Raw genomic sequence first — 55016 nt, forward strand, 5'->3', positions numbered from 1 at the left:
TTCAGATTTTTCAAATATCAAATCAAACCAAACCAATAAAAGTCAGGTTTTTCAACTTCGGGTTTTCTCGATTTTTTCGGGTTGCTCGGGTTTTTCGGGTTTTTTTCCGGTAAAGTCTTCATACAAAATATATTACTTGTATTTCAATATATCTAATTAACATATTTTTAAGAAAATAACACAAAATGTGCATGAGAGATGATGTTGTACTAAAATATTGAACAAAAAATGTAATGAAATCGCATAAAATAAAATGATCATAATTTAAAAGTACTAAGTCATGCTATAATAAATACGGCTAATTTATAAGGCACATAGAAAATTATCATAATTTAAAAGTACTAAGTCATGCTAAAAATAAGTACGGCTAATAAATACTCCATTAATTACATGGCTTCATATTAAAGAAAAATAAAATTAAGTTATTTATTTTCATTGTATTTACAATATAAAACTAAAGAATAGATATCCAACATTATTGTCATTTCTAATGTTAGAATCGAATTTCTTTTGTTAGCATTAGTTGATTTGATTTTTGTTAGGTTTTATTTGAGTTACTAATATCTATGGGCTATAAAACCTATTGGACCATTCAAATTCTAATCCCAAGCTTGAAATAATATGTTAAAAGACAAAAAACTATCAAAAAGTTTAAGAAATATTTATAAATTACATTATAAATAAATATTTTTATGTATAAAATATTTTTGAAATTTTATACATGTAATATCCGGGTTGGTTTGATTCGGTTTGATTTTTTTAGTTAAAACCAAACCAACCCAAGAGTAGTCGGGTTTTCTTTTTAAAACCAAACCAAGTCAAGCCAAACCACTAGTCGGGTTTTTTTTATCGGTTTGGTTCAGATTATTGGTTTGGTGCGGTTTGTCGGTTTCCTTTGTACACCCTACTTGGAAGAATGTCCAAAGATGTGGGAAATTTCCCCTAAGTCTTTCTATTATAATTTCCCGATTTTCCAAAGTCAAAATATGACAAATAAATCCCTAATTTTTAGATTTCAGATTTACAAATCTGGCCATTTTTGCGCTTTTAGCAACTTTTCTCATTTCTTCAATTTGACATCTTTGTACTTAACAATTAGTACCTAATAGAAACTAAAATGTAAACTCAAAACTCAGAAATATCTAATCTTGGCCTAATGCCAAATGGGCAGTCATGTATATGCACACTTATGATATGCAAATTGAGAATCACCAGATACAGATCCATTAATTTTTTTGTGTAGTTATGTTGCATTTGACAAACACACACAGGGGCGGATGGAGCATTATAATTTGGGGTTCAATTGAACCCCAAACTTTCGATGCGGTGTACAAATTTATATGTAAAAATTTACTAAATTTAAAATAAATAGTAGATATGAACCCATAACTTTAGAAATATAATTGTTCAATGCTAAAAATATAAAAGGTTGAACCCCAAGAGTTTAAATCCTAGATCCGCTTCTGAACACACAAGTATTGTTTTTAGCAAGACTTTGTAAAAGTTGTGGCTGCCTATATGACACAATTCGTTTTGTAAATGTGGAATTCGATAATGCTTCGTTGGAAAGTTTTACTAAATAGATATATAAATATATACAAAAATTAAACCACTTTATAAATCATTTTAGATGGCATTGCTTGATAGCCTTGCATTTCGGAGCCTACGGGCCAAGCGCTACATTTTCGAAAGTTTGATCTGGGCTTGAGGCCCAACCTCGATAACTATTTTTATGATTTTTGAGCTTCATAGTATTTGAAACAGTGTTCTAAAAGGCAGTTTTGGGACTCGCCTCGGGGTTCGCCCTGGGGCGGGGCACTTTCAAAATTCCTTGAGGCTTAGTTCTGTGAGGCTTACGCCCTAAGCACCCGACTGTACGCTTAACACCCAACGCTCATGACTCGCCTAATAGTTCATACGTAAATTATGTGTCAAATTTCTTAGTTAACATTGTTGACCCTCATAATATTTTAGCAAATGAATGATGCTTAATAGTTTTGTTCATCTATGAAAATAAGAAGATTGAAAGGAACACAACTAACAAGTCATAATATTGCATATTTAGTATTTGAGAACACCGTGAGGGTGAATATCACTTAACATTTCTTTTAAAAATACACAGTCGAATTTTACATATTTACTTGTCATTAGTCTTCATGTTTTTGTCATGTGCCTCAAAATTATCATATTTTATTATTTTCAATTTGAAAATAATTTTATTTTTATTCATGGAGTGTTATTCTAATTATAAGACTGATAATTTATTAATTTTTTTCTTTTGGGGAGGTAAATTGCATAGTATAATAGTAATAGATTTTAAGAAATTGTGGTTTTTTTATTGTTTGAAAGCTAAAATGTTAGAGTTGATTTGCTTCTCATAATAGCTTTTATATCATCGCATTATTTATACTTATAAAACCATGTTAGAAGTTTTGTTTTCTATTAGTTTTTTTAATCATGTTTTAAATTTTTTAAAACTAATAATGTATTTTCTCATAATTTTTGAATTATTATACTATTTTACTACATTATAAATTATAAATTAAAAGATCCATGAGGCTTACGCCCCGTGCCCCGGGACTAAAACCTCGCCCTGTGCTAAGTAAAACACCCCGCCTCACGCCCCTGCCTTTTAAAACACTAATTTGAAATGTTGTTATGACCAAATGTTTAAAAAATAGAACTCGTCAAGATGAGTTGTAGTAATGCAGTTGATATATGTTATGTTAATACAATTTGAATTGTAGATTTTTAGTGTGATATCATTACAGTGATCTGTTCACTTATATCGACACCGGTTACAAAGGGTCTTACGCTATTTTCAGAGATATTTAGTTTATGTTCCAAATTGATGTTTACTTTATACGGTTTTCTAGCAGTGTCGATATGTGATATATAAACACAGTAATTTTTTCAAAAAGAATATTTACACACACCCATAATAAAGAGTATCTCTGTCACTAAAGTTAGGGGAAGATCTACTGTTAAAGTTATGGATTCGACATAATTCAGTAGCTTAATTTGAACCCAAGACTTGTAGTTGAATTAAAAATTATTCTTAATTATATAAATAATTAATTTAAAATGCAATACGCAAAAATAATTATAAATTTAGAATTCATAAACTTAAAATTCTTAATCCGTCTTTTACTTAAACTCAATAGGGATGTCCATGGAAGGAAAGGGACTTTTTAGTGCTTGCTTTAAAGGAGGTGGTGTGAACAAGAATGAGGTGGAGCATCTTAATCTTTTCCTAGTGAAACAGAATTGATGGTCCAAAAATTTATAAGTTGGAAATTTGTCTTGTCTTTTGGATGGCTGAATCATTGTCCAGGGCCTCTTATGCTTCTGGATAAAGAGTCCAGAATTGGATGGACTTAAATTAAGATCCAAATAAAAGATTTTTAGTGGTCTGAGTAGTACCATAACAATATTACTCCTTGTGAGACACTTTGGATAATAGTTATAACTACTATAAGAAGATAGTGACTTCATCAACACCAGCTGTCCAACAAGCCAAAGTGCACACATATCCGATTTTCAAATCATCATTTAAGCTATACTCGTGGTGCATATAACTTTATAAGTCTATTTAAATCGAAACAACTTTAGATATACGGTGTCTGAAGTTTTCATACATTTCGTATAGTTGAAGTTCAAACACATAAGGCTTAAATTTTGTTATTTTTGCCCGAACATCAATCATTTTTCCTAAGCTTGAGGCAATTCATGAACTTTAGCCATATGTTACTTTAGATACCGCATGCCTGAAGTTGTTCCGAAGTAGATTGACGTGTAAAAAGTTTTAAGAGTTAGGTACTCCCCCGTCTTAATTTAAGTGTTTCAATTTGACTAGGCACAGAGGTTAAGAAAATTAGGGAAACTTTTGAATCATGTGGTCTGGGTCGATTCCCTTTAAATCTGAGACTGAGGAATACAAGTTAAATCGCGATATCCAAATAGGGTAAACAGTTTGCAGTGGAAGAATCCTCAAAAGTCAAGAAATTTGTAAGATTAATCCCCCCTGTTCAGAAAGCAATTGATGAAAATGACTAGCCAAACGTGCAGATATTGAGGTTGTTAATTAAGCTTAAGGAGGTGTCTTATCAACTTTGCACTTATTGCAGGGAGGATATCCAACAGTGAAGGCCCTCACTGTTCCAACTATGCAAGCCTCTAATATTTGTTGCCGCTTTGAGATGAACAAAGTGAACAACATCATCCAGATATTCTGCTATTGGTGGGTCAATATCATCCACACTGTGCCTGTAATTGCTCTTCACTTCCTTTTTTGTCTCTCTGGGGAAGAAAAAGTTGTGCCCCTTTGGTGTTCTCAGAGGCAATTAATGTGCAATTTGAGAGCAATACGTCTATCAGTCTATGTAATACACAAACACTCCCCCCTCCCAAAATATAGCTCATTTCACACCCATTAATATATATATATATATATATATATATATATATATATATATATATATATATATATATAAAAGGTATAGTTTATTAAGTTACAAGGTATAGGTTATTAAGTTACTCCTATTTAGTAGATGCAGTTTCTTGATAACTAAGCAATATTAAAAAGAAATAGTTCTTTAATATAAAGGTATAGTTCAAAACAATTACTAATTTTTTTGTCATGAATTCCTAAAACGACACCCTGGGACAAAAAAAAATTCCTAAAGCGACACTTATTTTGGGACGGAGGGAGTAACTATAATGACGGTTTCAAGATTTGAATGTTGTGAGTTCAAATCTCGAATTATACCACAGCTCATTTTGATTAATTGAGTTTGATATATAGTAATCCCTGTGACTCAATTTATGTGGTACCTTTCAGTTTTCAAGGTTAAACTATGCAAAGTCTGATCAATATTTTAAAATGTATTTTTTCATTGCATTGACATGAGAAAAAATTACAATTTGTAGTGCTTTTCATGTTGTTTTTTAATACATAAATTTTAAGTTTAGACTATCGAGTTGGTCTAATCCAATTTAGCTTAAAAATTAATTAAATTGATTCTGAAAAATCAAAATGTGTTGTGTAAATTGAGACAAATGTAGTATTGTACTTATTTAGTGGACCATTTGAATATATATACATGCATGGTTCAAGTCAAAATTACTAAGTTCAAATGAACCCACGAGCTCTTGTTACTTGAAAAAACTTATATATGTTGAGACCATAGTCCATTTGTTCTCAGATATCTTCTTGATGGAAATTGACAGGAAATGTACAATTCCATAGACAGCAAATTTCAAATAAGTCCTTCAATATTTTGCAAAATAAAAAAAGAGGATAGGCGAATACTTGAATATGAATAGAAAGAATAAGTTGAATGAACATTTTTTGATTCATCTATCACTAGTATCTAATCATCCCAATTTCAATCAACCAACTCATGAGTAATTATTGAATAAACTATAAGATTGATAAATAAGAGTTTTAATACGTTATATAACTTCATTGAAACATGAGACTTAACAATAATTAAAAAATCACTTCTCTTTTGATCATTTCTTAATAAAAATATTCTCAAAGATTTTATGATTCTTCATCCTGCCAAGCAATCAAACGAATCAGAGAATAACTGTATGTAGTAGACACTAGTTGGTAAGACATACTTCTTCAGTTGCAGGTAGCGATATTTTTTTAAACCGTTAATGATATTTTTTAAAAAATTAATAATAATTTAATTTAAACTTCTCATTTACTCTCAATGAGCAATGACAAACTTTATAAAAAACACAAATTTTATATTTTAAATGTGAATCCCCTATAAAGTGGGATTTAATGTCAATCCCTTAAAAAGTGGGATTTTTAAGGTGATATATAGTGATATTTGAAAATTTAAAAATAGATTAAATAAATAAATTAAAAGTGATTACATGATGAAAAATAAATATTCCAATGCTATATTGAGTTAACTGATGATGTTTCCATAGGACATGCCATGCATATTTTTCAAAAACTTACTCGAATATAATTTTTAAATGGAAGTATAAATATTGCAAATTCCTGCTGTTTATTGAAAATAGAGTACATGTTGAGACCATAGTCACTTTGTCCTTAGATTTTGTTTCATATATAGATGGAAGTTGTCAGCAATTGTACAAATCCCCAAAGACCGTACAGCCTTTTAAAAAGATCCAATTCACACGTATAAAATACTAGCCTAAGTTCCATTTTGCAAGATAAAATAAAAGGATGGACAGACAATTTCAATATCAATAGAAAGAATAAATCAAATGAAAAGTTTTTTATTCATCTATCATTATAGGCAGATAATATCAACAAAAACAAAGTGACAAACACAAAACAAATTGACTCATCATCTGTAATATCTACATTATTTCCCAATTGTGATTAACCAATTTCTTGAGTAACTTTTAGATAAACTATAAACTAATAAGAGATGCATCGCCTAACTTCGATCATGACATGAAATTTAAAAAAACCAAATTCAGATCCAAAAATCATTGCTATGATCGTTTTTCTAAATTATATTGAATTGTATGGAATTCATTTCATTTTAAAGCAAATGAATACCTTATAAAACTTTTTCTCAGAGATTATAGGATCCTTCATCCTGCAAAGCAATCAAGACGAGCCAGAGAATAACCGTCTGTAGGAAATATGAGTTGTTGAAACATATTTCAGCATATGTAGCAATATTTCTATTTTAGCTTATTCTAAAATGAATAACAACTATCTAGTTTCAAAAGTTTTATAACCACACAAATGTTATGACATGTTATAAGACAAATATAAACTTTAATGTCTACGCTTCTTTCTCGAACGGGTAAAATCCATGAACAAACACTTTTTGCCCTGGATTTGAAAAATAACCATTACCATGGAGTTTCACTTGAGTCATAAAGAAAGAGTCATAAAATGCCACGCGGAGCGTGTCGCGAGATATATCGCTCTCAAACTTTTTCTAGTAAGGCTAATGCAACAGCCAGCGAGTGTGATGATGAACACGCGAGAAAAGGACAAAAATGGCCCCTTAACTATGATAGTAGGTTCAAAATAGTCCCTTAACTATGCACTTAACGATTTTAGTCCTTTAAGTTTGTTACAAGTTAATAAAAATGGTCCCTTAACTATGAGAGTAGGTTCAAAATAGTCCCTTAACTATGAACTTAACGGTTTTGGTCCTTTAAGTTTGTCATAAGTTGACAAAATGGTCCCTTAACTATGAGGGTTGGTTAAAAATAGTCCCTTAAGTATGCTTAACGGTTTGATAATGTCAGAAAATGGTGTCTCGAAACACAAAGACCGACGGACTCTATCGATTAAAACTGAGGGACTCCATCGACTAAATAAAATACACTAGACTTTAGAAATAAATTAGAAATAGCAGAAACTAAAAAAGTTGTCACTACAAAAAACAAGCAAAAAAAACGATGGACGGAAACCGATGGATAAAATCGAGGGACACTATTTTTTTTTTTAATTTTTATTGTTTTTTACGAAAACCAACGGAAGTCCATCGGTTATTTTTGAGGAAAAATGCGCGGAAACTATTTTTTTTTTAAAAAAGAACCACTACACTGGATTTTACTTAGCGAATGGACTCCCTCGATTTTAATCGACAGAATCCGTCGGTCTTTGTGCTCCTAGACACTATTTTTTGACATTATCAAGTCTGTAGGTTTTTCCTCAGTTTTTTCCTATAACCGACTAACGTCCGTCGGTTTTGTCCCGAGTTATTTGACCGATCTAGAGTTCTCACTAATTTTTCTCTTTTTTTCATAGTTCTCGTCAAATCTAACAAATAGAGTTCGATGAATATTTTATCGAGACTAAAACTGTCAACTTATGGCAAACTTAAAGGACCAAAAACCGTTAAGTGCATAGTTAAGGGACTATTTTGAACCTACTCTCATAGTTAAGGGACCATTTTTGTTAACTTGTAACAAACTTAAAGGACTAAAACCGTTAAGTGCATAGTAAAGGGACTATTTTGAACCTACTATCATAGTTAAGGGACCATTTTTGTCCTTTTCTCATGAACACGCTATGCTCTAAGATAGCTAAGTTATTTACTTTGTAGAAAGAGATGATGTAGAAATTGTGTTGTGCTTAATTTATAAAATTCTATAATCAATAGCACCGGTCTACTATTTAACTTAGCCTGCCTCTCCCATGACTTCTCGTACCAACCAACCCAAAATCAGGTGTTATTTCTACTTTTAAAACTTCGAATACAATCAAACTATACCACATAAATTGAAATGTAGGACAACACCACCACCACCAATCAGAGGCGGATTTAGGATTTGAAGGTGGCGGGTGCCACAATTTCCTTCAATGTACATCTTGTTAGGAACGTGTATTTGGGTCAGGTCCATCTCTTTTGAGTTTTCGGGTCAACTTAATAGGACATTTTTTATTTGTAAATATGAAAATTACATCTCTAAAATCAAGAAACGAACATAATTAGCATCTTAAACAAGGAATCACACCCATTAACAACAAAAGTAAAATCAACATTTTTACCAAGGAACTTACATCTTTTATGTATATTAAAAATGAACTTGCACAAGTAAAATAACATCTTCAATAAGAGAATTACACCAATCAAAATAAGAAAAATTATAGAAAAACTCTTCAATAAGTAAATTACACCCCATACGTAAATGTAGAATTAGATAAACTATAAGTTCTAAAAAATAAATCATAAATTTCATGTTTTTTCTATGCCATGCTTACGAAATTTCCATCACAATTTAAGTAGTAAATTGATTTATATTGAATTTAACAATTATAAAAAAGCATAAATCTTTTATAATACACTCCATCTGTCCATTCTTATTTATCCATTATACTAAAATAGATGTCCACTTTTAATTGTAAGTTGTATAGTTTGAAAACCCAAGGCATAAGTACCATTTTATACCTATTTTACCCCTATTATTAAGTACTCCAATTCATTTCTCATTTTATTTATTGCTTATTAAGAGTATGTCTAGTCAAATATAGACAAGTAAACATGAACGAAGGGAGTAACCAACAAAAGGAATTATAAAAAAATTGAATTTTGATCTCAATCCAAAATTCTTATCCAGACTCACAGATTTGAGATTAAGAGAAATGCTTAATTTAAGGGATTTTGAAGTTTCTATTTTGTGTGTTCTCACTAGAGATCACAGATAAAATAATAGAATAGAGGAAAGAAAATATAAATAAAAAAAAAAGATAAATAGAAAATTGAGAGAGCCGAAAAGGAAAATGACCGGTACAAAGGAATTAAAAAGCACAAAGAAAAAGGGGAATCGGAAAATGTTTAAGATAGATTCAAACTTGTGTCTACTAGCCATGACACCTTTGATTAATTTGCGACTGGGCGTTGCAGAATCAAATATTTAATCTAATTTAAACAAATTGCAACATAGGTATATAAAAAATGCATCAATTTAGGGGGTGCCATGCCCCCCCCACCCCCCACCCTAAAGGGTGGATTCCGCCCTGTAATAACATACTAAGTGTAATTCTGTGAGTGGAGTTTGAAAAAGATAGAGTGTACGGAAACCTTAACCCTACTTCAAGGAGGTAGAGAGGCTGTCTCCGGGAGACCTTCGGCTAGAACACAGCAAAGCAAAGAATAAATTGAAATTTACCGAACAATAAAATAATATTTTACAGTAACTAAACTAGAATGACGAAGTAAATTTCACTATCACTATACATATATAATATTTGAACTCTTTTGTTTTTTTCAAAAAAGTAGAGTACGTGGGGAAGTTTCAACTTGAAAAGAACTGAAGAAAGAGTCTCGAGTTCCAGCCTTTCTCTCCTCCACCATCAACTGTCGGATCGTGTGTTTTCTTGTTTCTTTGTTTTGTTTATTAGTTCAATGTCAACAATCTTATTCATTGTCTTTTTTAATATCATTTTCTTAATTTTTGTGTCATTTGATATGCGTGCATATCGCATAAATAATTAGGTATATTGGAAAAGACGCAGACAAGTGAACAAATTTAGGTGAAAGGACAACATATACTATGGAGTATGGAGAAGTGACATTGTTTTTTTCTTGAAAAAGACAGTAAGATAAAGTTAAAAATAAAGCTCCTGGAATCCAGTAAAAAAAGCAGGAAACTAGGCAAGGCAAAGCAAAGTGGTTCGTGAGCTCCAAGTATTATTATATTTATCTTTAGTAAGTTTAGTGTGCTTTCTCTAAAGTAAATGGAAGTAACTGTTTTCACTAAAGTGCCATGCAGACATAATCGCACATTCTCGTTTACAGGAAGGAAAAAATAGTTGAAAATTGTAGTTTTGAGAAAAGAAACGGTTAAAATGTCAAAATTGATTCAAGTGTATGGTAGAGAAAGAGACAGCCCGGTGCACAAAACCGGCGCTATACGAGTGCTTCAGAGAGAAGGAATGAACCACATCCGGTTTATCGTATATCATCTTACATTGCAATTTTTCAAGTGACTGTTTCATGACTTCTTTGAATAAGCCATCTTCCTATCAAGGTTAAGGAGTCAACTGAGCATCTCAGCGGCGGGATTGAATATCCGGATCGAATCAGAGTTTACGCCGCCCGCCCTAATCTCCAAGTCACACTGCGACACTTTTACTATTGAAAATGTTACAGAAGTTTAGATCCGAGAGCTTTGTTCAAGTGGTAAATATTTGAGGGACTTCGTGACTTAGGTTATGGGTTAGAATCCAGCGCTATGCGAATTAAGGTCGGTATTTAAATGAAGAAGAAACTGGAATGAACCCATTATTCCCGAGTTTTGAAGGATGCAGCTGATCCTAAAGATTGGCCCCAAATAAATTTCTCGATCATAATTCAAACTCGTTTTTGATAGACTCACTAAGGAGATAATATGAAGATATCGGAAAAAGATTAAGATTGGACTTGGTTTCATAAAAGAAAGAACAAAGGAGGATAATGATGGACTAACATGCTTTAAATTAATTTGACAACTTGATAGAGAGCAGAGAAAAAATTCCAAATTTGCAGACATGTTCACGAAGTACATGACTTAATATTCAAATGATATAAGCAATAATTCTAGTGAGGAGCCTTAACACAAATAGGAGAAATCATCATTTGAGCTACCAATAATTTGATAATTACTCCAAAATTATCAATGAATCATCACTTACTACTCTTTTGAAATAATAAATGTGTACTTATTATAAATATCTATATCCTTTAAACGTATTCGACTATATGTCTAGCTCAAGTTATGTGCAAGTTATGTGCATGTTATGTGTACTTATTATAAATATCTATATCCTTTAAACGTATTCGACTATATGTCTAGCTCAAGTTATGTGCAAGGGGAATAAATAGCCACTTTTCAGTCGTTGCAATTGAAAAATGAAGTTTCAAAAGTGAAACTCCCGGATATCGTTATGAGTTTCACTTGTAGAATTTGAAACTTCTAGTTAATTTTTAAAGACAGGACCGAAAAGTAGTCAATCTATAGGCGCTATTTTTATGCACATAAGTCACTATCCGCGATAGAAAGTATAAATCCAATAGGGGGTGGAAAATAGTAGATACCGGCTGAAGTAGTCGAGATGCGTCAAAACTGGCCCGAGCACCACCGTTATCCCAAAAAAACAAAAGAAAGGGGAGTGGAAAATGAGACTAAAAGAAGTATTATAAGAATGTATAACAACATAAACAATTTTCCCCTTTATGATTTGGGATCATTTAAAATATGCCTAATATCATCAAACATTTGTAGCCATTTTTTAAAAGAAAAAGTGACACCACCATCCTCTTTAAAATGGCCCTCTTCACCAGCATTTGCTCTCAAAACTCAAACTTACACTTCCAAAGACTCACAAAAACATAGTAGTAAAAATCACCATGGAAAATGCAGAAATTCTTTGTTCGTGTGACACTGTAGAAGAAGATTACATAGACATGGAAGTTAGTCCAAATTCAAACTTATTTTCTCAATTCAAAAACTCCCCTTCTCAAGCTAGAGAATTTGAATTCCAAATGTTTCCTAATTGTATTGATAAAGATACAACAACTTCACCAGCTGATGAACTATTCCATAATGGTAAACTCCTCCCACTCCACCTCCCTTTTGGTACAACACAAATGGTAGAGAAATTACTTCAAAATCCTAATAAACCTGTTTATGGAACCCGAAAAAACGATGTTTTTGATGAGTCTTTTAGTACCCCTTTATTCACAACAACTACTAATACTCCTACGAGTAACACTCCGTTTGAATCCTGCAATATCTCTCCCGTTGAGTCCTGTCAAATTAGCAGGGAACTCAATCCGGAAGAATACATGTTCGAATATTCAGCAGAAGAAACTAACGTATTTCCAGCAGACGACGAACATGCAAAAAAGTCATGGATGAGAAAACTCAAGCAAATAAAGACTTCCTCTTTTGGCTCGAAAATTAAGTCTTCCCGGGCTTATCTTAAGTCTTTCTTTTCTAAATCTGGTTGCTCGAACGAGTTTGCTTCAAAAAACATCGACAAAGGGCCTTTCCCAATAGCTAAAGAAGCTAGGAAAGAGCCATTTGGGCAAATTCAGAGATGTGGTGCAAATTCAAAAGGGATCAAAAAAGAAAATGATCGCGATCAAGATATGAGAGGTCGACATAGAAGGTCATTCTCAGGAGCTATTAAGAGATTTTCAACAGCTAAATCATGTTCGGCTTCATTTTCATCGTCTACTTCTGGCTCCTCATCAGCTTCAAGCTCGAATAATTCGAATGAATTTCAAGAGATGCACTTCTTCAAGAGAAGCAGCAGTGCATATTCAGAGATAGAGAACTCAATTCAAGCAGCAATTGCTCATTGCAAAAATTCTCAGCAGCAGTTCAATTCAAGAAAGACAATAAGTGATATTGGAGTTTGTTCATTGTCAGCTTCTGAAGAGATCAATGAAGAACAAGAAAGACCTGGACTCTGCAGGGGATAAATTATTTCCTTTTTTTCCTGTCACTGTTTCTTCTTTTACTATAAGGTCTGGTGGAAGAAGTAGAAATGGACAAACTTTTAAATTATCTTGTTATATGATACTTCTTTCTTTCACAGTTTTTGTGTAATAAGCCTCCATATAGATTAGCAATTCTCACAATGTGACCATAAAAATTGCTAGTACTTCCAAAGCTCAACTTTGTTAGAAAATTTTTGACAAATGCCAAATTCTAGTACATTATTCTACCAGTTACTTGCTACTTCCATCAGTACAGGTACCGGTAACTTTGTCTATTAAGATTTAGACAATTGGAAGAAATCACATAATTCTTTTTGTCTTTGCTAAAATTTGAACCCTAAATGAACTACTTCATGCAAAGAGTCAATTTGAACCCTGAATGAACTACTTCATGCAAAGAGTCATTATCTTGATCATTTACATATGAAATAAAAAAATATTTTGTCATTACGAAGCTATGTTGCTCGAACTCTTCGAAAATACCATCATATGTGTCGGATCCTCCAAAAGCTGTCCATTTTTGGGGAATCCGACATGAGTGTGGCAGCATTTTTAGAGAGTTTGAGCAGCCTAACCAAGAAGTGCAGGGATATGGATGAGATTATGAGATTCCTTCATATTTAATCAAAGGTCTTGATTTGAGTTCAAGAAATGGAGAAGATCGGAGCAAGAAGCTTCCCCTTTTAAAAGGCCCTACTGGCGCCAATTCGAATTAGTTAGTCCAATAAATTTTGAATACTTTGAATACTGAATGATTGAAAAAAAAAAGTACTCTTAATAAGAACTATCTTGCCTTTTTTTTTTTTTTTTTTTTGGTTCCATTAATGGAGGGGGAACTTGAACCCCCAATATGAAGGTAAAGAATCTGACTAATAAAGAGCTATTTTGAGCATAATGCAAAAATAAAATACAGTGTCGTGGTTGTATTTGTCTTTTGACTGCTACAGATTTTTTTTTAATATTAGAAAACTTCAACCTTAAGTTTTAACTAATAAATTGCTAGTGCTATTAGTTTAATGTGTAAATTAATGAAGCTAATGATGATTTTATTTAGAAAAAGAATCTATGCAGGCAGAAGAAAGATAGTGGCTTAATGGTCCTCAAAGTACATCAATAATTATTTGAAATATAATACTCCCTCCGTTTTAATTTATATGAACTCATTTGACTGGCACGACATTTAAGAAAGAGGGAAGACTTTTGAAACTTGTGGTTCAAAATAAGCCTTGAAAATTTGTGTGGTTGCAAATAATTCATAAAGTGAATTTGTTTTTAAATTAAAAAAGAGATCATTCATTTTGACATGGACTAAAAAAGAAATATGTTCAAACAAATTGAAACTGAGGGAGTACGTGATTCCCTTTATACTGGGTCACTTTACTTAATTGCTTTCTGTTTTAACCCAAACTCAAAGATCCAAACCATTAGTAAGTGACTTTTTTGGTTAAAAAAAATGTTTGGTGACATTTTTCTGATACTGAGGAATAGTTCTGATTCTTTGTTATGAAAACAAATTGTTTAGTGACACTCTATGATATTCACACAAAGTTGAATAATTTATTTATTACCAAAAATAATTTAATAATTTTCGTGCAATAAATAAAAATTGAATGATCATCTATGGATTATGAGTATAACAACATTTTGTTTAATACATATTATTTCATACTATCACAGACTCATGATAGCAAATCTTTTTGCTTAGTGAAGGGAAATGTCCGACTCATGATAGAATAATAAAATATTACATTGTGAGGTCATTCTAATCAAATCAAGGAAATTAAATACCGAAAAGAATCATCAAATTTGATTGCAAAGTCCACTTGTGTGTCACTCAAGAATAGCTTAGTCATCTCACTTTAAAGCTAAATAAATTGTTCCAATAGAAAAAAGCTTGAGGAGGACTTCTTTTTAATTACATAATGAAGGAATAGGGAAGGGCGGAAGGCAGCAGAAAGAGAAAAGGGAATGACGGTAGTAAAAAAATTATTGATACCGGTGTTTACATTAAATCATACTACTTTATCTACTTTATCATGGTTAAATCAAAAACTAAAGTTAAAAATGTATTAATTGACTATAATTTAACAATAAGAATATGTGAACACATGTATCATGTATTCATTGAGTAGATATAACTACGAGTGCAATGAGTTTTTACTATGGGGGAGAAGGGTACAGTGATAGTTGAATCCGTATATATTGTGCAGGAAACTTGTCGAATCCTATAGATTCCCGTAGTTCTAGTTGAGTTTCCTCATTGTTTTCCAAGACATTTCCTTCTAAGTCATTCGGAATTATTCCATATAAATTTGGAGTGCAATGTTGTTCTTGTTCACTCTTCTCATAGTCGAGTCAGTTCGTAACTATCCTTACTGAGAAAAACTAGTTCCAGAGGCATCTTCGATTCGTATAATTTGAATTTTGTCCACCATATTTTGATCTGCCTATTCTCCGATTCGTAATTCCTAGCAAATCCTTATAGCAATTTGCTTTAAACATAGAAAGTAAGGAAGACTATATTTTTTTGTTTTTAGATAACCGAGAAACGCAGGGAACCTGTAACGCACTATTCAAAACTAGGTGAGATAATGGGTTTGCCTTTTACCCTCATCCATTTAAATACCGAGCTTGTGTTTGCAGCAGAATTCAAACCTGTGACATGCACCTAATCCACACATCATGCTTTGCGCGCTTACCACTGGACCAAATCCTTGGGAGCAAGGAAGGCCAGATTTTCATAAACAACTTTCCTTGCACTATTAGGATAAAACAAAGGAAAAAACATAACCTTTTCATTTATTTCTGTCTGGCAGAAAAGAAATGTTGCTTTTTGGAGAAAAAGAAAAATCATCTTTTGAATTTCAAGTGGGTGTATCGAACCCTTAAACTAAGTGAGCCAGACAAAAAATAGACCCAAAACAAAACATTATTGAAAAGATTCATTGATGATGTTCAGCACTTAGGGATAAGTATAACTATATTACAAGAAACACTTTCACCCCACCAATTTCCCTCAGTGTTTAGAGAATCAAATATCAAAAAAGCTTACTAAAAGTTGTCGACTAAGTTCTTTTTTTTTTTTCTTCTGAAAATTTTCTTTTACTCAATATTTTTAGATCAAGCATCACCACTAGTTTCTAGATTTCATCATACTCATAAAAGCAAAGTAACATCTAAGAAATATTTGTAATATGATCCTTTCAATTACCAGAGGATCACATACTTTCATTTGAGAAATGGATCATCGGACCATGCACTGGTACTTTTGCGCTATATTGCTCAGACTTTTAAACAATACCGGCGGATACGTGTCGGATTCTCCAAAAGTAGTGTTCTTTCGGAGAATCCAACACGGGTGAACAACTTTTTGCAAGTGTTCGAGCAATATAGCTTTCACCCTAAGCATAGAAGCAAGTTTTCAACTTTTATTCTTTTGTCAGGGTGAAACGTCACCTACATGAGTCTCACAAAGCATTAACTAATGCAAAAAAAACCTCCCTCACACCCGATATTTGTATCAACACTGCCTTTGTGCGCATACATACATTATCACGTGCTTATTCATCTGGTGTAAACATTCATGTGTGTAATATTTTTCCAACTAACTCTGTAAAAGGGGACGACGGTACGTTGATGACCACTATAAATATAATCTATCTATGTGGAGTTCTCTCAATAATAGTGGAATGGACCTAAATCAGACAATGAATACATAAGATTATTATATAGCTGGCCTCAACTAGTTTGAGATTGAAGGAAAACTATTTTCTTAATGGTGAACTGAAAAAGGGGGTCTGGTTTGTTAAATTATGGAACTCCCTATTCAATATTTACATGCTATGAACGGAAATCATCAAAGATGTAGAATATCCAGCTACAGCCACTTCTTCCGGCCATTAAGGTATTTTAATGAAGAATCCTTCAAGTTCCCAAGCCACAGTCTGTATACTTCCAATGTCAAAACATTTTTTTTGGTTCGTGTCTCTAGAGCGTATCAAAGAGTTGCTATAAATATCATTTTACTAGTGTGCTCTCTAGTTCATCAAGCATTAGTACAATTTATTGGTACACATATCTATATTATTCCTTGTTTGTCTCAAGAAGTAGGACTATTAGATGAAAGAAAAAAGAACTACGGGCTCGAATCTCCCTCATTGTACTTTAGTAAATACCATACTGAGCAAGATGAAGAACAAGAATGACGAAAGTAAAAAAGATGTAATAAAACTAGCAGAAATAAAACTTCTTGGATGACAAAAATCCAAAAGTAATATACGTTAAATTTACAGATAGGAATTAGTGACTTGATCACCGAGTATGACTAGTAGCATATTAAGCTTTAGAACTCTTAGATCCAGTAGGTCGGATATCATTTTCCTAAAAAAAGCTTTAGATCTCTTAGGATAGTGGTTGTAGTTGAGATGCAAGGGGTAGATAAATAGTTTCCGTTCAACAGTAATATGCAGTCAACTAGCAGGCAGGAATGAAGTCACAAACCTTTGCCGCTCAGACAGGAATGATGCACACCAATAAACAAGAAAGCCATTCAAGAGGAGTGTGTTTGCCGATTTGAAAGTCATTCAAAGACCAGACGGCATCATTTTATTTCAAGATTTTTCTCCACCTTCAAATAAAAATCATGCATCAAGTTTTCTTTTAATGTGTGGCCAAAAAAAAAAAAAGGAGTTCAGAAAACAAAAATGTCAACAAAAACAAAACCCACTCTGGTAAGGAAAAAAAAAATTACCAGAAAGTGATGCAGGGGCTGGAATAGGTGACTGCAGGCTGATTACGATCTGCCACCAGCAGGTAGAGTGTTAGTGTACTGATATATCCTTGTGAGGTGGAGAAAAAAATTATGTACCTTTGTCTTCTCATTTCTTCCTATAAAGTCACACAACTTTTTCCCTTTGGTGAGCTCTTTTCCTGCCCATAAAAGTTGCACTGTATTTTCTTCAAGGAGCTGCAAGTCTGTAGAATCATATATTCATCCATGAGTGCTGATTGCTTTGAGTTTCATTTTAGAAAGCGTGTAGGCCAACTATCAAATGTAAAACATGATAAAGAATTGCAATATTCTCTTGTTCACTCGTAACATTTGCCCAGAGAATGAATTATGTTATAATCAAGTGGTTCAGAAGCTTTATACTATTAACACCGAATGCAGAACTGTGGGCTCGACAATAACTTCAATTACATACATATAGGTCGGAATATTTCATATTACAAAGCTATGAATTTGTCATAGTCAGAGTAGCTAGTATCCAAGTGTAACATGGAAACAAATTATTTTTAGTTCATATTACGAAGTCTCTGACAGAGCAATGTCATACCCTAACTAAACAATGTGCACATGTTATTGGATGTCAAGCAACAGATAAGTTATTTTATGAAAAAATCCAAACATATTGGAAAATAATTTAAAAGGTAGATGAAAGTTAGTATTGTTGAAGGTGCTTAACTCAGCAAACTAACAATTTCCATTACATTGGATGGTTAAGATTATGGAAACTCATGAAGAAATGAACTCTACCAGGCTGATCTAGTGGCTAAACCCAAAAAGAAGAAGGAACCAAAATACAAATACATTAGTATATATTAGTGCCAGTCAATTAAATGAGCACCTTTCATAAATATGTGGTGCAACATCACTTTATCATGTCACAAAAAAGATGCCAAGGAAGAAGGAACAACAACCCCAGGGAGCACGGTATCCCTAGATTATTCTTGTGGCTTAACTCCGAGCCTAGCATACTGCATTTTTCAAATGCGAAAAATAAATCTGCTTTCCTGAACACCCTGAAGACCATCTGAAGTTTTCTCTAACAAAGTTTTCCACCAATAGCTTTAAATTTGTACAAGCCTCAATATATCAAGAAAGTCAAAGACATTCAATCACCCAAGCAATATGATCAATCAGGCTACAAAAGCATAACCTCTTTTGCATTACTCGAAACAGGAACAACAAACAAAAAATTCTTTTCAGATAAGTAAACTGGTATCCCGAAAATGTTTTGTTACACTGATGCAATTTCTAAGATCTTAAGAGGGGAATGAAAGAAAATAAAGAAAGAACATACTCTTCCACAATAAGCCAAAGTGTTTGTGCTCGCATGAAACATCCAGATACTATATGTGCAAACTAATGAAATTCAGTATTCTGCTTAGACCACATACTTTGTCGTCAAACTGATTTTGGCACAAGAAACCTAATTTTCTCTTTCTGAACTGATTGTTAAAACCATATTTGCAGCGTCAAATGCCTCTCTTTAGAAGTATGAAGAACGATGGATTTGGCTATTAACAATAACATGCAGTCATGAAACTAGAATAACCACAGTTACTTAGTTTTCAAAAAAAGAAAAAAATCACAGTTACTTTATACACATAATATCTCAAAAATGAATGCTTTTCCTTAACTTCTATCTACTGAATGAAATTGATACACAAGAGGCTGAATAAGTGATTATGAACATACCTGACAAGAAATGCTGTAAATCGGAACTTGGTAATCCCATTACTGAATATGTTACCAAGAATTCCTTCTCAATGCTTCTTGTGTGATCTCTTAGTACATAAAGTGATAGAGGCTTGTTATGTATAACCTGGTCCTGTAATCCATTTCAACAGCATTATAAAAACTTTCCTTCAGAAAACATAGATCAACAGAAACTATCATACATTATTTGAACTCCAAATGCAAGGATGCAAAATTATCTTTTGCAAGACTCAAGTTTCTTCAACCTTAACATTCTTTTTATCCATTAGACAGTGTCGAGATTCGTAGACCAGGTCGACTGATTCGTTTTAAATTTATGATGTGAGGACGAATAAATTCATCTCATTGCAAAAACTCCTTTTGTTCCATAATAGTGTGACTAGAATACTAGATACATAGTCAAAGATGTTAATTTGACTTGTATATTTACATTAGTGGTCACAGAAAAGATATAAATTGGAGAAAACACCACATCTAATTGTAATTAATATTTCAATGAATTTGAATTTTTGAAAATGGTGAACGGATTATAACATATGATTGATGGAATCGAAGCCTTGGTGGATAGAATCACTTGCGTGGAAGGTAGCAGGTACTCGGTGCATTATTTAGTGAGTGTAAGCTGGGTGAACATCACCACATTATAAACAAAATTATCAGAATGTTGTCTTACATTTTTGAATATTCATATGAATAGTGCAGAGGAATAACTACTACGCCGCCCACAATAGCATAGTAAGTATTCGCTCACCTAAACCTAGAAGTTTCTCAAACTAAAAAATCACGACATTACTACACTAATAACATAAATAAGCATTATAGAGCAAATGTTAAAGCGATTACTTTTTTTGAGACTTAAATGGTAAAGCGATATGATAAACTAAAAAAATAAGACATCACTAATACTAATAATATACATAAGAATTTCAGACCAAATGTTAAAGCAATAATGAAACACATCGATACAGAAACAGACCTTTGAAGCATACGATGTAGCTTCGGAGAGGGCTCTAACCAGAGGCATCACTGTGTTGACAATTTCAACAGTTAAGCAAAAGTAATAGTAAAAATTTGAACTAATAATTATGATTATATATGAAATTATTAGCAGTTATGGACTGTAAAAATCTTTAGAATCGCCTTGAAGCTTAGCTCTATGAGGCTCAAATTTCATTAAATTTCCGAAGCGAATATAAACTGCTTCAACTAATCAATGATTTATTTCGACATTACTAGCATTGTGACTGTAAAAACCTGTACGATCGCCTTATCACTTCGAGAGATAACACTCGAGTTTCATCCGTTACTTTTCCAATTGAAAAACTATAACTACTTCAACTAATCAATGATTATTTCAACATTATTAGCATTTATGATTGTGAAAACTTTTAGAATTTCCTTGAAGCTTGGAGAGATAAGGCTCCAATTTCAACCGTAAGTTAAAACTACTTCAACTAATCAATGATTATTTCAACATTACAAGCATTAATGATTGTACAAATCCTTTAGGATCGCCTTGAAACTGATTAGAGAGATAAGGCTCGAATTTCAACTGTTAATATTCCGATGGAAAACTATAACTACTTTAGCTAATCAGTGATTATTTCGACATTATAAGGCTCGAATTTCAACTGTTAATATTCCGATGGAAAACTATAACTACTTTAGCTAATCAGTGATTATTTTGACATTATAAGGATCGAATTTAATTAATTTTCCTAAGTGAAAGCTATAAACTACTTCAACTAATCAATGATTATTTCGACATTACTAGGCATTATAAATGTTTATACTTAATACCTTTAGATACGCCTTGAAGCTTAGAGAGATAAGGCTCGAATTTCATTAATTTTCCGAAGCGAAAGCCAAAAAAAACTTTAAAATCACCTTGAAGTTTAGAGAGATAATTTCGAATTTCAAATGTTCATTTTCCAAACGAAAACTATAACTACTCCAAGTAAATAATGATTATTTCGACATTACTAGCATTTATGATTGTAGTTACCTTTAGGATCGCTTTGAAGCTTGGAGAAATGAGACTCGAATTTCAACTGTTAATTTTCCGAAGCAAAAGCTATAAACTACTTCAACTAATCAATTACTCACTACTTCGACATTATTAGCAATTATGATTATGAAAACCTTTAGAATCGCGTCGAATTTCAACTGTTAATTTTTCCAATCGAAAACTATAACTACTTCAAGTAAATAATGATTATTAGCATTTTGATTGTAGTTACCTTTAGGATCATTTTGAAGCTTGGAGAAATGAGGCTTGAATTTGAGGGAGAGGAACTGAATTTCAGATTGGAGATTGGCGATTTCGATAATGTGTTTAGCGATTTCATCAATTGTTGAAGTAGTTTCAGTGTCGTACAGAAACTCGCTATCAACGTGCTTCACATGTATGCGTACCATCTCGAAGCTTCCTAACTGACTCAACTCTTCTTATGCTCAATTTTGCTTCACTTTTTGGGTGGGGGACGAAAAAATGGAGCGAGTTTTTTCACTTTAGAAACGTTTTAATTTAAGGAAAATAGCATTTTAGTCCATGTGATAGGGAAATGAAGGGAGCTTTTTCATTTTAGAAAGGGAAAAGGGTCAAAATACACTTGTACTTTGGAAAAAGAGCTAAAAATATCTTCTCTTATAAATTTAGCTGAAAAATACTCTTTTCATCATTAAAGTTTTTAAATATATATCTCTCTTAACGGAAATTACCAAATTCTCTAAAATAATTCGATTTCATTTTTAAACCTGCTTCTTTATTTAACTCGACTCAATTAAATAATTACCCATACTATCCCCTTATTCCCCTCCAATTCTCTTTAAAAAAAAAATGAAATCGGGTTATTTTGGGGATTTGAGAATTTTCGTTAAAAAAAGAGTATATTTGAGAACTTTAATGACGGAAGGGGTAATTTTGAACCAAATTCATAATAGGGATATTTTTAGCTCTTTTCCCAATACAGGGCGTAATTTTTACTCTTTTAGAAAACGTTTTAATTTGAGGAAAATAGCATTTTAGTCCTACAATTGTTGTTAAATTCTAATATAATCCTTGTGATATCTGATTTAACACATTTAACTCCCAACTAACAAAAATGTGTATTTTTTGGTCCCAATATGTTTTATTGAGACTATTTTTAGAACTACTCCCTCCGTCTCAAATTACTATCGCAATTCTATTTTACACGCGAAAATTAATTACGAGGGGTATTTAACTAAATTAATTACGAGGGGTATTTAACTATTTTACTCTTCATTTGCATTTGAACAATCATAACATCATCTCATAAACTGAGGTGTTTGTAGTCTTGAAGAACAATAACTACTAAGGATGAAATGGGGGGAAAATAATTAATATGTCTTGAATTTTTAAAACGACAAAAAAAATTGAGATAACTATTTTTAAAAAACGCGATAGATAATTTGAGATGGAGGGAGTATATTGCAAAATTAAAAAGCAATAATAAAGATACGTAAATAGACCTTTGAAGCGCAGGACGTAGCTTCAGAGAGAACTCTCGGTAGTAAGCATAGACAATTTCAACAATATTAACAAAAAGATTAAAAAAAAAAAAAAAAGGTTTCAAAAACAAGGTTCTTCAAGTTTTTTAAGCAAACAGCATCAATCACTCGGAAAGAAATTAGATTAGCTATGAAACACTGGAAAAAGGTTTCCAACTATACTAAAATGAAGATTATTTTAAATGCAAAAGAAAAAGAAACTTGTAGAAACTTTTAGAACCTTTTAAGACAACTGTAAAAACGTTTTGTTCAATTTTTCGTGGAGTCAAATTCTCATTAACACGAGTCAAGGGAATTGACCATTGACCTCAGATGTCCATATAAAGAAGACGACAAACATATATACCCTCGTTAACTTTTATTCTAACGGACTGAATATCTTTTACAAGGAATCGGAGGATCACCTCGGTTAGTCCGACTCCTCGGTGACCGAATAAGAGAAGTTTTTACCGCTTTCTCTTCTCAGTCTGTCATGCCAGAAAATTCAGATGCAATTGACCACACAGGCACTTATACAGCATGTAGTTTACATAAGATTTTTCCACAGAGGCTAGCACTTTACTACACAAAGTGGTAGATGCCACAGAAATTGATGACTTTCTCAATCATTTTTTACATAATCTTTCCAATTCTAGATCAAATAGGAAAATTCAGATCCCATGCCAAAAATTACAATCTACAGTTCCATTGTATATCGCCATCATACTGGCTCGGGACATAAACCTTATTGGTTAACGGGATGATACTTGTAAAATGGAACCTCTCCCTCCAAGTGTGAACAGATCAAACATCTTCATTTGAAACCTTAAATGCTCATAATAGGATGGAAGGATATGAGCTGTTTTTCATTGGTCCCTCAAGAACAACGCCTTTCACTACATACAACACTGGAACTCGTAACTGGGGGAGTTTCCTCATCAAGTTGAAATTCACCACATCAAAGGGCGTAAATCCTGTCGATATCAGAATTAGAGAACTCGGAGTGGTGGTACCATGAGTTGGAGCCACTTCTTGCATGTTTTTCCTTCTTCCTTATGGATCTTTTCTTCCTTGACCTTACCACATAGTAAGTCATGGTTCCAAGAACCCCGGCCATTATGATCCCCCCTACCGCCGTTACCAATGTTGCAGCCCACTTGTACTTGCGACCGACCACTATATACGAAGATGCCATAAATGCCACTGAAGTGCAGACGGAAGCCAACCACATGAGTTTGTTAATTACCTCGACCACTCTTCTTTCTGCCTTTGTTTCTCCTCTAACCAACGTAATCTGAACTACGACAACAGCAAGAGATGTAAAAAGTGCAAGGGCGTTGAAGATGAAAAAGATCTTGAAAGAAGCGCTGGTCACAACCACAGCCACTCCGTTATCATCATCACCTCCAGGGACAGTAAAAATAGCAGCAAAGGCAACTGTGGCAAAGAGAACAGCAACGACAGTCACGGAATTCGTTGCATTATTGATCCCTTCTCGGTGGAGCTTTCTAAGCTCTTTAGCAATTCCGTGGACATTTTTATTTGTCCTCTTAGTTTGTTCGAGCTGTGTGTGAATATCTTTCTTGATTTGACTCACAGTTTTCCTCAACTCATCCCTTGGTTGATTCAATTCATTAGCTCTAACAGCTCCGTATTTGTGTAAACACTCCTTTATTTCCGCGGATTCCTCAGAGAGCGGAAGATCTTCAGCTATGTCAAGAGCTGTTTTGTGATCTCTGTTGAGTGCATTCACATTACTATCAGGCAGGCATAGCAACTCTCTAACTATCTGCACGGCAAAAGTTTAGATTGATGACGCTCACAATATAATCTATGAATTTGAAGTGATAAAGGCCTAGTGAGTTGCAACAGTCAGATCTTAGAAGCAAGAAGGGACAGGGGCAGATACACGTTAACAAAGCGGCGTCGAAATTCTTTAACAAATACACATAAATAATATGCAAAACATACATATATAAGGAATGACACCACATGACAAATTGTACTCAGCCATGCTTTGTGCATTACAAACGGAGAACAGCACAGAAATTGTGATTTCGTATTTGTTGGGAAGAAGTATTACACAAAAATGTCATGTTTGAGTAACAGATTATATACCTCAGCACGCTTTTTCCGCGTGGCTATGTGTAATGCTGTGTTGCCAAACTTGTCTGGCAGCATAACTATAGCAGCATCAGCCTGGAGAAGCAATATCACAGCCTCACAGCTAATCCCCTTTACAGCCATATGCAATGCAGTTTGTCCTTTCTTGTCTGTCCTCCTTGCCAATTGTGGATCTCTGTCAAGCAAGGCCTTGACAATTTCCACGTGCCCTTGTCTGGCAGCTAAATGCAATGCGTTTTTACCATTGGACCTAGAAATTTCCAGTAAGCTGCAATCCTTTGACAGCAGTTCATTGACTACTGAAATATGTCCCTTTGAGGCAGCAGTTATAAGAGGGGTTGCATTTGAAGGGCCAAATGTTTTACTTAGTCCGGTATCATGCTCTAACAGCAATTGGACGATTCCTGTCATACGAATGCAAAAATAAGTCTTTGTCCAATAATTAGTATCTTGTGGCATCATGAAACTTATCCATCTTCATTTTTTACTGCACTGTAGAACTTTTTTCCAAATGTTTACTGCATAATTATCCACCCACATTTTTCAATTCCATAAAAGTTTGAACCTTCAATAAAAACCGCATCAGCTCAGGGGAGACTGATGGCATGATATTCTAAAGCAAGAGGAAAGAGAACTCCACCTCCAATTAGGGCTGGCAAAATGGTTAAATAAAAACAAGTAACCAGCCAATCCGACCCATTAGACATGGGTCTGATAACTGACTTTTAAAAAAATGGATCAAATATGGATAATATCCATATTATCCACTAAAAATGGACATGCAGATGGATAATATGGATATCCATATTATCAATACCCATTTGTCTGCTTGTTAATTTTCGTGAGTTCTTGCTTTCTAGAAGTCTAAGCTTATTATGACTGTTAGCTTGTTTTCTCACTTTCTCACTTAGTCACCTGAGTATTCCTGAAACCATGGATAATATGGATATCATCCGTCGGTAAACCCATTTTTTATCCGTGTTAAATATGGTTGAGTCGGATATTTTATCCGTTTTTGTTTAACCCATTTTCGACCCGCCCATATCTGATCCGACCCGACAGTTTGCCACTCCTACATAGAACCAACAAACTAAGGAAACATCCTGGTTGGAAAACTATGACTGGTTATTAACATTGCAACTTCAAGACATACTTTCCCTTTCAATGTAAAGTAAGACAAGTACATTGTCAAATCTTAATACGATTACGACAAAAACATATAACGTGGTTAGCAATTTTTTCAATCTTCCAATATCTTGTTAAACTGGATCCTTCATACCTCCATATCAGAAAAACTGAGTTTAAGCTGAACTGTAAAGAGAATGAATAAGTTGAATGATCAAGAAATTCTAAGATCCTTACCATGGTGTCCATAACTTGCAGCTATATGCAAAGGATCAAATCCGGACCGATTCTTCTTAGTAAGAGTTTCCTTGTTGCAGTACTTCAATAATTCTTTCAACACCTCAAGATATCCCTTTGCTGCTGCTGTAAAGACCGCCGTCTCTCCCAATTCATTCACTTCATTTACTACCGATGCTCTGATCTCCGCAACCTCTTGATTGAAGTCATCGCCACTCAGCGTCCCCACCATTTGGGTATCAATATCATTAAGTATCTGCTTCACTGCTGCTAGATCACCTTTCTGAGCTGCTAAATGAAGCTCAGTGTCATTGTGCCTTCCCGTCACCTGTTTTACGTATTTCTTTTTCCCTGCTTGGTCGATTCTCTTGCCAGAATTGGAAAGCACTAGAGCTGGTGCTGTTGCTGAAGATGGAGACGGGGTTGGTGATGGCTCAGCTAGAGGGTTCTGGCTTGGCGTTGGAGTAATCAATCCTTTCTCGATGTCTCTATCACCTAGTACAAACACAAACAGAACTAGTCAGCAAAAAGGAGTAGCTACTCGGAATTAATCATGAATCCGGTTGTAACACAACTTATAAATTAACAACTCCATCATAAAGTCTTGAGAACTAAATATAATTGAAGCATAAAGAGCACTTATGAAAGTTATTCTCATACACCAGACAAACTTTACTTTTCCTATTTATTTATTTTTCAAATTGCCATCTAAATAGTCATTCTTTTAGTATTGGAATGACATTGGCCCAAAGGAATGTTATAGCTGACCAAACTAGTCCCAGATCGAGGTATAGTTGATTGATTAACTGTCGTCTAAATAATCCGCAAAATCACACAAAAGTAAACTGTTCATGACATAAACATATGCAAGGTACAACTCAAATAAACATAAGGTATAACACTTTAATCTAACAGACTCCCTCCGTCCCAATGTATGTGATATAGTTTGACTGGGCACGATGTTTAAGAAATAAAGGAAGACTTTTGAATCTTGTGGTCTAAAATAAGCCAAAGATATTTGTGTGGTTATAGATAATCTCGTTAAGCGTGAAAGGTAAAGTTTAAAGTTAAATTGTTACCAAATACAAAAATGTATCATTCTTTTTGGGACAGTCTAAAAAGAAAAGTGTATCACATAAATTGGGACAAAGGTAGTAGTAAACTAGATGATTCGAGTCTTCATCTCAAAATCTTCACTTCTTGTTCAGAATAAACCATAGCCATAGGAACTAACTTCATGGATAATTTAATAAAAGAAACATTTTTACTACATATAAATCTCTACTGCGAAATACCCATATACTTATAACTGCATCTTGAGCTAATACAGCAAAACACACTTAAATTTGCGAAAGTAGCTACTGATAATTCGACGGATTATATATACAATAAAAGAACCATTTTTCCTATATATAAATCTATACTACGAAATACCCATATGCTTATAACTATATCTCCAGCTAATAAAGCAAAAAACACTCAAATTTCCAAAAGTACCCACGGATAATTTGATGGACGAAAAAAATATTTTATATAGCCATTTTTTCTACATATAAATCTTTAATTCGAGATTACCATATCCATAAAACTATATCTCCAGCTAATAAATCAAAAAACACTGAACTTTCCTAAAGTAGATACTGATAATTCGATGAGGAAAAGTTGAACTTTTTTCCTACATATTAATCTATATACCAAATAAACCCATATAGTTATAAGTTAACTATATCTTGAGCAAATAAAGAAAAAGAAAAAAAAAAAAAAACACTGAAGTTTCCGAAAATTCCTCAAAATAGAAAATTCGATGGGTTTTTCTTATTTATTTAAAAAGAACCATTTTTCCTCCATATAAATCTCTACTGCAGAATACCCATATACTTATATTACCATATCTTGAGCTAATAAATCACAAAACACTGAAATTTCCTAAAGTAGCTACTGATAATTCGATGGGAAAAAAAAACCATTTTTCCTACATAAAAATCTATACTAGGAAATACCCATATGCTTAAAACTATATCTTGAGCTAATAAAGCAAAAAACACTCAAATTTTCAACACTAGCTAATAAAAAGAACCATTTTACCTACATATAAATCTATACTATGAAAAACCCATATACATATAACTAAATCTTGAGATAATAAATCAAAAAACACACTGAAAATTTCTAACTACTGATAATCCAATGATCAAATCAATTATGATTTGTTTTTCAATTTAATGGAAAAAATATAGATATGATAAAGTTATTAGCTAATAAAAAGAACCATTTCTCCTACATATAAATCTGTAATACGAAATACCCATATTCTTATAACTATATCTCCAGCTAATAAAGCAAGAAACGCTGAAAATTATGAACTAACTAATAAAAAGAACCACTTTTCGTACATATAAGTCTATAATACAAAACACCATTATACTTATAACTATATCTTGAGCTAATAAAGAAAAAACACTGTAATTTTCGAAACTAGCTGATAAAAAGAACCATTTTTCCTACATATAAATCTATACTACGAAATACCCATATACATATAACTATATATTAAGCATGTAAAGCAAAAAAACACTGAAATTTCCAAAAGTAGCTACTGATAATTACTTTAAAGAACCATTTTTTTTTTACATATAAATCAAGACTATATTTTCAGCTAATAAATCAAAAAACACTGAAAATATCGAAATTAGCTAATAAAAAGAACCATTTAAATCTATACTACAAAATACCCATATACTTATAACTATATGTTGAGCTAATAAATCAAAAACCACTGAAAATCTCAAACCTAGCTAATAAAAAGAATCATTTCTCCTACATATAAATCTATACTATAAAATACCATTATACTTAAAACTATATCTTAAGCTAATAAAGCAAAAAACACTGGAATTTTCAACACTAACTAATAAAAAGAACCAGTTTTCCTACATATAAATCTATAATTCGAAATACCCATATACTTATAACTATATCTCCAGCTAATAAAGCAAGAAAAACTGAAAATTATGAAACTAGGTACTGATAATTCGATGATCAAATCAATTATGAAATGTTTATTAACTTTAATGGAAAAATACAGATATGGTTAAAAAAAAGAACCATTTTTCCTACATATAAAACTATACTACAAAATACCCATATTCTTAAAAATATATCTCCAGCTAATAAAGCAAGAAACACTGAAAATTATGAAACTAACTAATAAAAAGAACCAGTTTTCCTACATATAAATCTATAATTCGAAATACCCATATACTTATAACTATAGCTTGAGCAAATAAATTTAAAAAAAAAAACTAAAAAAATCGAAACTAGCTAATTAAAAGAACCACTTTTCCTATATATAAATCTATACTACGAAATATCTATATACTTATAACTATATCTCCAGCTAATAAAGCATAAAACACTGAAAATTATGATACTAGCTACTGATAATTCGATGATCAAATTAATTATGACTTTTTTTTTAATTTAATGGAAAAATACAAATATGGTTAAAAGTTACCTTCTTCCACAGGAGAAGCCATCCTTTAGAAAGAAAAAATAAAAGAGAAATTGAATTGAATTGAAGTAAACGGAGAGTCAAGAAATGAGAGTTTCAGATTTGAGAAATAATGGAACTTTTTTGTTGGTTTATTGAAAAAGAAAGAGTAAAGGAAAGTGGAAGATTAAAAAGAATAAACATATTTTAAATAAAAAGAATAAAAAAGTGGGACTAGAAGACAGAATTGAGGAACGTGCTGAGAAATTGTGTAGTTGAAAATGATTTTTTTTTTTAATTTTATGTCAAAGAATCAATAGTTGTTCTCTATTTATCTAAAATGTGATCTAGAACACTTCACTGGTAGATAGAAATGAAGTGGAATTGATTCCGCTAAATAACTTAGCCTTCAATTAAGTGCACCATTTAATTTTTTGATAGCATAGGTTCTAGCAGTTAATATTCCACCAATTTTAGAAAATATATACATAAAATACCTAATTTTACCGAGAGACCACGGGTTCACGCGCCCCAAATTTTGTATGCAAATTCGCCATTGATGAATGGTGTTGGAATAATAATAGAGTATTTAGTTTTCTTTTTCTTTGTTTTTCATTTTTCACTTGGCGTTAGGTATCGGTATTGGGGCCCGATTAAATTCAGACTTGAGCCGAGAAGTTCCATATCAGGGATAAAAAGCTTCGCACTAAAGGCGGCGTCATACCGGCACGAACTTGAAATCTTTAATTAAGAATGGAGAAATACTTAGCAGGTCACTCAACCACAACCTTTGATGATATTATAGTGTTTAGTTGATTTAACAAAAATTTAAGTATAATTAATGTAACGTCTGATTGGCAATATGAATAATTCACACTTTAAATTATGTGAATAAGAATATACTATATATTAGCATTGCATGAACTAAATTATTTAACAGATATTTTTATTCTTATATCTACCTCCCAAGGTAAAGATAAGGTCTACATAGATTCTACCCTCTCCAGACCCTAATTTATGGATTTCATTGGATATGTTGTTGTTGTAATATATATTTTTATATAAATAATTGTCTCATGGACAGAAATTAAAGGTATCCTTTCTTTCTGTTTTTAAAACATTTTGAGCAACTACAGTCTAGAGAGCCCAATAATGATGTTGCTTAGATTGCTGGCTCCTCTGGTCAAAAAAGATGGCCAGCAACAATTAACCTCGTCGTCAGTACAAATCTTTCACCTTGTAAATGTGCTTTGCTAAGGTAATCGTAAATTTAAACCAATTTCATTGATCATTAGTAACACCACTATAAATGCGAGAAAGTATCATCTTAATTCAAATGGTTCAAAGTTCCACTATATTCCTTAAGGCCAAATACAACTTGTCAAAAAATCTGATCTAAATACTTTATTTAAGGGCTAGACCTTAGTGGCATGTCCAATAAGCCAATAAACAAATGACAAGTGGAAATGAAAAAAAGGAAAAACAAAGCTCTCCCTTCGTTTTCATCATTTCAAAACCACCATTCTGCTGTGATTGTAGTGATTAGTTGCTGAGTGTATGTGCCTTCGGGAAACTGTACATAGCACCAATGCACCATTTTATGTAATTGAAATTGCGGAGCTAAAATTTTGAGTTTATGGTTTCTTAATTTTAAAAAGATGCTTACTGGATTTTGGATAATTTATTGGAATTTTTACGGTGTAGCTAACATATAAGAGGTATTTAAGTAGAATAACTACACTTTAATTTTATTACAACCCCTAGCTATAAGATATTTGTATTTACAGCTCGTAGCTATAAGGTATATGTATTTGGCTAACTGTATTTTTGGGCAAACTAAATGTATTTTACTGTATGTGTTGTTTGACTGATCTATATACATATGTATTTGGCTTACTGTATTTTGGCAAAGTAGAGTGTTTGATTGTGTATGTATTGTTTGATTGATCTATATACATATGTTCGGCTGACTGAATTTTGGAACTGTGCATTGGAATACACCCGAATACTTGCGAATAATAAAGTAAAACATAGCTACGAATTGTAATTACAAACTGTTGGTTAGAAGCCTAGAAATTATAATATACTCTAAATTATTCATACATATCTAATGAACTTTTAAGCACAATTACAGGGTTTGACCAAAATTACTGAGTGTTGTTGAAGTGTAAATTTCACGGTAGCTCCGCCCTAGAGGTGTTTAAATTAGTGTAATTTAATTTGAACACTCTTGGTGATTTCATGGCCTCAGTTGAGGTTTTTGAACAAATTTAGGAGTTGTCTATATATTCAGGCAATCTTAAACTAGATTTAGTGATTGGATCCAATGTGGTGTTTCATATATTGAGAATTCATAAGAGCGCGGAGCCTTACCTTGAATTTTCACTATTTCTTTTAGTGTTTGTGTTACTCTTGTTCATCATTAAAGTGTTATTTGTTTAGCTTATGTTGTTCGGACTTTGTTATTGACCATAATTTATGAATTCAGTTATCATAAGGAGCATATTTAGAATATCTAAAAAAAGAATTTATGCTTGTTTCTCTCTCTTGTTTAAGTAAGCTCATGATTGAAAATAGAATATTGTAGTCTTTTATTCTGAAAAAAAGTTGGGACGAAGTTGTCATGAATGATAAGGTGAATCAAACTCATGCCTTAAATCGAAATTGAAATATTTCATATTTGAAATAGGTTGACAATAAGTTCTTTCAAAATTGACTATATGTCCTCAATTAGAGGTGTTCCAGGAATGTTTGTGATCTATTAAATAGCTCTACGAACGAATGGATAAGATCGACACGAAAAATGGAAAGATTTGTGCAAGTTATACATTTTGTCACCACTTTGTCGAAAATCTTTAAGTATGAATATGTTAGGTGCATGTGACTCGATTAGTAAAATAGTACTTCTCACCATACAATTCAAAGACAAAAATGTTAGGTGATTTCTTCTCATGTGCCAAAGCCTTGGTAAGCAAAGTGACTTGGTATCTGTATTGGTAGGATGTAGCAGGTATTCGGTAAAATAGTCAAGGTTGGCTCTACTACTTATAGTTAAAGTGTTCTACTCCTAAATGTGTGCACTTAGGGTTAGGGGTATGGAGGAAGGTTACTGGTGCGTAACCATTTTCAGGGAGAAGTTTATTATTGAAATCAAAAACTTGGTAGTATTTGGTATACATTATTCAAGAAAACAGTTATGTCCAGATCTTGTCAATGATCACGAACAATTAAGAAATACATTGCCAAACACATGAGTTTGGCAATGATGTTGACGACAATAAACTCCCTGACCTCACATTTTCATGAAACAGATCAGACAAGCAATTCCCTATATTATCAGGTGAAAATCTCACTAAAACCTCCAAATTGTTTTGCCCACTCAACGCTACCATATAGTAATCATAAAAATCCCTATAAGCAGGCACCAATTTTCTTGCAATCGACACTTTGATTTCGTCTCGTAGTTTCCCATCAGGAACCACCCAAGATTTCTGTCTCCGATACGATTCTTCAAACAATTCATTGAATCGTCTGAAATGTCCCTTTATCGTATCGGGTGGCAACGAGGGATCCAAACTTTCAGGCAGGCACAAAAACACCTTATTCCAAGCCACATTTTCGTATTTTGTTGAATACAACTTTACCTTTCTCTCCAGGTTCAATATCCATTCATCTCCTAAAATGCACTTCAGGGCACTTACACGAACCCTCTCGACTACGAATTGGATATTATTAGCTAAGAAGAGATACGATAAGGCGATATCGTTGTACAGCTCAGCTCTGGTATCGAGTTTGCAAAGAAGAACGAGGACGATCCAAGCAAGTCTAGCAGATACTGCTGAACTTTTTGGCGTCTCGTAAGTTTCAGGAAATGAGGATTGCGCTGATGTGGCTGAGTCAGGTATGATATCAGAGAGAACTCCACTATAGTTTGCCAATGAAGCTATATAATCCATAACAGAATTGGTTAACGGATGAATTCCGCCACCTGGAACTGGTGTTTTTAAGGAATTTTTCTGGATTGATAACTCGAAATCGGAGAGAATTGTTAGGATTGAGGATTTAAGTTTGTCAAGAGAGGCTTGGGCTTGAATTTTGACTGCTTTAATCGATTCATACGAAAAGATTGATTCGATCTCGGGTAAGAGTTCCGTGATTGTTTCGTGTAAATCCATTAGAACAAAAATCCTTTCAGGTGATTTTTTGGTTTTTGCAATAAGCTCTGGAAATTTAAACAGAATGATTCCGCCTTCTTTAGCTAGATCACTAAAACTTGTTTCTCTGATTGTTTCGGAGGTTGAAAATACATAATCGCATAGAAGTCTCTCTCCGTGGAAGAGTGTTTTTATCGCGACTTTTATTGCATCGATCCAATTTTTGATTTGATGCTCGAGAACATTTGGTTTCATCGCGTTAATTTGGGATAAGCTACGCGGTTCAATTCCAAGACGATATAGCCCTTCGTCTACAACTGACTTTCTGATAATTTTGTAGATTTTCCAACACTCTTTTGCATAGCCAGAGGCGATCATACAATCCGCGATCAATTTTAGATCAGACATAGCCTGAATCTCATCTCCGGAGTCAGTTGATTCGCATGCTTCTTGCGAATCAACTGAAGTTGACCGCGTTAAGTGAGAGGATTGACTAGACTTAGACACTGATTCGGGATCTAAATTGTCCTTGTTTGTTGACAAAATTTGGTAGAATTCTTTCTCTAGTCTTTTCATGGCTATTTGCATCAAGTTTTGTGCTAGCACAAGTTTGTTACAAGTTGAATGCTCAGTAACAAGAAAGTGCATGGCTCTTTTTAAGTCTTTGACACATTGGATGAAGTCTTTGGCTTCTTTTCTGTCTTGTTGAAAAAGTGAAGAGAATTCCTCGGACTGGGATTCCTTATGATCCCATTTTTTGGTAATGGTCTCGGCGTTATCAATGTTTTCCTCCATGATTGATCGGGAGAATGTTTGCGAAGGTTTCTGAGGAGGTATATGACCAGAAAAGGAAGAAAGGGACGAGTTCGTTTTGGTGAAAGAAAATAGGCTCTTCTTGGCTCTCCGTGGGGTCGATGTTGATGATGGTTCTCTCTTAGACATGTCAAGAATTGCCATTTTTGTGTGAGCTATTTTGATGAGTTTTACACAATATAGCAAAAGAATGTGAATATTTGGTCTATGGATAATAGTTGTGTCAAGATGTGTTTGTTTAAATAGAAGAGGGAGAAATTGACTTGGTACCCTCAATGGACTTGATAAAGACTTAATGAATTTCTTGAAACTTATGAGGTAACAAAGGGCCAATATAGTTGAATTTGTTGACAATTACATATCTATAGGAGCATTATTTAGTCCTTGTTTGAACTGAGATACTGTGGACAAAACTCCACCAAAATAATAAAATAAATTTCAGACCCTTCAGATGAGGAGGGTTGTGTTGAGCGTTGAATTTTACTAGCCATCCCAATATGTGGTTGCAAACCAATTCTATAGTCTATGATCATCCGAATCTAAGGTTACAACCAATTATTTAAAAAAAAAAAAAAAATCTATTCGATAGTCTATGGTCATCCGAATCAATGGTTACAAGTTACAACCAATTATTTTTTAAAAAAAATCAATTATGTCGTCTACGATCATTTCAAAATAGAATTAAAAAAAACGGGCAACTCGTCGCACAAAGCTCTCAATATGTGTGGGATTTGGGAAGGATCAAACCACATTAGATTTTGTTATTTGTATGTAGTCTTACCTTGCATTTATACAAGAGACATTTTTCACATCTTGAACCCGTGACGAAGAAGTCATTGGCGACAGGTCTTAATGTCAACCGAGGCTCTCCTTCTCCACTATATATTTATAATGTCTAAGTTATTGAGTTAGATTTAAAGAATTTAAAATGTCTTTGGGTACGTTATAAGTTTGTCAAACAAAGTTATAAACATAGTTTGGTTTATCTACGTGTTTGGAAAACATTCAAATTGTTTATGAGTCATCAACCGAGAGCTGCAATTTTATTACCCCTAACTTATGAATTTCAACTCATAAGCACGTTTAGTTTGATCAAGATTTTTATTATTATTGAGCTTTAAAGACACTGAGTGGTAGGCTTTAAAGATGAAGTGTGAATTGAGAATGGAGGGAAATTAAATTTGAAAAAGTAACTTTTTTCAAGTGAGTTTTCTCTCACATTGGAGGTGGAAAGCAACATTTGTATGCTTACATGTAGAAGCATATCTTCTAACTCATAAAGAGTTGAGAAGAGGGACTCTCTTGCACTTTCGTCGTTGCTCGGCTTGGATTTGAATTCGGTCAAATGATCTGATTAATTAATAATCTTTTTGGACCAAATTTTTTTTCTATTTTCATTATTTAATGTCCTTTTTCCCAATATTAATTCGCGCATAATAATTTAATTTAATATTCGCGAAATTTTTTTGTTCCCAAGCTTCGGCTCATGTCACACACTGAAAATCACGAAACTTTACTCTCTGAAAAACAATCTTTTTCATCCCCTCTTTTGTGCATTTTTTTCAAAGACTTATAGGTGTCGTGTGATTTACTGTCTTTTGTTGAGTTCGCTGAAGTTCTGCAATTTCGATTGTCAGTATTGCAGAATAGAGTTTCGTTCTATTCTGGGAGAAATTAATTCAAACCTTAGGCAATTATAAGAGCGTTAAATTCCTTAAAGAAACACAGTTTTCTATGGGCCCGAACCTTTTGTTTTAAACGTTTTTTGTTTTTAGTCTATACTTTGATTACAGAGATAACAATTATCTTGTCCTAAATGTATTTTTCTAGTTCACAAAATTCCAAAACAATACTCCTAATTTCCTCTCCGTCATCGTTCACTCTTTTTCTTACAAGTTACTTTTAAATTTATAATTTTTTTTGAAAAATATCAAGGGGTATTTTGGTTAATTTATCAAAAGAACTACTTATCATCGTTTTTACTAAGCACATCAAAGACTTGTTTTCAATTTCAGACTTATTTACAAAATCAATTTTAATACTTAAAATGAGAAGAAAATTCGAGAAGGATTTAATTTTTCAGCAGTTGTATTGATCCTAATATTATTTGTCAATGGAGGTATGAGCATTTTAGCAAACAAGTGCTGCCACTTGATTTACAAGACTTCTCTTGTAATTTTAGAAGCATCTATTATATTTCTTTTTTATGTTCTCTTTTAATTTGTTACCAGCCTTATTTTCCTGATTGTTGTTTTAGGTCTTCTTGTTATTTATACTCTAATTAGGTGCGAAAAAAAGAAAAAAAATAGAATTCTTCGCACCTCCTCTTGTACCAAAAAACAAGTTCAGAACATAGTGATAATGACAACCAATTTCTAGAGGTATTGAAAATTTAGACTGGCTCATAGAAACCAACCACAACAAGATACCGATTGTAATTCCACAACTGACATTTAGGGCTTAGAAAAATCACTGTTTCTGTTTACTTATTTGTTTTGCTAACAAAAAAGTCATTCTTAACTACGGGCAAATCTAGCTTATAAGTTATGGGTTCACGTGATACAATAATTTTTTTCTAGACTCTGTATATATATTTAGAAATCTATCGAATATTTATGAACATTTAATTGTAAACCCCATTATTATTATTATTATATATTCATCTTCAGTGCCAAGCCACCTCTTAGCCATCAGATGCTTCCACATTTTTTCATAGAAATTTTTGTGGTCTTATTTCACATATAATTATAAACAAATATGGAATCCTCACTTTATTTTATTTTTTATTTTTCTATTTTCACAGATAATGTATTAGCTTGACTAAGGAAACAACTCGGAAGGTGTTGAAGAGGTTGGCACTATGGTTTTTTCAGTTGTGACCATATCATCATGTCCCACATAAATTCTTTTTTCAGTTGAATATATTTGTCTTCTAGAGAATATGAGCTTGTTTTTCCATCTTGTTATTTTTTTTCTTAAAATAGCAATAATCATGTTTGAATGTATAGTCCATGTTGACTAACTATTTTATAGATCTAAGTATGCATGCACCTTTAACGCTTAAACCACTTCAGTTCATCAAAATGACTTCCAATGGGACATTACAGTCAAATTGCTTATTCTATTAAAGCTACATTTTTCTGGCTAATAATTTCTAATGTTGAAATTTATGTCGAGGAAAAGATTATTTCATGGGGTGTAATGTTGCAGAAGTTTACAATTTTCAATTTCTCTAACCCATATCATTAATAAGTAGGTAATTTGAAATTTGGTTTTGATGTTTGAGTAACAACATATTACTTAAAGTAGCTCGGGTGCGTGGCCCAGTGGTTAATAAGTGGGTTAAAGTAATGAGGTCTCAGTTCAAATGGTGGACCATATAGACCAAATTTGTTACGATTCAAGTTCATGGCACGTATTGTCCACTTTGATTTTAGGCCTGCATGAATTTGTCTTTTAGGCTATGTCACGTCGAGCCTCAAAAGTGCGCCTATCATGTAAATTTGAGTTATGCCTTATAAAACTCTTCACTTTCCTATCTGATTTTAATGTGAAATTCGCCTAAAATATCATGTGTAGTGTACCTCATTTTTATATGCTTGTCAGCCTAGATCTAAGCTTGTCACTGCCTACTAGCAGATAACAAGTATCCCATAAAATTAATTAGATTGTGCACAACCTGACATGTGTGCCACGATTATAAAAAAAAAATATATGCATTACTCATGCTTTGGTAACCTTAGATTATCCAAGTATTACATTTCTAGAGATTTTAATGTTATGCATAAGTTTCTCGGGGAAATATTTATTTGTTTTCCCTCTCAAAACAGAGAATAATTGTACTTGTGCAAATTTTTGTTTGCATTATTTTAATGAGTAATCACATGGGTACGTGTAAGGTTGTCTACGTTAACTTGGTTGACAAAACTAGCTCGTGCGTTTTACTAAATTATAAATAGCACGAGTTGGTCTAATTTGCTCACATCATATCCCCGTTATCGCTGTAATATAATAGATATGTTGTTACTTGTTAGAATAAATGATTTTGACCAAGTCGAATAATGCTTGAATAGTGTTGGACAAATAAGAAAATCTTTGGTGAGGGTTGCACGTATAATGCAAATTTGACTGCATGTCTGTTAATTTCAGATATTACACAGCCAAAAATTGTGATAGAATGAATAGAACTCTTCAATCTTAATCAGAAATATCAAATTGAAACATTGAAAATGAAAAAGAATCTTGATAGGAAGGACACTGAAAATGAAAAAGAATCTTCGCTGGGGACACTTCTACTTTAATGAGCAGGGCACAAATTTGAATTGATCGGGACTTCAAAGCGGATGCCAAACATCGAGTTGAAAAAATATATAACAAGTTTATTTGCTATTATTCTTTCTTTGAGCCGAGGACCTCTAGAAAACAACCTCCACCTTCTCAAGATAAGGGTAACATCTGCGTACATTCTAACCTCTCAAATTCCAACTCTGTGAAATTACACTGAATATGTTGTTTCTTTGTTATTCTTGAGAAAGGTTCATAGCCATTAAAAAATTCGTTTTTAATTCTTTTCCTCGCTAATCGACTCAAGTCTACGACTATGACTAAGCTATGACAAACAGATTTGATTTGTAGAAGCTTTTGTAATGTATTAACCAAAATTAAAGGATCTTCAATCTCAACTTTGTTATGACCAACAATAACATCATAGCAAAGTCAAATGCAAACAATACTAATAGCGCAATGAACTCATCCCTCTATTCTTCATTTAAATACCAAACTATCTTCCTAAGAGACAATCATAAAAAGGTTAAGTGTAAGCGCAATCATTTGTGGACAATCTGAAGGAATTACCCTTATTCGGGTTGGTCTTTAATTTTACCCCGATTTGAGGGTTTTTAATTTTTAAGTGTAAGCGCAATCATTTGTGGACAATTTGAAGGAATTACCCTTATTCGGGGTGGTCTTTAATTTTACCCCTCAAATTGCTGGTCTTTAATTTTTACCATCACCTAGAAGTCTAGAACACCCTAAGATTCTGAATTCAAACCCAACTCAAGCATAAAAATTACCATCACCTAGAACACTGAGATTCTGAATCCAAACCCAACTCAAGCATAAAAATAAAAATAAAAAAATCACAAGACTTTTAAAAAAGTCGGTCGTATGCTGCTGCCTTAAGGCATAGCTAAAAATTCTAACGAATCAAGCAGAAATTACCCTATAAGGTAAACTTTTAGTCATACCAAGACAACCTATGCCTTAAGTCATAACTTAAGTAGTGCCGGATCCTGCATATGTTGCCTTATAAGACACTTTTAGTTATGTTAAGACAACCTATGCCAGATCCAACATAACTTTAGTCATGCCTTAAAGCAACTTTTTTTTTTGGACTGAACGAGAGTTCGAACCCAGAACCTTGAGATTTTTTCGGCAACTTTTTTAAACAAAGGGCAAAAATTAAAGACTAGAAATTTGAGGGACAAAAATTAAAGACCACCCCAAAGAAGGACAATCCGCGCAAAATAATGATCATTTCTCTAGTTAACCTTTAAAACCCGTTAGACCAAAGAAAAATCTCAACATGACATAGGATCCCCAATGAACAAGGTTACTAACATAAAATAGGCAAATACTTGATATTTGGAACAAATGAAGCTCCACATCGGTCAGGTTTCTAATGTCATAAGCACCAAATGAAAGAAAGCTAAACAAAATTTGCATGCTCAATAGTTTCAACCAAAATAGTCTGATTCAAAACACCAAAATCTCAGCTAAAGTGGATTCTATCCTACACTTTGATGGCATACTTTCTCAAAGGGAAGTACATCTCCTTCTTCTTCTCCCTCTCTGTCTTCAACGACGCCTGTAGAGAGATAAATAATATAAGTCAACGCCATTCAGTTTGTTAATTTATTATTGTGGTTAGGTATCAGCGAAATTGCTACGAAAGAGAAGAAAACATAATGCAGGAGACATTGAATAAAACTGTAGCAACAGAGCATCATATCACAAACTCCTTACATTAACTGAGTGAGAAAATCAACCTCTGATAACCCGTTATCCGCAAACACTAAACTAATACTCCCCCGTCCGAATTCATTATCTAAAAAGAGAAGGTCTACCGTCCGAAAGGGTTGTTGGGATCAGGATACAATATCTTTCTATAGTAAAAAAATATTTGGAAAAAAGATGTTTTGAAAATAGTAGCAAAGAAAACTACTTGAGTCACCAAATAGAAAGCATCATTCTTTTAGGACATAGGATGCAGTATATAGAACCATGAGTAGCATATTGAATTGCGAAATTCAGACCCCACAAGCTCACCAATTCAAAGCACATAAACACCAGTTGAAGGCTAGCAAGGATACCTGGTGCTTAGTCAAACGTTTGCGGATGGCCCTAGTTTTCTTGGGACGCAGGTCAAGAGGCAGGTATTTCTTGTTCTTGTAAGCTTCCCTAAGAGCAGATTTTTGCTTTTGTGAAATGACAGTCAGAACCTGGGCAATAGATAGCCTTACCACCTTGCTGCATCCACACAATCACTAAGATAATCAGGGTCATAACAAAAGTATCAACAAAGTCATACAACACTCAAATTGATAATAGCCAATACACGTGCATTAGTCTTCTTGAAAATACACTTCCCACTAAATTTTTCTTGCATACCATGAGAATGATTACCAATGGCCACCTGGTCCTTCACTTCAAGTAGCTTAACTGGATTATACAGGTTTAGCAGAGAAAAATACTAAAATAATTCTTTGAAAAGTCCTTAGCTATTAGTACTTTATAAGAAAATGTAATTAGATATTAGTAATAACTTAATGAATTAGAAAATATAGAACAATATTATTAGCAAATAGTGGAAGAAGGTAAAACATTTTGTGAGAGATCCTAAACAGAACGAGTGCCATATCGGGTGCAATATAAGATAGTGATGTACATGGAGCTCATTTAAAACGGTAAGCTTAAGCAATCACAAAAATCACTTGCAACAAACACGACTCAAACAAAATCATACTAAATCCAAACAAATATTCTTATCAAGCATATAAAAAGAGAAAGACAGAATGCATACATTTTGGAGAGCTTGTTAGGAGCACCACCGGTGACCTTTGCGACACGAAGTAGGGCAAGCTCAGCCTTCAGATCCTTCAACTGAGCCAGTAGCTCAGTCTTCGTCTTGCTCCTCAGCTCATGAACCTTGATTCTCGCTGCATTTTTCACCAAACACAAAATAAGCCACCAAATCAACATCACAATTTCCATCTATTTATGTTCAGATTCATCATCAGGGACGGATCTATGTGTTGTTGAGGGTGTTCGGGTACCCTCGGCAAAAAATTACAGTGTATATACAGGGTAAATTTTCTTTGTTTATGTGCATGTATTAACTTTTGAACACCCTCGGCAAAAAATTACAGTGTATATTTAGCTTCTTCTTTTTTTTCCGAACACCCGCCACTGTTCATCATAGTGAACTATTTTTACACGTAAATCACAAAATTGGAGTAGCTTTAATTTATCAATCAACTATACCTCAATAGAAAATTACTACGATAGACAAAACGAATCAATCACATGTCGCTCTATTTAAGTTCAGATTCATGATAGTTAAACTAATTTTATACATAAATCACAAAATTTTAGTAAATCAATCACTCAACTACACCTCAATTACAAATTAACACGATAGACTAAATTAACACGTATACTACTTTAAAGTGCACAAATCACTAAGAATTGGACAAAACATTATCAAAAATGTTGAAAATGGATTCAAAATTAAGATTTTACATCCTCTATCAATTTCGTTCTATTTGAGTTTCAGATTCATCATAGTTTAATCTATTTTTACACGTAAATCACAAATTTGTACTAAATCAAAATCAATCAACCAATTATACCTCATTATATAAATTACGAGTATAAATCACTAAGAATTGAAGAAAACATTATACGAAAACAGTGAAAATGTATCCAAAATAATGATTTTAGAGTAATTTGAGTATACTTACCCATTGTTGTTGGTGGTGGAGGCTGCTAGGGAGTGTTTAATACTGAAACCCTAAACCTAGTTGGAATATGGAGTGAATTAGGGATATGTTTATATAGTGGGCTCTGTCTTTAAGTTCTCTATTGGGCTGGGTTCATTGATGTAGTAGTAGGCCCATGTAGTTCAATTTTTGGGGGGTCATTTGCACTTTTCACCTATTTTGTGTTGGTCTTTTAATTTTCCATCCTCAAGACAAACTTCTTCTTTTTTTTTTTTTTTTTTGTAGGGTTTAAGGTTTATATTTTTGCATCATAGTATCTAATACGTTATGCTCGATCACTTAAAGAATGTCTGTTCCACTAGGCATAAGTATGAATCTGAAGGACAAATTAAAGATCAGCCCATTTGAAGGTTAAACTAGGGCAATTTGCAAGATTGTCCTTCGCTGGGGTGAGCAAAAATTAAAGATCCTCATGCAAAACTTAAAAACCACCAATTTGAAGGGAAAAATTAAAGACCACCCCAAATGAAGGATAATCCGAGCAAAAAAAAAAAAAAAGGTTAAAGCATGCAATTTCTTCGGGTCATTTGCACTTTTGCCGTTATTTTGTGTTGGCCTTTAATTTTTGTCCCTCCAGGCAAATATTTTTTTTGCGGGGCATAAATTTATATATTCACATCATACTATCCTACAAGTTATGTCCCGTGCTCTTAAAGAACTTATGCCCCGGTGGGCATAAGTTCGACTTTAAAAGGCGAAAATTAAAGACCAATCCATTTGAGGGATCGAAATTAAAGACCAACCCATTTGAAGGACAAACCGTGCAATTTCAACATTTTTTCTAAATCTTAGGATCAGCCATATGGTCGAAGTGCATATATAGCTGATTTGAGGAGGGGAAGTGCACGGATAGCCAATTCTAGGATTTCCATTCAAGTTATACCATAGTGTTTGCTTCAAAATTAACTTTAGGTAAACACGATTAAAGCTGCAAAAAAATTGAGCTAAAGTTTAGTAGCAAACTTTCAATGTTTTTGTGTGATATTATAATATTATTGAAAAGGAAAAATATAGCATATGAACTTCAACCATACAAACCTCCGACATAAATTTATGAAGTTAAGCTTATCAAAGTCTAGTTATAATATCCAACTTAAGAGCCTATGTTTGCTTGTTTATAACAACTAGTGAATTCATCCGCGCATCGCGCGGGTCATGAAAATATATTGTAAAATAACTATTAGTTGTATTTAAGAATTTTTAAATAGAGAAAACATTTATGAAATATTTATATGTTGTTTGCAAACATTACTATTAGTTATTGTACAAAATAATATTTACTCTTAATTAGATGTAGAGATTTTGAAATTTAATAATGGAAAATTTATTTATTATTACAAATAATAACATTTTAAATAATGGTAAATAGAGTTTTATGAGATTATGTACATCATCTCGACTTCCCATATTGTTTAAATAATGATCATAAAAAAGCATTTAGATATTTAAATTAAATCCTTTTGTAATTGTATTTTAGGCTTCTGCATATAGATACAAATAAGTGAGACCTCTCTCATTCAGTTCATGTTTATATGTATTTCATAAATTAAAAAAAAATCATAAAATGTGAGTACTATTAATATTACTCTTATTTAGATGGGATTTAATGACAAAAAAATAATTAGGAAAAAATAAATATATTGTCTTTTGGAAGTGTCACTTTTAACCCTCCAAAATGAATCAAATTCATTGTAAAAATACTATTAATTTTACGTCTCTTTGATGTGCAATTTTCGATTCTTAAACTCTTATTTGTATTTTCAATTTTTCTAAGAGCATTTTTGTAGTCCAATTACGTTATTAAGTAAAAAAAATCTGGTAATTCCAAATTAGTTTTACGCTTTCCAATATGGATTCACTAACACTATTACAATTTTCTTAATTCTCTTTTAGCTTTAGTTGGACCTTTTCATTGAGCATGGTTGAGCACTCAAAATATGTACTTAGAAAATATAAATATTTTTGCTACTCATCAGGCTCCCTTCCTCAAGAAATCTTATAAAAAAGTAACAATAAACTCAAGATTGGAAAATGAACAAAAAGAAAATGAAATAAGTTTTGCTAGAAAATGATTGCAATTTCAATAATTTATACATAAAATGAAAACAATAAAATTTTATCCCCGTAGAAACCATCACAACTTAACTACCATCTCCATTCTTCTGGAACACTTTTAATATATGATTACAAAATAGTTTCCATTGCAGCGTTTAGGAGCAAAGAAAATTGATCATCATCAGCAACCAACATCAAACGTGAATCATTTCTTCGAGTAAGACCATAGCCTTCCAACCATTTCTTGCACCTATAAAAAGCAGAAAATTCTCATTCAAATGGAGTAAATTAGATAAAAGACCTAGACTTACTGCAGAGGCAGTATCAGCTTGGTCAATGCTGAAGAAACCGAACCATCTCGATCGGTTGCAAAAGCAATATCAATTAGGGAAAAATGGAAACAGAAAGAAGTAAACAAATGACATTGGGCTTTCAAACTGCAAATTAGTTTGCATGCCTATTGAGTGCCCGAAAGTAGACAACAGTATTCCATGGGACTTGGCAACCTCATTGATATGCATATATACAGTAGTTTTCATGATTTTATAATAAAAGCTCCTCATATTCTAAAATTACGTGATTGTATTCTTCAATTCTCATCAATTGAAAAAAAAAATATGTTACAACTTCTACATTAAGTTACAGGAAAGAATAACAAACGGTTGTAGAGGGGGTGAAGAATGTGCAATTAAGATAATTAAGAGGTATAATTAAGGGACTTAAGAGAGTGGCTTTTGAATTTTTTTTGATACATAGAATATTAATTTTTAAATGAGAGAAAATCCAAAAAAAAAGAGAAAAAGATAAATGGCTTTCTAGGTCACAGAGATGTGCCACATCACCTTGTGTATGCCTAGCTTTATAATATATATAGATAACAGTCAATCAACTCATAGACAAGTACTCCCTTCGTCTCAATATATGTGGCATCATTTAACTTGACACAAAGCTTAAGAAAGAAAAGAAGTTTTTTGAAATTTGTTGTCTAAAACAAATCCTATAAATATTTGTGTGACTGTAATTCATCTCATTAAGGGTAAAGGAGACTTTCAAAGCTAAGCGGTTTGAAAGTATATAAATGTGACATTCTTTTTTGGACCCATTAAAATGGAAAGTGTGTCACATAAAATGGGACAAAGAGAGTAGATAACAAAAGTTATTATATCAATATAGAAAAGAGCTTTGGAGCAACAATAAATTTATCTTCGCGCGATCTATACGTTTTCGTCATAATCGTGGAATCAACCACTTATACTTGCATTAGGATAAGCCGTCTACATTACAATCCTTATGGGTCGTTTGGTATGCAGGATGAGAGAAGCAAGAATATTTCGTGAGTTGTTATATCTCATGGGGTTAGTTTATCCACCTTCTATATGGGATAGTAATCCTACTATTTTAGTACAATGATAGGATAAAATAATCACGGGATTAACTAATACCCCAAATCAAACATGAGATAAAGTTAATCTCAAATTTTATCTAGGGATTATTATCTTATCCCACTACCAAATGATTCCTTAGAGTACAACCTTTTTCGAACCCTACTTGAACGCAAATTACTTCATACATCAAACTATTATTTTTATTAAAATCCCCCACAAATAAAACCACCCTATGGCCAATTTTTTTTTTTTTTACACTTAACCAATGGACATAAGACATGTTTCGTTTATGCACTTCTTAAATCTTAACACTTAAGCATGACTAAGTGATATGCATTTCCACTTTAACTTTTTAGCTCTTTAAATCAATTATTTAATTAGGTGTAACCAACGGATAAGTATTTACCCTAAATTCGTAAGGGTGACCGAGTTGATTGACAGGGAATCACCCAAATGTAAGGTCTCAAGTTTGAACTCCCACATACTTTTTCGATCGAGCTCGTCGCACAATGCTTGTCTAGTTCAGTTTACTTCTCTTGTGTGGTTTGCGAGTTTTTACACTAAAGCAGAATATTTTTTGTAGCCACCCAAAAGGTAGTGGCTTCGGATTTCCTTATCATTAAAAATAATATTTATCCTATGTCCGAGATGGAGCTATCCTTGCCTGAGAGGTGTTTTTCTATACCCACCCAAAAGGTAGTGGCTTCGGATTACCTTATCATAAAAAATAATATTTACCCTATGTCAGGACGAAGCTATCCTTGCCAAAAAATTACATTGTATAGATTTGTAAAATTTTAATTTTATAGGTATGTATACCAGTGTTAACACCCGTGATACAAGCTCATGGTTTAGCACAGTTGTTAAGGGGTTACAAAACATCCCTAAATTTCTGTATTCCAACCTGGACAGTAACATATACATATTTTTTGACATCCCTTAATATATATATATATATATCCCGGCTCGGTCACTGCCCAATGTGAAATTACTCTTTGGACGGCCTACCCAGTCTTCAATAATAGAACCTTCCTTGTAACCTTCGCCCTTTTTCTAGACGGACAAAAACGTGCATTTTAATTCGTCGTCGTTTTAGTCAAGAAAATACTTAATCATAATACAATTCAACGTCTAAGCAGGCAGTCTTGATTATACAAACCCCCCAAAACGAGTAAACCTAAAGCTAAATAATACTCCATTTCTCCATAAATTCCAATAAAAAAAATCAACCTTTCTCTACAAATCTTGATACCCATTTCTCAAATTCAACTCTACTTTCATTTCCCCCAAAAAAAATCTCAAAAAATTGAAGTAATTTGAGTACAAAATGAATGCTTCATCATCAAATACTACTGGAATCACTGGATCTGATGATAATATTACAGTTAGAAGGAATTCAAACAGACCCAAGTATTCAAGATTCACTCAACAAGAATTACCAGCTTGTAAACCAATTTTAACTCCAAAATGGGTGATTTCTGTTTTTTTACTTGTTGGTGTTGTTTTTATTCCAATTGGTGTAGTTTCACTTTTAGCATCTAGAGATGTTGTTGAAATTGTTGATCGTTATGATGCTGTATGTGTACCACAAAATGATAAAGTTGGTTTTATAACAAATAAAACAAATGATAAAACATGTGTTAGGACTTTAAGGGTACCTAAGAAAATGGAACAACCTATATATGTGTATTATCAACTTGAGAATTTTTATCAGAATCATCGTAGGTATGTGAAAAGTCGAAGCGATCAACAATTGAAAAGTGCTGATAAGTTTGATGATACTGGTTCTTGTGATCCTGAAGATAAGGTTAATGGTAAACCAATTGTGCCTTGTGGTTTAATTGCTTGGAGTTTGTTTAATGATACTTATAGTTTTACGAGCAGTAATGGTAATAAGTCATTGGCTGTTAACAAAAAGGGTATAGCTTGGAAGAGTGATAGGGATCACAAGTTTGGGAAGGACGTTTTCCCGTCGAATTTTCAGAGTGGGTCGTTAATTGGTGGTGGGAATCTTACGAATAAATCGTTGAGCGAGCAAGAAGATTTGATCGTTTGGATGAGAACTGCTGCACTTCCGACGTTTAGGAAGTTGTATGGGAAGATAGAGGTGGATCTGCAGGAGGGTGATATGATAAATGTGACGTTGATGAACAATTATAATACGTATAGTTTCGATGGCAAGAAGAAGCTTGTGCTTTCTACAACTAGCTGGATTGGTGGGAAGAATGATTTTCTTGGTATTGCTTATCTTACAGTTGGTGGATTGTGTTTCTTTCTGGCTTTTGCTTTCATGATCGTGTATCTAGTTAAGCCAAGGCAACTTGGAGATCCAACTTATTTGTCGTGGAACCGGAACCCAGGAGGTAACTAGCATGCCCATGTGGCTGGTGGCTTGAGCATTCTACCATCTAGGGTGGTGAGAGACAAAGCTTGTGTCTTTTGGTAACTGTTTGTGTACAAGTTCTGTTTTGAAATGTTTTGCATATACTTTCAGACTCATTTCATTTGCTAGCAAACAATGATATGTAATGAAGTTTTTATTCCGTTGTTAACTGCTTTATTCAAATTTACATATATCTAACGGAAGTAATTGCTTGACAGAGTGCGTCATTCTTGTCTTACCCACTATGGTGCGAGTAGATTATCTATAGGTTACCGTCCAGGGTTTGCCGAGATGATTGGGATCCCGCTACCTCTAATTAGAGGTAACTAGCATGCCCATGAGGTCTGTTGGCTTGAGCATTCTACCATAATGTTGATGAGAGACAAAGTTTGTGTCTTGTAGTAGCTATAGCCTATATGTGTACAAGTTCTTTTTTGAAATGTTCTGCATACTGCTTTAGACTTATATTGTAGCGAACAATGATACATAATGAAGTATTTATTCCTTTTTTTAGTGTTTATTCAAATTTACACATATCTAACGGAAGTAATAGCTCGATGGAGCTGGTCATTTCTTGTCTTACGCACTATGGTGCTTGTAGATTATCTATATATAGGTTACCATCGAGGGGCTTGGTGAGATGATTGGGATCCCCGCTACCCCTAATAAGAGGTAACTAACATGCCCAAGTGGCTGGTGGCTTGAGCATTCTACCATCTAAGTTTGACGAGAGACAAAGCTTGTAGCTTGTAGTATGTATCTGTGTACAAGTTCTTCATGAAATGTTCTGCATATAGTTTTAGACTTAGAGCCTGTTTGGATGAGCTTAAAAAAAGCAGCTTATAAGCTGCTTTAGATAAGCTAAGACAAACGGCCTCAATTATTTTTGGGCTTATTTTAAGCACAAAATGGCTTATAAGCTGGCCAGCCAAACACTCAAAAAAGCTGAAAACAACTTATAAGCTGTTTTCAGCCACTTATAAGCCAATCCAAACGGGCACTTATTCTCTAGCAAACAATGATATGTAATGAAGTATTTAGTTCGTTGTTAAGTGTTTATTCAAATAAAACATATGTCTAATGGAAGTAATTGCTTGAGCCGGGGGTCTGTCGGAAAGAGCTTCTCAGGGTAGGTGTAAGGTCTTACCTTGTGGGGTACACTCTACCTACCTAGACCCCCTTGTGTCATTTCACTTGGTTTTTTGTTGTTGTTGCTAATGGAAGTAATTGCTTGACGGAGCTGGTCATTCTTGTCTTAGTCACTATGGTGCGAGTGGATTATCTATAGGTTACCATCGAGGGATTTGGTGAGATGATTTGGGATCCCTCTACCTCTAATTAGAGGTGACTAGCATGCCCCTGAGGCTGGTGGCTTGAGCATTCTACCATCTAGGTTGGCGAGATACAAAGCTTGTGTCTTATAATAGTTATCTGTGTACAAGTTCTTTTCTGAAATGTTCTGCATATAGTAGACTTGTATTTTAGCGAAGAATGATATGCAATGAAGTATTTATTCAAATTTACATATATCTAAAGGAAGTAATTGTTCGACGGAGTTGGTCATTCTTGTCGTACACTATAGTGCTCGGATTCTCCAAAAATGTGGGTGAAGCAGTGTTAGATCATCCAAAATACACTATTTTGCAGGAGAGGTTCTACACACTATGACGTGAGTAGATTATCTATAGGTTACTTCCAGGAGTTTGGTGAGATGGGTGGTTAGAGGTCTCGGATTTGAACTCTGAAAATGAAAACTTTTTGGTATAGAGTACTTTTACCACCTTAGTAGGCCTATCTGTTGCAAATTTGGAATTGTCAGATTGGTTCGCTTCATATACCGGATGGTTAAACCGGAATAAGAAGAAAAAAAAATATCTTCAGGCTGGTGAGCAAAGTTTGTGCCTACCTGTTTACAAGTTTCTTTCTGAAATGTTCTGTATACTGTACTAAGATTCATTTGCTAGCATACAATGATATGAAATGAAGTATTTATTCTCGTCTTAAACAGTATGGTGCAAGCATAGTATCTGTAATATGGCAATGGTATGAAGCTTGGAAATACAGCATTTTGTCGAGAGAAAACTGTCATCATATCAGTTCGAATTATTGATTATAACATAATTACAACAGATTTCCAAACGACAGATCATGGCAGTAGACCGCAGCTACATTCCATTGACAATATTCTCATGCTCGATGTAATTTCATAAAGTCATTTGGTCTGAATGTTGGATGAAGAACATAAGTCAGATGACGAAATGGGAAACTCCAAGATGTAGAAGATCATAACATATGTAATTTTCTGACATATAGTACTTCATAAAGTGATATATATAAGATTTAGAGCCGTTTGGATTGACTTATAAGTTGCTGAAAACAGCTTATAAGTTGTTTTCAGCTTTTTTGAGTGTTTGGTTGGTCAGTTTATAAGTCATTTTGTGCTTAAAATAAGCCAAAAAAAAACTAAGTTGGGGTAACTCATTTTTTTTTTTTTTTAGTTTATAAGCTGTTTTCAACTTATAAGCTGTTTTTTTAAGCTAAACCAGACGAGACCTTATTTGATCATCTGGTCAGTTTAGGTGGGTCTTCAAAAGGACAAGGAGTCCAAATTGCTACCTACATTCTTTTTTAAAATTTTAGTCCTCTTACTTCACAAATAATTTTCTTTTCTATTTTTCTTGATTTTGTGTTTTTATTTCAATTTTGGACTCTCTTTTCTTTTACCAAACAGACAAACTTGTTTGTCCAGTAAAAAAGACAAAACACAATATTTTGAAAAGTTGAGACTAATATTTAGCACTTAATATAGTAACTTATAAAACAAATCTAATTACAAAATAATTTTTCTAAACTTTTTTTGAAAAGCCACTTTTTTAATTAGGAAAAAAAGAAGAAGAAAAGATTTGGTGATTTTTCAGCAATTTAAACAAAAAAAATATTTTTTGTCAATTTGAAGCTTAGGGTATCTGGAAAGCTTACAGACTGGTCAAACTAGCTAATAAACACTCTTTAAATTATCTACGTGTTTGATAAACATCAAAAGTCTTTTTAAGCACTTAAAATCAGCCAAAAGTATGCTGTAAACATCCATTTACCTCATAACTGGGATTCTTATTTAGTTTTTGATCTTCCATCCAACGTACGAGACCTCTAACTAAGGGTGAAATGATTCTATTCATTTCACCGCTACCAACGATGGTGATTCTTATCTAGATGCAGCTCTTCTTTGAACGAATTAGTGCAAAAGAAAAGCATTGGCGACAACTTAGTAGCGAATTGAGCCATTTTCACTACTATGTCATTAGCTTGAAGTATATTGATCCCAAACAAGATTCTGGGGCGTTCTAGTGGACATTATATGCTAGCTTGTTAGACGACAACCCTACATAGGAAGATCCAAATAATGGGGGACAACGGGTAGGAGAAGTGAAAGTTTGGAGTCTAGAAGGGTTTGGGATTGCTCATATATTTTACAAGAGATCCAAACTTAGAAATCAGATCATATTAATTAGAGCTCGCCATGAAGTACTTGGTACTACGATCATTGGGGGAACAATACCTAATCTCGAAGATGCTCCAGAATCTTTTCAATTGGCCGTTCGAGAACTAAAATCTTTAGCTCTAGAACTGAATAGTTTATTTGTATATGAGAAGAACTTCAAGATTAATAGAAGGAAGGTTAACTAGAATGAATAATCATTTTTTTCCTAGGATCAATCAATATAAACATCAACAACTCTGAATTGGATCAGTTTCTCCTCAATGATAAGGTGCTTGGGCATCAATAGTTTGAAGATTGAATATGCCCGAGCTATCCTGGTTCCGTTAGAAGGAGAATATAGTAAGGATGGACTGCACCTTCCAGCACCTATTCGTGCAAATCAAATATATTTTGCAACTTTCGCCACACTAAGAAGCTGAGACGAGTACCTCAAAATCAGCAAAAGCAATAGACATCGCACCTTGAGGGTGTTAGCTAAATCCAGGATATCAGTAAAAGCAACATTTCCAGTCAATTATAGGTATCCTTTAGCAATTAGTTACTGCAAGGAAGTTGCCAGAGTAGTGTCTTCGAATAAAGCTAGTGTCGTTCTGTAGACAGCATTTTATGAACCAACTGGTAACCATATGAAAGAATCCAAAGCCAACACGCACCTAGCTATTTAGGAGTTTACTGAGAAACAACTTGCTCCAGTTCAATCTCGAATAAATATGGTATAAGCGTTGTATACACACACGCACTACTCATGTCGGTACTAGAAGCCCCCCAGAGCAGGCCTGGAAGACTATGGTACAATCGTTGTATACACACGAACCTTTTGATGAAAGTTCTGTAGCATTTTGTCAGAAAACGACAACTTTAAATTTAGCCATATCTATTGCCTTGTTGATAGATGAATTAACTGTAAAGGAATGTGATCATCTGTTAACTGATCAATGGAATTCCTTGCAAGTTCGTGGAATGTGCTTCTTTCTTGGCCCCTGTGACTGATGGAAGTAATAAGGAACAGAGTAAGAAAAATAATTGGTGATCTAATTAGGAGGTGATCCGCCTCTGTCGAGAAAACTTGGACAAAGTTTTGGAAAGTGATTCATCGATCTTACTGTTGCAACAATTATTTATAATAACACTCACAATGTTCGACTAGAACGTGTGCAAACGTAAAAATAGCAACAAACTACTTTTATATGACTAACAAGGTAAAATAAAATATCAGAAAGAGAAAACCACCAAGCTGCTGACTTAGAGAGCATTGCTCCCAAATTTGTGGCAACAAGCCAACAATATGCACATGTAACTAACACTTCATAGTTGGAAGCCCATTTAACGTCAACCCATTCAACGTCAACCCAAGTTAGCACATAGCACTTCTATATTCACAGAAGGTCTCATTGATTTCAGGTACCGTAGTTCTGCCATCAAAGTGGAGAACCCACTAGAGTTATCTTCAACAAACACAAACATCGATCTATTCCCGAAAGCAAAAGGGAAAGGGAAGTAACATAGATTTCCTCTGAGAGAACTTTGTTTACCCCAAATTTGAATAATCAATTAAATTTATGAGTGAGGTATAGGATATGTGATTGAACTTTAATCTATTTTTGATTGAGAGAAAATGGTATAGGATCAACTGTGAATAATCTAAATAGTAATCGATGATCCACACTAAACGTATTTGCCAATATATTGAATATCGTTTGATTGAACAAATCTAAAGATGAACACAATGAATCCGGACCAAAATCAGATATTGAGAGGGAGAGATTTATATATTTTTGCTATTACAAATGTTCTAGAACTCAAGAAGCCAACCCTTAAAAGTAGGATAATGGTCCCTATTTATAGTTTTTGCCTCATGGGCCTCATACAACAAAAGCCCTTTTGAATAAAGAAAAACCCAAAAAAGGATAAGGTTGGGTCGTACGGTCTGACACTCGTACGATTGATAGTACAATATGGCAGAACGGTATTGACGCGTGACAATTGTGTAACGGATCATCCGGACCAACGGCCACGATTAACCGGACCAACGGCCACGATCAACCGGGCCAACGGCCACGATCAGCTCGGCTATGGAGAAACCGGACCAAACGATGTCCTTCGCTTTCTTCGGATCAAGCACTCCTCCGGTCCTGAAAGAAAGTCTTCATGCTCGTGCTTGTCTCTTTTTTCCCTCGGTCTCCGGTCTAGCATATATTCGATTTTTACCGTATACAAACTTATCTAGTAGTCACAACAAAGAGAAAACAAAGAAAAGACCGGAGGGAACTACATGTTACAATAACGAAGGAATTTAACAAAAAACTCCCCAGGAAAAACTTTTAAAGCCTAAACAACTAATTAGAAAATCATTTTGGGGGAGTCATTATCAATTGTCATCATGGCTAAATTCTGAATCAGATTCATCCGTATCACTCTCATCGTTGAGACATTAAGATCGGCTCTGTAATCTCAAGAAAATTCAGCACTTGCTTGCTCACCACTATCGGTTTTCGTATTTCCAGCACTTGTTTCAGCTTCTTCTTTATCTGTTTTATCACCTTTCCTGGTTGGCTTGTCCCCACAATTACAGATGATGAAAAGTTGATGATATCAATTTCATCATATCAGGAAGAACTTGCCTGATTTGGGCCAGAAGACGAATTAGTCCCAGAACCAACCATTTGTTCATCATTAAGAATAGAAATTCCACTAACTGAAGTCATTTCCAATGCCACCCATTCCCACATTCA

At 33.4% G+C, this 55016-nt stretch overlaps 6 protein-coding genes across 6 annotated transcripts; 2 read left to right on the forward strand and 4 right to left on the reverse strand.

Annotated features, from left to right (window-relative positions):
* Window positions 1–11506: 11506 nt before the first annotated feature.
* On the forward strand, window positions 11507–17143 carry LOC132640158 (probable membrane-associated kinase regulator 4). Its single transcript, XM_060356627.1, has one exon. It carries the CDS (start codon window positions 11847–11849, stop codon window positions 12924–12926), a length of 1080 nt encoding a protein of 359 aa, XP_060212610.1. The 5' UTR covers window positions 11507–11846; the 3' UTR covers window positions 12927–17143.
* A 3-nt stretch (window positions 17144–17146) lies between these two features.
* Window positions 17147–21963, reverse strand: LOC132640159 (uncharacterized). Its single transcript, XM_060356628.1, has 6 exons — window positions 21687–21963; window positions 20423–20472; window positions 19426–19558; window positions 17812–17918; window positions 17695–17743; window positions 17147–17571 (listed from the first exon to the last, which is right to left on the reverse strand). Exons 1-6 carry the CDS (start codon window positions 21862–21864, stop codon window positions 17555–17557), a joined length of 534 nt encoding a protein of 177 aa, XP_060212611.1. The 5' UTR covers window positions 21865–21963; the 3' UTR covers window positions 17147–17554.
* A 1487-nt stretch (window positions 21964–23450) lies between these two features.
* LOC132640160 (ankyrin repeat-containing protein ITN1) lies at window positions 23451–30115 on the reverse strand. The gene is made up of 4 exons (XM_060356629.1): window positions 29957–30115; window positions 26443–26937; window positions 25075–25484; window positions 23451–24745 (listed from the first exon to the last, which is right to left on the reverse strand). Exons 1-4 carry the CDS (start codon window positions 29976–29978, stop codon window positions 23915–23917), a joined length of 1758 nt encoding a protein of 585 aa, XP_060212612.1. The 5' UTR covers window positions 29979–30115; the 3' UTR covers window positions 23451–23914.
* Window positions 30116–32894: 2779 nt separating this feature from the next.
* On the reverse strand, window positions 32895–35219 carry LOC132642198 (exocyst complex component EXO70H1). The gene has a single exon (XM_060359455.1). It carries the CDS (start codon window positions 35041–35043, stop codon window positions 33160–33162), a length of 1884 nt encoding a protein of 627 aa, XP_060215438.1. The 5' UTR covers window positions 35044–35219; the 3' UTR covers window positions 32895–33159.
* Window positions 35220–40514: 5295 nt separating this feature from the next.
* LOC132640162 (large ribosomal subunit protein uL29) lies at window positions 40515–43069 on the reverse strand. The gene is made up of 4 exons (XM_060356632.1): window positions 42921–43069; window positions 41981–42116; window positions 41271–41427; window positions 40515–40765 (listed from the first exon to the last, which is right to left on the reverse strand). The coding sequence occupies exons 1-4, from the start codon at window positions 42922–42924 to the stop codon at window positions 40691–40693; spliced, it is 372 nt and encodes a 123-aa protein (XP_060212615.1). The 5' UTR covers window positions 42925–43069; the 3' UTR covers window positions 40515–40690.
* Window positions 43070–47478: 4409 nt separating this feature from the next.
* Window positions 47479–48997, forward strand: LOC132640161 (ALA-interacting subunit 1-like). The gene has a single exon (XM_060356631.1). The coding sequence runs from the start codon at window positions 47727–47729 to the stop codon at window positions 48768–48770; it is 1044 nt and encodes a 347-aa protein (XP_060212614.1). The 5' UTR covers window positions 47479–47726; the 3' UTR covers window positions 48771–48997.
* The last annotated feature ends 6019 nt before the right edge of the window (window positions 48998–55016 follow it).

The sequence above is a fragment of the Lycium barbarum genome, chromosome 5, assembly GCF_019175385.1.
Source record: "Lycium barbarum isolate Lr01 chromosome 5, ASM1917538v2, whole genome shotgun sequence".
Taxonomy (NCBI): Eukaryota; Viridiplantae; Streptophyta; class Magnoliopsida; order Solanales; family Solanaceae; genus Lycium; species Lycium barbarum.

Coding starts and splice junctions, on each gene's coding strand:
- LOC132640161 (XM_060356631.1), top strand. CDS start 47,727: ATGAATGCTTCATCATCAAATACTACTGGAATCACTGGATCTGATGAT.
- LOC132640160 (XM_060356629.1), bottom strand. CDS start 29,978: ATGGCTTCTCCTGTGGAAGAAG. Junction 26,938..29,956: donor GGCTTCTCCTGTGGAAGAAG/GTAACTTTTAAC, acceptor TGTTTGTACTAG/GTGATAGAGACATCGAGAAA. Junction 25,485..26,442: donor TGCAAGTTATGGACACCATG/GTAAGGATCTTA, acceptor TTCGTATGACAG/GAATCGTCCAATTGCTGTTA.
- LOC132640162 (XM_060356632.1), bottom strand. Junction 41,428..41,980: donor CCTAACAAGCTCTCCAAAAT/GTATGCATTCTG, acceptor GTGTGGATGCAG/CAAGGTGGTAAGGCTATCTA. Junction 40,766..41,270: donor AACGTTTGACTAAGCACCAG/GTATCCTTGCTA, acceptor ATCTCTCTACAG/GCGTCGTTGAAGACAGAGAG.
- LOC132640159 (XM_060356628.1), bottom strand. CDS start 21,864: ATGGTACGCATACATGTGAAGCACGTTGATAGCGAGTTTCTGTACGAC. Junction 19,559..20,422: donor CTACATCGTATGCTTCAAAG/GTCTGTTTCTGT, acceptor AATGGATTACAG/GACCAGGTTATACATAACAA. Junction 17,744..17,811: donor GAAGAAATGAGAAGACAAAG/GTACATAATTTT, acceptor TGCTGGTGGCAG/ATCGTAATCAGCCTGCAGTC.
- LOC132640158 (XM_060356627.1), top strand. CDS start 11,847: ATGGAAAATGCAGAAATTCTTTGTTCGTGTGACACTGTAGAAGAAGAT.
- LOC132642198 (XM_060359455.1), bottom strand. CDS start 35,043: ATGGCAATTCTTGACATGTCTAAGAGAGAACCATCATCAACATCGACC.